At 45.3% G+C, this 60,948-nt stretch overlaps 2 protein-coding genes across 5 annotated transcripts; both read right to left on the bottom strand.

Annotated features, from left to right (window-relative positions):
* Positions 1–694: 694 nt before the first annotated feature.
* Positions 695–16,864, bottom strand: LOC106584383 (uncharacterized protein C1orf21 homolog). The gene is made up of 6 exons (XM_014169633.3): positions 16,739–16,864; positions 9,111–9,240; positions 3,291–3,376; positions 1,888–1,958; positions 1,320–1,380; positions 695–1,043 (listed from the first exon to the last, which is right to left on the bottom strand). Exons 2-6 carry the CDS (start codon positions 9,199–9,201, stop codon positions 996–998), a joined length of 357 nt encoding a protein of 118 aa, XP_014025108.1. The 5' UTR covers positions 9,202–9,240; positions 16,739–16,864; the 3' UTR covers positions 695–995.
* Positions 16,865–21,696: 4,832 nt separating this feature from the next.
* On the bottom strand, positions 21,697–46,136 carry LOC106584382 (ER degradation-enhancing alpha-mannosidase-like protein 3). Of its 4 annotated transcripts, none has more exons than XM_045705968.2 (21): positions 46,051–46,136; positions 43,160–43,205; positions 33,394–33,494; positions 33,203–33,242; positions 32,986–33,098; positions 31,277–31,430; positions 30,876–31,010; positions 30,626–30,731; positions 30,325–30,422; positions 30,056–30,181; positions 29,850–29,933; positions 29,679–29,762; positions 27,750–27,874; positions 27,327–27,549; positions 27,069–27,214; positions 24,879–25,023; positions 24,520–24,711; positions 24,199–24,364; positions 23,556–23,741; positions 23,145–23,192; positions 21,697–22,747 (listed from the first exon to the last, which is right to left on the bottom strand). In XM_045705968.2, the coding sequence occupies exons 2-21, from the start codon at positions 43,187–43,189 to the stop codon at positions 22,458–22,460; spliced, it is 2,592 nt and encodes an 863-aa protein (XP_045561924.1). In that variant the 5' UTR covers positions 43,190–43,205; positions 46,051–46,136; the 3' UTR covers positions 21,697–22,457. The 4 variants fall into 4 exon arrangements, with proteins under 4 accessions (XP_045561924.1, XP_014025102.1, XP_045561923.1 ...); XM_014169627.3 differs by lacking the exon at positions 46,051–46,136 and adding an exon at positions 43,310–45,285; XM_045705967.2 differs by lacking the exon at positions 46,051–46,136 and adding an exon at positions 43,310–45,285 and having other exon boundaries at positions 27,378–27,549.
* Positions 46,137–60,948: the final 14,812 nt, after the last annotated feature.

The raw sequence follows: 60,948 nt of genomic DNA, 5'->3' as shown, positions 1-60,948 counted from the left end.
GCATCTATGAATATGAGGTTGAGTGTGTGTGGAGATGTGTGCACAGTATGTGTTTAGTCTCACAAAGCCAGGGTCTGGTGTAGTAGTGTTGAGGATATATTTAAGAGGACAGGTTGTGTAGAGACCCAGGAGCTCTGGCCTATAGAGCTGTAGCCTGCAGGAGGTGATGCATTATGATAGAAAGCATATAAAAAAACATTAAAATTAAATTAAAAAAACTTAACCGGATGAACAGAACAAAAAAAAAAAGGTCCTTCAAAAGGGCAGAAGTTCAGAGCTCCAAAAGAACCCACTCACTCTTCTTTCTCTTATTAAAATATCAGGCTCTCTCTCTTTCCCTCCCATCCTCCCATCCTCCGTCTGGCTCACTCCAGCAGCGAGCCTCAGTTCTGTGACGAGGGCTGGTGGGGGTTATGGAAGTGTGCCCCCCCATCTCCATCCACATCTCTGCTCCTCGCAGGCGAAGCACAACAGCCAGAGCCATGGAGGGTGGAAACCAGGAGGGTGTCTCCCAGACGGATTGGACTTCACAGCCACAGCAGACACTGCGCTATGACCTAACCATCAGGCACAAGAAATCTATGGTCTCCCGAGACCGCGATGCCGACGACGAGTCATGAGGGGGTGGTATACACAGAGTTGGACCAGGGACCACAGTACAGTTCACTGGGGTGGTAGGTGGGGTAGAGGGGTGGGGTAGTATCTCCCCATAGTCCTGCAGGGGAGCAGGAACACTGGCCTGGCTGTAGTGAGTCCACATTTCGTCTCTCCCTCCAGCAATCCACTAAGGGACCCAATGTGACGAGGGCCAAGAGGGAGGCAACAGTCTTTGAGGATAGCATTCTCTCTCTCTCACACACACAAAAAACACAAGCTCACACCAACACATACAGAATCACAAGGCAGTCAAACACACACACACACGGATTCTCTCACATGCACCCATACACACTCTGGGAGGCTCTCTGTAGGGGGTTGAGTCGGGGGCCTGTGTGCTATGTCCCGTCCTCCGCCTCTTCCTCCTCCGAACAGTAGTCCTGTCCCTGTGGACACACCACAGATGAGAGATGAGACCAAGAGAAGAGAGATGATAGAGGGAGGACAGATAGCATCACCGTAGAAGAGATGGAGAGGAGAGATAAGACAGGGGTGAAGTGGATAGGAATAATGTAGTGTCTTTTAAAGGCGCAATCTGGATGTAGCTCAAGTTGAAGTATTTCCTGCTAGTCAGATCCAGCCTATAGCAGCCCCCAATCCCACAGGAGACTGTCTCTTTAAATGTTCAGGCCCTGCTGCCCAGTCCCTCCCCTTCCCCCCACCTTCTCAATCTTCTCATCCAGCATCCTGAAGAACTCCTGCTGGCTCTCTGACGTGTGGATGCTGTGAAGGAAAGGGGGAGAGTGAGAACGAGCGCGAGAGAGTGAGAATGAGAAAGAGAAAGAAAAAGGAAGTTAGAGGGGGAGGAAACAGGAGGCAACAAACACACCACTAGAATTTTCCATAACACCCCCCACACAAACACACACACAGTTCTAAACCCCTGCTTCGGCGAGAGCCTTTGTGGTTGTGGAGGAATTTGAATAATCAGTATATTGAGTGCTCACCCAGGAGTCTATAATCCAAAGACAAACTAAATACTGATACAGCACCCAATATGTCCACACACAATGTCACCAAACAGGAAATAGAGCCCCATTACACATCTGAAAACAAGAGACACTAACCACTCAGCTACCAGCGACACTACAATGATAATAAATCACACTGCCTGATAGCATTTATGAATACATGCTGTATAAAACCACTGCAGTGATTGTTAAGTAACACGATGACTATGTGATAATGTGTGCACGCGTACAGCGTTATCACACACACATTATGACTCACTTTGTCCTGTTGGCGTTGGCTCCAGAGCCTTCTTTCTGCTGTTTGCCCCTGTACTGTACAGAGCTTTTCTCCTAAGAAAAAAACACACACACATCAGCTCACAGTTCCTACCCCCCTGAGATACACAGAGAGAGCCTCGGGAGAGAATATAGCTACCTGGCCCCTGCCAGCCTGGGCCCTAAGGAAGAATAGCCTGGCCCAGCTGTGGCCCTAAGGCTGGGGATAGAGAGGCTGCCTACCCCTGCTGCTGGTGACTTGGAGCTGGGAAGATAGACGCTGCCTGTGACTGAGTCATGTAGAGTTAGGCCCTGTACATGCTGGCAGGGAAGCTAGGAGACTGGTAGGCCAGGGGGACTGACCTCACTGGGCTGGATCAGAGGTGCTGGCTGTGCTCTGGAGGAACAGGACATGCCAAGGGCTTAGAACGTTTTAAACTATGAGCTGTCCTCTCAGCCTTTAGATCTCTCTGCTACTGTGCATGCTAACTACAGGCATTTCATGGATATGCAGCATCACACGTAACTCTGTGTGTGTGTGTGTGTGTGTACTTTGACTCTGCAGGATTAAATGTGTGTCTGTGAGAAACGGTTCCCTGTGAGTACTTTTTGTTAATCTGTCAAAATGTTTTAAAGGTCACCTCTGAAAATGAGGTTATTTATTCTGCTGCATGTTTTAAGCCAACTGTGGCATATGTCGAAACTAATGCCACTATGACGACGGCAGCACAGTCACAACAATGGTGGAATAAAGAGACAATGCAATGACCATCAACAGTAGGGTAGGACTTTCATTTCTCTTTGGAGTTTTGATTCCTTTCTTTTACTTGGGCCTTCCCTGTGGCTCAGTTGGTAGAGCATGGTGTTTGCAACGCCAGCATGGTGTGTGCAACGCCAGGGTTGTGGGTTCGGTTCCCACGGGGGGCCAGTACAAAAAAATGCATGAAATGAAATGTATGCATTCACTACTGTAAGTCGCTCTGGATAAGAGCGTCTGCTAAATGACTAAAATGTAAATGTAAAATGTACTTCAATTGTTACCTCATCCAAAAGGGTGTGCACTTTTCTGGTTATTTTACAGTATTTGTAGGAAAGACTAAATCCTAGATATTGGACCATGAAGGAAGGGGTCAAAACAACCTTATGAAACTCCCACATTCCATACACGCCAACATGCTGTCTCTACCTGCTCGGGAGGCACCACGGCTGTGTGTGTGTTTGCATTTGTGTAGCGTGTGCATCTGTGTGTGTGTGTGGGGGGGGGGGGCTTATGTGGAGGTGTGCATTGAGCACAAACACTGTCTGTTTGTATGTGTTGATGGACTGTCAAAGAGAACTGTTTGTTGCATGTTGATGGACTGTCCGAGAGATGTACGTGTGTGTGTGTGTGCGTGGCTCCTCTCTCACCAGGTTCTCCTGGTTACGTGCGTTCACCCGGTCCTCCTCTCCACGCATGTACTTCACCTCCTCCACTCCCTTCATCTTGTACTCGTCTGTACGGAGAGAGAAAAACTGAGTACAGTTAGACAAATAAAGAACTACTCCTGCATATCAGTGGCACTGAAAAGACACAGAGAGAAAACCCCACCCAACAGTGGACAGAACATAACAGGTAACTTTATTTTCTGAGTAGCTGCCTAGGTTTTTCTGACAAAGCAGCACACACCCACCAACACTGACACACAGCGCTAATAAAACACACACTGTACTTATCTGCTCCATTCTGTGTATTTCACCCTTTCTCTGAAATACTCATATCAGACTGAGAGTGAAACAGTAGGAGGGAGGGAAGGCACCTGCCATGTGCAGTCAGTCTATCTGAAATGTATCATCTGCAACCAGTATACTGTTCTACTCTTCCTCTCACTGTCCCACTCACTGTCTTCCACTCACTCTCTTCCACTCACTCTCTTCCACTCACTCTCTTCCACTCACTCTCTTCCACTCACTCTCTTCCACTCACTCTCTTCCACTCACTCTCTTCCACTCACTCCTCTTCCACTCACTCCTCTTCCACTCACTCCTCTTCCTCTCACTGTCCCATTCACTCCTCTTCCTCTCACTGTCCCATTCACTCCTCTTCCTCTCACTGTCCCACTCACTCCTCTTCCTCTCACTGTCCTACTCACTCCTCTTCCTCTCACTGTCCCATTCACTCCTCTTCCTCTCACTGTCCCACTCACTCCTCTTCCTCTCACTGTCCCACTCACTCCTCTTCCACTCACTCCTCTTCTTCTCACTGTCCCACTCACTCCTCTTCCTCTCACTGTCCCACTCACTCCTCTTCCTCTCACTGTCCCACTCACTCCTCTTCCTCTCACTGTCCTACTCACTCCTCTTCCTCTCACTGTCCCACTCACTCCTCTTCCTCTCACTGTCCCATTCACTCCTCTTCCTCTCACTGTCCCACTCACTCCTCTTCCTCTCACTGTCCTACTCACTCCTCTTCCTCTCACTGTCCCACTCACTCCTCTTCCTCTCACTGTCCCACTCACTCCTCTTCCTCTCACTGTCCTACTCACTCCTCTTCCTCTCACTGTCCTACTCACTCCTCTTCCTCTCACTGTCCTACTCACTCCTCTTCCTCTCACTGTCCCACTCACTCCTCTTCCTCTCACTGTCCCACTCACTCCTCTTCCTCTCACTGTCCCACTCACTCCTCTTCCTCTCACTGTCCTACTCACTCCTCTTCCTCTCACTGTCCTACTCACTCCTCTTCCTCTCACTGTCCCACTCACTCCTCTTCCTCTCACTGTCCCATTCACTCCTCTTCCTCTCACTGTCCCATTCACTCCTCTTCCTCTCACTGTCCCATTCACTCCTCTTCCTCTCACTGTCCCATTCACTCCTCTTCCTCTCACTGTCCCACTCACTCCTCTTCCTCTCACTGTCCTACTCACTCCTCTTCCTCTCACTGTCCCATTCACTCCTCTTCCTCTCACTGTCCCATTCACTCCTCTTCCTCTCACTGTCCTACTCACTCCTCTTCCTCTCACTGTCCCATTCACTCCTCTTCCTCTCACTGTCCCACTCACTCCTCTTCCTCTCACTGTCCCACTCACTCCTCTTCCTCTCACTGTCCCACTCACTCCTCTTCCTCTCACTGTCCTACTCACTCCATTCTTCCTTTTTTGCACCCCAAAAAAGTTAGTGCAAAAAGGGTCAATGGACTAACCGGACTAACTATTTAGTAGTCTTGGGGGTAGAAGCTTATCAGGGTCCTGTTGGTTCCAGACTTGGGTGCATCGGTACCACTTGCCGTGCGGTAGCAGAGAGAACAGTCTATGACTAGGGTGGCTGGAGTCTGACAATTTTTAGGGCCTTTCTCTGACACCGCCTGGTATAGAGGTCCTGGATGGCAGAGAGCTCGGCCCCAGTGATGTACTGGGTCGTACGCCTTACCCTCTTTAGCGCCTTGCAGTCACATACCAAGCAGTTGCCATACCAAGCGGTGATGCAGCCAGTCAGGATGCTCTCAATAGAGCAGCTGTAGAAACTTTCAAGGATCTGAGATCCCATAGTGAATCATTTTAGCCTCCTGAGGGGGAAGAGTTGTTGTCGTGCCTTCTTCACGACTGTGTTCGTGTGTTTGGACCATGATAAATCCTAATTGATGTGAACACCGAGGAACTTGAAGCACTCGACCCGCTCCACTTCAGCACCGTCAATGGGGGCGTGCTCGGCCCTCCATTTCCTGTCGTCCACAATCAGCGCCTTTGTCTTGCTAACACTGAGGGAGAGGCTGTTGTCCTGGCATCACACTGCCAGGTCTCTGACCTCCTCCCAATAGGCCGTCTCATTGTTGTCGGTGATCAGGCCTACCACAATGTTAACCTGTTTAAAGGTCTTACTCACATCAGTTACGGAGAGCGTGACCACACAGTTGTCCGGAACAGCTGGTGCTCTCATGCATGGTTCAGTGTTGCTTGCCTCGAGGCGAGCATAGAAGGCATTTAGCTTGTCTGGTAGGCTCGCATCACTGGGCAGATCGCGGCTGGGTTTCCCTTTGTAATCTGTGATAGTTTGCAAGGCCTGCCACAGAGAGGGGGAGGAGAGATAGAGAGAGAGAGGGATGTTCTCTACAGATGCCTGCCTGGGGAATGCAAACATGTCAGAGCAAAGCAGCCTGTCTGCACACGCCGACACACACACACACACCTAGAGCAACACACATTGAATTAAGCAAACCATCAGTCACTGTGGCTTAGTAACAGAGACAGGTAACAGAGGAGAAAAAACGACTAACACTGAGCAGACATCAAAGGCACGTAAACACACTGAAGATGAGCCTATAAAAGGAAAAAGAAAAATGACAATATTTCATGGATACAAAAATGGATCTATCTGTGATAGCCTGGTCCCAGATCTGTACAGGTATGTGCTTGTATGGCATGACAATAATGACAGTCAGTTGGCTAAAGCACATACAGATCTGGGACCAGGATACATTTGGCCATACTGGAGAGGATGAGTGTGTCTCTCCATTGGCACTGACTGACAGATGATGGGGTGAAAAAGAGATACTCATTTCCACTGTGGCGACAGGGCTGCTTGCTTCATCATGATGATTTTGGGGCAAGGGATATTTTAGAGAGATTCTTTTGAGAAAAAAAGTCTCTCTGATGTGGACATCTTTATCATTAGGAGCCGGGACCCTGTGTCGACCTTTAGGAGATCTCTGTGAAAATCCTCGCTCTCTGTCAGTTGAAAGTAGTGTGTGTGTCCGAGTCAATTTGAGCATGAGTGTGTGTCCATTTGAGTGCACTCCATGCACAGTCAGGCTGAGTGGAGTGGCCAGGGCAGTCTGTGCCATTCTCCCCTTCCTGCAGTCTGTCAGTCAGAGCCTCCTGCCTGGCTCCCTTCCAGCCCTGACTGTCTCCAAAGGCCTCAGCAGATATGACATTTACATTGCCACTGCCCTGCCCTGCCCCTGCCCTGCCTGGGTTGGTGAAATAACATTATACTAATGTCAGACCAGAAGTCATTATCACTGCCCTGCCCTGCCTGGGTTGGTGAAATAACAATATACTAATGTCAGACCAGAAGTCATTATCACTGCCCTGCCCTGCCCTGCCTGGGTTGGTGAAATAACATTATACTAATGTCAGACCAGAAGTCATTATCTCTGCCCTGCCCTCAGCCTGCCTGGCCTGGTCCACCGACTCATTAGGACTATGCCACTACTTTCGTAGCAGTTTAGAAAGTAAAGGGGCTTCATTTAATCTCATAGCAGGAAAGATTATTAGTCTCGTATTACATTACAGCTCAAGTTTAAAGATTGTTTTTTATTCACATGTAATCTAAAATCAGTTAGATAAATTCTGAAATACATAGTGTAGTGAGGCCTCATATTTCCGTTGGAGTTCTGAATGTCGATACAACAATAGCAACATAGCAACTATATTTACACTACAATACAACCAATACACCCACTCACAACAGTCTGGCCAACTACAAATCAAATCGCAAAACTGCAACAAGACAACAACTGACGTGCTACAACAAACAAGGTAACACAATCCGCTACTACTCTGATTATAAAGCAACTTCAAACAGGCTGCAATCAGAAAGTGTTGCTATTTTCTGTCTTCTCCCCTGGTGTTTGGGTAAGGCAGCTCAGCCTTTCCTGTTATTGTGCGAGGGAGTAAAGGAGCATAAGCAGGAGACTGCCGTCACCTCAACACTCCTAACTGCGACACACACACACACACACACCAGGCGCTCAAACAATGACACATTTTGACTGGCACACAATCTGTTGGATCAGATCAGTGATTGATAGGAGTGCTGCTCATTTTACCAGACACACAAAGCCTCCTGTTCTATCAATAGGAGCCCAATGAGCTGAACTGGGAAGAAGGGATGCTGAGCAGAAGGACGTGGGAGAGAAAAAGAAAGGAGCGGCGGAGAGAATCAACGTGCTGTGGCCGGGCGGGCGGCTGTAATCCACAGACAGTATCCAGGTCAACAGATCTCTTCCTCCCTCTCTGTGACCATCAATGTCAAACAGACAGTTGATAGAATCATCAGTTCAGCACCCTCCATGCCCTGCCCACTAGTGCTGCAGAGAGAGCACAGCCACATTTAACATCTACCACCATCTTCTAGTGGGAGGCAGGCTGCAGTCTAGCAGATGATCTGTCACCAACCATTCACATAACACACTGAGGAAGAGCGATGGAGGAAGGTGGGGGGGAGGACAAGGCCGTGACCGAATGCTGTGATGAGAGGGATGGGGAAAAGGGATGGGGAGTGGAAGGGAGAGAGACGTCGAAGTGGCTGGGAAGGATGTGGAAAGGAAGGAGAGATGGTCTAATACGGAGAGAGAGAAAGGAAGGCAAGAAAGTGAGGCCTTGGAAGGGAAAGGGAGGAGGAGATGAAAAAAGGAGGGGGAAAAGCTTCACTCCTCTCTCAAGGGACATTCCCTCTCCCCGCCAGGGAGGGAGTGATAGAGGGAGGGAGGGAAGGAGTGAGAGGGAGGGAGAGTGGGAGGGTCAGAGAAGGTCAGAAGGCGAGACAGACAGAGGGACAGACAGAGGGAGGGGCCACACTCATGACGGCATGGGTCTGAAAGCCGGTGAGAGAGGGATAAAGAGAGAGAGACACGGAGGGAGGAAGAGTGAGAGGCAGCAGAGGGAGAACAGAACGAGGCCTCCTGTGGCTCGTCATCTGCCATTTCCTGTGTGGTTATTCCAGCGTGCTGCTCCTAATTCTTAAATCTGTCGCTAATCCCTCATCCTCTCTCTCTCCCAGCCTGTCCAGCAGGCTGCTATAATTGATGCTGTTAACTAGATACACTTTCTCAACCCTCTCCATGTCCAAGCTCTAAAACATGAAGTACTAAGAGGACACACAACACCAAAACCACTCTATCCTAGAGGGTACTGCACTAAGTAGTATCCACACAGGGTAGGAGGAATAGAATGGGAAACATGATACAAATATTCCCTAAAATCTCCTCAGCCCGGGTTGGCAACTTGGCATTGATTAATAAAATGTACAGCTAATTATAATGTACTTGTAGACTAGAGACTGGGTATAGAGTGAGACTAGAGGAGAGGTATAACAGGTAACATTGCCAGCGGGCCAGTGTGTGTGGAGTAGACAGGAAGGATATCCTATAGCATGTCACTATATTTCCTTCAGGTTGGGAGGATGTTTTACAGTTGAAAGCAGCCAGGGTTAGAAGAGAGCGAGAATATAGGTGTGTATATAGTGTGTACTGACCGGAGAAGAGGTCTCCGTTGCTGTAGGCCTTGCCGCGGCCTTCCTCATCGCTGGGCACGGCCGACACCTGCTTAGCCGAGGTGCAGCCCATCGCCTCACTCTCTGGCTCCTCTCCTCATGGCACTCTCACCTGGAGATAAAAAGAGAGGTAGAGAGAGGGAGGTGAGAGAGGGAGGTGAGAGAGAGAGAGATATGGTTAAAGTCCATAGCAGCTATTGAGAGATAACTACATTGGTTAACACAGGCATTGAATTTTCGTGACGACTGGGACAAAGCAACAATATCGCAGCCTCTGAGCCTGTCACTGTGGAGCAGGAGTGTCAGTCACGCACACAGTGTCACAGGCAATACACTGTCACAAGCACAGACTGTCAGTCACACACAGTATTGTTGTCACAGGCACAAAGGAAAACACTGTCACATGCAGATTGGCAGACTGTCAGCGTTACACCCGCAATAGACTATAACAGACACAGCAAGGCAGCATTAGACACCACCCACACCTCAGAACAAGGCAGCATCAGACACCACCCACACCTCAGAACAAGGCAGCATCAGACACCACCCACACCTCAGAACAAGGCAGCATCAGACACCACCCACACCTCAGAACAAGGCAGCATTAGACACCACCCACACCTCAGAACAAGGCAGCATTAGACACCACCCACACCTCAGAACAAGGCAGCGTCAGACACCACCCACACCTCAGAACAAGGCAGCATCAGACACCACCCACACCTCAGAACAAGGCAGCATTAGACACCACCCACACCTCAGAACAAGGCAGCATCAGACACCACCCACACCTCAGAACAAGGCAGCGTCAGACACCACCCACACCTCAGAACAAGGCAGCATCAGACACCACCCACACCTCAGAACAAGGCAGCATTAGACACCACCCACACCTCAGAACAAGGCAGCATCAGACACCACCCACACCTCAGAACAAGGCAGCATCAGACACCCCCCACACCTCAGAACAAGGCAGCATCAGACACCACCCACACCTCAGAACAAGGCAGCATCAGACACCACCGACACCTCAGAACAAGGCAGCATCAGACACCACCCACACCTCAGAACAAGGCAGCGTCAGACACCACCCACACCTCAGAACAAGGCAGCGTCAGACACCACCCACACCTCAGAACAAGGCAGCGTCAGACACCACCCACACCTCAGAACAAGGCAGCATTAGACACCACCCACACCTCAGAACAAGGCAGCATTAGACACCACCCACACCTCAGAACAAGGCAGCGTCAGACACCACCCACACCTCAGAACAAGGCAGCATCAGACACCACCCACACCTCAGAACAAGGCAGCGTCAGACACCACCCACACCTCAGAACAAGGCAGCATCAGACACCACCCACACCTCAGAACAAGCCACTGGCAGTCCAATAAGAGGCCCTGAGCCCTGTCGTTGAGACAGAGAGAGGAAGAAACAGAGAGAAACAGGTTGAAGGAGAGGTAGAGTAAAAGAGAGAGAGAGAGAACAATGAGAGGGCAGAGAATAGATGAGTAGAGAGAAATGTTCTAGAGCATCAACAGGCTGCCGACACTCCTCCTCCCTCCTCCTCCTCTATTTTCCTCCCCTCGTTTGAAGTTGACAGGAGGTCAGTGTCCACTTCAGACCCAGCCTCCCTATGAGCTGGCTTTCCACTGCACAAAGCAACAGGTGTGCAGAGAGGAGTGTGTGTCTGTGTGTAACCTGAATTTTGAGTGGGAGCGTGTGTGCACTGTGGTGTCTGTTCTGTTTGCGTGTGTCTAAGCGGTTTTTGAAATGTGTGTGTGTAGTTTTGATGTGTGTGTCTTTCACAGCTTTCTTGGCTAAATAACATGAATCTCCTGATGTGAGCTTACACGGGTCTTTCTTAAAGCTACAGCGAGTGTGAAGGGATTCTTCTGGGGGGGCTGGCTATGCGCGCACACATACACACGGCTATCTCATTGGCAGGAGCTCAGACAGATCAGGCCAGAACAGACCAATCCTGCCTGACTACAGAGGATGGGTTGGTGTCCGACAGAGTTATCTGTGGCCTGACGGTGAGGCCTTCCCCTGCAGCCCAGGCTGCTTAGGCACTGTGGACTGCCTGTTCGTGTCAGCGCTGGAGCAACTCACTTATGGCTCAGACCATGGAGTCTGTCTGGACACATCTCTTAGAGTGCAGACGGTGTGTGTGTGAGGGGAAAAATGCTGAAACGTGGCTTGCAGCCTTGCTGATCCTTGAGTGAGTGAGAGAACCTCTAGCTCTCCTCCTGACTGAATCATACGGGATAATTATGTGAAAATTCCAGTTGCATGAATGGATGTCGAGTTAGGAATCTCTCCGTCTTCTGTGTCGAATCCTAGCCAGGTCAGTGTTAATGGTGTTTGGGCTGTGTGTTAAAGCAGAGAGCGTTGAGTTAGCACAGATGGCATGTGTACAATGCAGGCCTGTCAGCTAGGAACAGATGTGGAAGTGTGTCAATGGGACAAGCTTACGCTACCAGTTAAGACCCTGACACCAGCCGGATCCAGCACTCACACACACTCTCATCCGATGATATCAATACACAGATACAGGTAACTGCCAAAATAAAGGAAACACTTGAGTAATTGAGGGATACTAAGTATATTGAAAGCAGGTGCTTCCACACAGGTGTGGTTCCTGAGTTAATTAAACAATGAACATCCCATCATGCTTAGGGTCATGTATAAAAAGTATTTTGGCTAGCATGGCTAGAAGAAATCTCATGGACTTTGAAAGAGGGGTCTCAAAGGAGCATAGGGGATTTAAAGGGTGTGTGTCTCAGTCACCAGATCTCAACCCAATTGAACACTTAACACTGGAGTGGTGCCTGAGACAGCGTTTTCCATCAACAATACACCAAATGATGGTATTTCTCGTGGAAGAATTGTCGCATCCCTCCAATAGAGTTCCAGACACTTGTAGAATCTATGCCAAGGTGCACGGGCAGAGATATGCCTAACTAACAAACAAACAAACAAACATGCAAGTTGCAAACCCACTCTAAATATTCTGCCGTTAGCACAAAAGTCTACAGCTACTGTACAGTAAGAAAAGACTATTAGATTGCTTACATCATAGATACTTATTTACTCAAGGATCAGCAAAAGGCTGCAAGCCACGTTTCAACAGTTTACCACACACACACACACACACACACACACACACACACACACACACACACACACACACACACACACACACACACCTACCTGCAGGTCTGAGTAGTTGAACTCAGATAACACTGAGGGGATATGTGTACATGCACAAGTGTGCTTGCGTAAACACATGCGTAAACAAGCTCCGTAGTGTGTCCACTACGTTCTAAGACACACACAGGCTCAGTAGTGTGAACCTTCTCAAACACACTGCTGTGCCAGAAGCTATCTGAGCCACCGCAGAGCCTGAAAAACTGGCTGTGGGCCCGCCTATCCTGGAAAGGGAAGGAGAGAAGGAGGGAGCGAAGGAGGGAGCGAAGGAGAAAGAAGAAAAGAGGAAGGGCTAGCCGAGCCTTCCAGGGACTCAGAGTCGGGTTCAAAGGCCAGGTCTCTGAGACCCATCGTCAGCCATGACAGTGACAGAGCCAGGAATTGGACAAGGGCTGAGACTGATAGACCCTGCATTGTGTCTCTCTCTGACATAACAGGACACTCAGCCAAAGCACCATAATATTTACACTAGCCAGCAGCAACCCCTGTACCTCTTCGCTCTTCCTTGTCCCAGTTTAAACACTACATCAGCCTGACAAGCCGGCAAGCCGTGCCAACACACACACACACACGCGTGCGCTTGTAGCCTTGTACACTCCGACAAGGAAGACCTGTTCTGAGTGTGGTGTTACTGTTCCTTGTGCATGTCTCCACTCTCTTGTGTTCTGCTGTGAGTACCTCTTTCTACTCTGCCTCCGTTGTAGTGGGCACGAGTGGCTGGGGGGGAAGGAGGAGGATGTACAAATAACAGCTCCTCTGTTTGGGAGAACTCTGTCATGTGACAATGAGATGGGCAGATAGAGAGAGACACTGAGGCATAGAGATAGTCAGAGTGAGTCAGAGTGAGGCAGATACAGACAGGCAGGGAGGGAGTGAGACGAGAGAGAAGATTCAAGACATGTTGTTACATTGGCACCAAGACAGGACTATGTTTTTTGTCAGGCCAATTAAGCCAACTGAGTTGGAAATTAGATGTCTGCATGGCTCACTAGATTTCCTGTTCTGTCTCTCCTCTGTGGCTTAGGGCAAGACAGAGAGGGAGAGAGAAGGAATGAGAGAAAGAAGGAAAGAAAGAGCCAGAGAGGGAAGTGTGAATGGGTAGAGAGGGCCACTGTTACTTTAATTAATCAGAAGAGTAATTGAACCCGAATGTTGAGTTAAATGGATACTTCGGGAATTTTGGCAATGATGCCCTTTATCTGCCCAGAGTCAGATGAACTCGTGGATAACATGGTTAGCAGATACCAATAGACTTCCAGTCATTGCGCTAACTCTAGTTAGCATTGGCTCGCAAAACTACCTCTGACTTCCTTCATACTGGACTCAAGAGACATAAAAATGGTATCCATGATTTCAACAGACTCTGGGGAAGTAGATAAAGGGCCTCATTGCCAAAATCCCCAAGTATCCCTTTAAAGTTTAGATTAATTTAACCTATTGTTCAGCCACAGCCCCAGGGAGCCATACGAAATAGGACTTTGGACATTTTCCTAAGACAGAGGTTCATAAAAGGGAAAACTAGGAGAACCACAATGACAGAGAAAACCATAGAGCATTGGTAGTTGCTTCAGCCTCAACTATTCTACAGATGTTCACACAGGGCAGTGTTTAGGATTATGGCCAGGAGTTTTATAGTAGGGACCCAGGGTTTTCCCCCTCATGTCACATGGTCAGGGTAACACTCCTGACCCTATTCATTGCCATATCACAGTGGCCTGGCCTGTGTGTCAGACTGTATCAGTGTCCTGGTACAGTAGTATCTCTGTGTGTCTTTACTCATTCACCATGTTATCACCTTCTCTAGACCTACTCCCTCTCAGACATGCCCTCCCAGCTCAACAAACAGCAGAGCTCAGGTCAACCACGCCTGTTGTTCCCCCTTCTCTCTCTCTGCTTAGCGGACAAATATAGTATTACCATGAATATTCATTAGCAATCATTACCACTGCACCAGATATATTTAAAATCAGGATCTAATTGCGTCTCTGCAGTAGGATAATTGGTGAAGCACTTTCCTGTGTGTGACTGACCAGGGTTGGTTTGTATTGTATTGGACCTAATTTGCAGAGTAAAAACCCTAAATAATGGAACAGAGTTGGAACATGAGTGCAAACAAGCAAATTCCAGGTCATAATTCATTCGGCAAGAAGATCTTTTCACTGCCTTGCACTGCAAACGAGTACAGACTTTTTCCACCTCTCACTGTACAGTGCTGTGTTCTCTTATCTGGTTGTACTCTGAGATCCATATCTTTGAGTGTGGTCCAGGTTATCTGGCCTTCAACAGAGCAACACCCATCTGCTGTTCTGGGAACCCAATGCATCGCCTCTCTAGCACCACTCTCTGCACTGCTAGTCTCCTGCTTCAGCAACATGTGCCAAGTCCCTCTGTCCAAAACAAAGTAACATACCCTGGTCTGTCCATATGTACCACTGGACTCCGTATACAGTACACACTATGTACACACTGACTCAGAGTTGGGGAGAGAAACACACACACAGCAATGTGAATCACACAGCCTGCAATGTGTGAGCTTTGTGAGTCAGTACCTAGAGGGATCAGGTTGTGCTGGCCTTGTGCTTTATACACTGCACCTGACACCTAATGCCACTCAGCAATGCCAATGTGCAGGGACCGACCACCACACTCAGCATGTGCAAAGGTACTAACACACACCCAGTCAGGACACACACACACACACACACACAACTTCAATAATAACACAGTCCCCCCACCATCACACACACACACACACACACACACACACACACACACACACAGGCCTCGCAGTAACTATGGAAACCCAGCCTCCTCCTCAGAGTGATGTCACGTTGACATTGCATCATATCAATCTTAATTAGGGTTGCACTCCCCCTCTGCCAAATACAGGCCAAAATCACAACCTGAGAGCCAGAGACAGTGAGAACATGGAGTGAGAGAGCACAAATGGAGAGATTGAGAGGCAGAGAGATGGGCAGATGAGCAAGGACTGGACGGCTAATAATAGAATGATCCCTCTTTCACATGCTGCCTGGGAGATGCTAACTTCAGAGCAAGCTGTGCTCTGTCTTAATTCACCGCCGGATCTAAAGCCATAAGCGAGCTGCAAATAATACACATCGCATTTATGGACGATAGAGGGAGATGGGGTGAGAGGCAGGCAGATAAAGCCAGACAGAAATGTAGAATAGAGGAGGAGGAGAGAAAGCCAGACAGAAAGATAAAGCCAGACAGAAATGTAGAATAGAGGAGGAGGGAAGAGGGCAGGCTGATCATCCAACCACAACAGAGTTCAAGGAGTATATTACCCAATGTATAAGAGTTCTACTAGCCAGATATAGTGGCTAAGCAATCACTCAAATACACCCATATTTATGCATGTCATTGATCCAGCTATTGCAGTGGACAAGCAGCAGGAGATTGAATCTGGCGATTGACCAGCAAATCAGTATAACAGGTGCACAGACTACTGTTATGTTATTGTTAAACAGAAGACTATATTCTTATGGAGATGTTGATGTAACGATGTAACGTAAACACTGAAAGGTATCCTACGTTGCCCAATACAAGCAAATCAGTGGCCAGATAATATTGAGCTGTAGCTGTCTCGAGGACGAGATATGATAGCCACTGTCATGTAGCCACAGACAGAAGTGGACATGAACAATAACCCCCAATTCACCTTATTTAGTCAACTTTCAGTCTCTCAGAAGAACCGTAAGATCTCGATACAAGTCTTGTGTGTTAATGTGTGTGAATTAAGAACCAACCAAGTGACAGCAGAGCGGGCGACCGAGGTCTAGCCTGTCGGAGCATAGTTGCTGCTATTCTGAACACAGCTGTGTCCAGCTGCGCTGCAGAGAGACACTGGGCGCATTGTTTCCCGCAGGGAAAGGGAGAGTAGCGGCTTTACGTGTGTACACACAGATACACATACTAGAATAGTTTTTACACAAACGTGTCGGTCTTTATGCCAGCCCAGGTGTTCTGTTTTTGTTGCTTTTAGTCCAGAAACAGACGGCCTAACAAACGAGAGGGAGGAGAGAAAGAGAAAGCGACAGGGCAAGAGGGGCAGCGCCTCGAGGATTAAAAACATGACATTTTGGTAGAAGCATTGAGATCGAACGGTATGCTTAACCGTAACCAAAACACGGCTACTACTCCATGTTCACTCTTTTCTCCTTGAGTCCACTCCTGACGCATGTAGTAAACACAGACATGTCCGAGAGCCGAGCCCAAGACACAGGAAGGAAAGCGCCGGGCAATCACAGCCCGACTCAGGAAACAACAACAAAAGAGAAGACTACGACAGAAATACATCATATGTAAATTATACGCAGCTAATAACGTGTTAAAACTAATAGCGAGTATTTTTTTAATGTAGCTAGATACTTACTTTACTGAACCGGTTCCGCTCGGTCCACTTTAGATTCGCCGAGCTTCACGCGGACAGTCTGGCGGGAGCTGACGCTGTGGAGTGTGGCTGGGAACTGTATGACCACCACACTGAACGTAAACTCTGGCTTGCGTCATTTTACCAGGATGCCACTATTTCGCGCAGTAATGCAGCCATCTTGCTGAGGACTTTACTGTAATGTAAATATCCGGGTTACTTGTTGGCAATAAAAATACAGCAGATATTTTTTGGAACTCAAAATAATATTTATTCGTGGCAACAACAAAAAAACATTACTTTTACAACAGAAGCAATCAGTGGCATGTGAGAGGGGCTACTTTTCTAGGAAATGACAGATTGACATGTAAATGTTTTTATGTAGTACTGTGTCCAAATTAAAAGTGCTTAAAAAAATGCATGACATTTGTTTCTCAAAATTGACCAAGATCATGGATGGAGAGTTATAGCTCAACCATACAAGCTCAGTAGTTGTTCTCTGGAGAGAAAAGTGGAAGCTCTGAGAAAATGTAAGCCATTGATTCTAGCACAGTATAAAATCAATAGACCCATAGGGGCCCCATTTCAATACAGTGGCAGCCCTAAGAAATGTTATCCCCCCTCACTGGCAGAAAGACAGAGACATTCTATTAAATGTGATAATAGGGTTACACAGCATGATCCATGCAGATTGAGCCTCAGAAATGATTCATAAATATTGTATATTAAAAACATAACATACAATTGAAGTCAGAAGTTTACATACACTTAGGTTGGAGTGTTTAAAACTAGTTTTTCAACCACTCCACAAATTTATTGTTAACAAACTATAGTTTTGGCAAGTCGGTTAGGACATCTACTTTCTGCATGACAAGTAATTTTTCCAACAATTGTTTACAGATTATTTAACTTTTAATTCACTGTATCACAATTCCAGTGTGTCAGAAGTTTACATACTCTAAGTTGACTGTGCCTTTAAACAGCTTGGAAAATACCAGAAAATTATGTAATGGCTTTAGAAGCTTCTGATAAATGATGTCAATTAGCCTGAGTCAATTAGAGGTGTACCTGTGGATGTATTCCAAGGCCTACCTTCAAACTCAGTGCCTCTTTGCTTGACATCATGGGAAAATCAAAAGAAAGACCTCAGAAATAAAATTGGAGACCTCGACAAGTCTGATTCATCCTTGGGAGCAATTCCCAAACGCCTGAAGGTACCACGTTCATCTGTACAAACAATAGTACGCAAGTATAAACACCATGGGACCACGCAGCCGTCATACCGCTCAGGAAGGAGACGCATTCTGTCTTTTAGAGATGAACGTACATTGGTGCGAAAAGTGCAAATCAATCCCAGAACAACAGCAAAGGCCCTTGTGAAGATGCTGGAGGAAACAGGTACAAAAGTATCTATAGCCACAGTAAAACAAGTCCTATATCGACATAACTTGAAAGGCCGCTCAGCAAGGAAGAAGCCACTGCTCCAAACCCGCCATAAAAAAGCCAGACTACGGTTTGCAACTACACATGGGGACAAACATCGTACTTTTTGGAGAAATGTCCTCTGGTCTGATGAAACAAAAATAGAACTGTTTGGCCATAATGACCATTGTTATGTTTGGAGGAAAAAGGGGGCGGCTTGCAAGCCAAAGAACACCATCCCAACCGTGAAGCACATGGGTGGCAGCATCATGTTGTGGTGCTGCTTTGGTGCAGGAAGGACTGGTGCACTTCACAAAATAGATGGCATCATGAGGCTGGATAATTATGTGGATATATTGAAGCAACATCTCAAGACATCAGTCAGGAAGTTAAAGCTTGGTCGCAAATGGGTCTTCCAAATGGACAATGACCCCAAGCATCCTTTCAAAGTTGTGGCTAAATGGCTTTAAGACAACAAAATCAAGTTATTGGAGTGGTAATCACAAAGCTCTGACCTCAATCCCATAGAAAATGTGTGTGCAGAACTGAAAATGCATGTGCGAACAAGGAGGCCTACAAACCTGACTCAGTTACACCAGCTCTGTCAGGAGGAATGGGACAAAATTCACCAAACTTATTGTGGGAAGCTTGTGGAAGGCTACCCGAAACGTTTAACCCAAGTTAAACAATTTAAAGGCAATGCTACCAAATACGAATTGAGTGTATGTAAACCTCCGACTTCAACTGTAGATATTGAAACCACTGATGTAGGTCTCCCTAAGCATGTGCAGACCAGCTGGCAGGTGTCTTCACGGACATTTTCAATCTCTCCTTGTCCCAGTCTGTAATTCCAACATGTTTCAAGCTGACCACCATTGTCCCTGTTCCAAAGATCTCCAAGGTAATCTGCATAAATGATTATCGCCCTGTAGCACTCACATCTGTAATTATGAAGTGCATTGAAAGGCTGGTCATGACACACATCAACACCATAATCCCAGACACCCTACCCTAGACCCACTGCAATTTGCAACCTCCCCTACAGATCCACAGATGACACAATCTCAATTGCACTTCACACTGCCCTATCCCACCTGGACAAGAGGAAAAATAACTGACAACATCACAGTTGTCCAAGCTAGGGACCCTGGGACTGAACCCCTCCCTCTGCAACTGGATCCTGGACTTGCTGACGGGTCGGCCCCAGGTGTTGAGGCTAGGCAACAACACCTCAGCCACGTCGACCCTCAACACAGGGGCCCCTCAGGTGTGTGTGCTTTAGTCCACTACTGTACTCCCTGTTCACCCACGACTGCATGGCCGCGCATGACTCCAACACCATCATTAAGTTTGCTGACAATGCGACGGTCAGACTTAGCAGTGTGGTACCAGGACAACAACCTCTCCCTCAATGTCAGTAAGACCAAGGAGCTGATAGTGGACTACAGGAGAAAGAGGGGGAAGCACACCCCCATCTACAATCGATAGGGCTGTTGTGGATTGGGTTGAGAGCTAAGTTCCTTGGCGTCCACATCACCAAGGACTTAACATGGTCCACACACACCTGCACAGTTGAAGAGGGCACGGCAGCGCCCTTTCCCTTCAGGATGCTGAAAAGATTTGGCATGAGCCCGCAGATCCTCAAAAAGTTATACAGCTGCATCATCAAGGGCATCTTGACCGCCAAGAGCTACAAAGGTGGGAGAGCTACAAAGGGTGGTGCGGACAGCCCAATACATCACTGGGGCCGAGCTCCCTGCCATCCATGACCTCTATATCAGGTGGTGTCAGAGGAAGGCCTGAAAAATTGCCAGATTCCAGCCACAGACTGTTCACTCTGCTACCGTCCGGAAAACGGTACCGGAGCATTGACTCTTGGACCAACAGGCTCCGAGACAGCTTCTACCCTCAAGCCATAAGACTCTGAAATAGCCAGCCTGCTAAATAGTCAATCAATGGTACTCAAACTACCTGCACTGACCCTACACACACACACTCAGTAGACTTTATATACACACACACACAATGTACATGCTCACTCACACACACTACATTGACACTCCCACACAAATTCAAACAATACATATGCACACACACAAACATGCATACCGACACGACACACACTTTTACACTCATTTGCTACCGCTACTCTGTTCTTTATTTTACTCCTATTATTATCATCATCATCATCTATCTGGATGCCTAGTCACTTTACCCTGCCTTCATGAACATACAGTACCTACCTCAAGTACCTCTCCGCACATTGATCTGGTACTGGTACTCCCAATATATAGCTCCACATTGATCTGGTACTGGTGCTCCCTATATATAGCTCCACATTGATCTGGTACTGGTACTCCCTGTATATAGCTCCACATTGATCTGGTACTGGTACTCCCTGTATATAGCTCCACATTGATCTGGTACAGGTACTCCCTGTATATAGCTCCACATTGATCTGGTACTGGTACTCCCTGTATATAGCTCCACATTGATCTGGTACTGGTACTCCCTGTATATAGCTCCACATTGATCTGGTACTGGTACTCCCTGTATATAGCTCCACATTGATCTGGTACAGCTACTCCCTGTATATAGCTCCACATTGATCTGGTACTGGTACTCCCTGTATATAGCTCCACATTGATCTGGTACTGGTACTCCCTGTATATAGCTCCACATTGATCTGGTACTGGTACTCCCTGTATATAGCTCCACATTGATCTGGTACTGGTACTCCCTGTATATAGCTCCACATTGATCTGGTACTGGTACTCCCTGTATATATCTCCACATTGATCTGGTACTGGTACTCCCTGTATATAGCTCCACATTGATCTGGTACTGGTACTCCCTGTACATATCTCCACATTGATCTGGTACTGGTACTCCCTGTATATAACTCCACATTGATCTGGTACTGGTACTCCCTGTATATAGCTCCACATTGATCTGGTACAGGTACTCCCTGTATATAGCTCCACATTGATCTGGTACTGGTACTCCCTGTATATATCTCCACATTGATCTGGTACTGGTACTCCCTGTACATATCTCCACATTGATCTGGTACTGGTACTCCCTGTACATATCTCCAATCTTGTGTATTTTATTCCTCGTGTTAGTTACCATTACATTTTTTTAAACACTGCATCGTTGGGAAAGGTATGTAAGCAAGCATTTCACTGTAAAGTCTACACCAGTTGTATTCGGCGCATGTGAAATAAAATTTGATTTAATGTCTCTATTCCCTTTTAAATCTCAACCTGAAGGAGAGGTTATTTAAGGTTATTACCAGACAACTGAAGGAGAGGTTATTTAAGGTTATTACCAGACAACTGAAAGAGAGGTTATTTAAGGTTATTACCAGACTATGGTAATACTGCTCTGAATATCAACAAAAAGAGAGTGGACTGTATGGTTCCACTAATGTCCAGCCATGTAGCCTAATAGTCTAAAACCAAGAGAAACCTCTAGTCTAATAATCCTACCGCCTATAAAACAAACACATTATGTTTTTGAGACAGATGACAACACACTTTTCAATTTCCTTATCAATTTAATTAAAGTTCATTATGTTGTTGGCTTTTTTGTTTCCTTGGTCCTCCAGTATGTCATCAAGTTCCAGTCAGACGTCTCAAACAAGGATCCCCTCTGCTGGCCAGCTGGTGGTACTGTCTGCCCTCTTGGGTAGCCAGTACCCAAGTACCCAGTATCCCTCATACCGACCAGAACCTGAGCAAAGCAGCACTATTTCAAACCATCATGGAAATAACTGACAAATACATATTTACAGTAACATATAACATTGTCTCTTCCTGGAGAGTGCCAGTGCTAAGTGATTCTCAGCACCAGCCTTTTATAGACTGCTTGCCACTGCAGTCCCTCACAGTCAGGTAGCTTAATATTGACCCCACAAATTAGGCCCACAAAATAAAATAGTAAATGTTCCAAAAACCTATCAGTTAATCATTACAGTTAAATAAACCAATCAACCAGTGGATTATAATTCAACCAGCATTTGGAAACTGCTCCCACATGTCAGTGACCTAGAAATGCATTTGGAGGAAGACAATATATGAAAATAAGACAAGACCAGAAAATAGTGAGGTTAATCAGAGGCCCATACTGCCAGACAGTAGATATCTGGGCTGTAGAAGTCACTGTATTCCACCCTGGTAACCGTTCCTTATCAAAACATCTCCCCACTAAAACCGTATCCTTTATGAGGCACAGTCCACTGACCCCAGCCCTGTACAGTGGCTGGGACAGACCGAAGGAGGGGGAACTGTTGAAGTTGTCAAAGCTCATCCTCCATCTGCTGAAACGCTTCTAAGTCCTCTCGCCAATCAGCCATCATGGCTTCCACTGATTTTCTGCTAGAGTCCATGTCAACCTCAGGCTCCTCCTCTGGCTCAGGGTTCCTCTTAATGGCAGGTCCCACATCATCCTCAGGAGTCACTTCCTCATTGTGGGGAGCTGATTCGTCCTGCTTCACAGTCCTCACGTGTGACTGGTCGAGAGTTGCGGCAGGGACAGGTGAAGTTTGGTCTGTTGAACAGTCTTCCTCCTCCTCCTGAACATCCCTCCCTGAGGAAGGACAGAGAGGTGAGCTCAGTCCATTTTCAGACCACTTTCCACCACAATATATGAGCTGTGTCCTGCACAGTCATCCATATAGTTTCCTAGTATCCTACAATACATACACAGCCATACACCGTTTCCTACTCACCATGTATGTACATCTAACACAAGCACCTATCAGTCATTCCCAGACAGAAACAAGGTAGTGTTGCGGTTTACAAGAGGCAGCGAACAACAAATAGAATGGTACTGACGAGTCATGTGCAGAACAGACCAACAGTAATATTCTCCTGAGGGGTTCTGACATGGCCAGCTATATACACAAGACTAACCTGCACTGAGCTGCTCTACCACACACAGAATAATGGACGAGAGGTGAAAGAGAGATGAGGGCGATACTTACTGCTTTCCAGCAGGATGCCAGGGAGAGGTTTACCTTTGAATATAGAGGCTGCTAAACCAAAGGGTGAAGGGAAAAGAAAGAGAGAAGAGGAAAGTTACACTGTTACAGTCCACCACAGGGAAGGAGAGGAGGAAGGAAAATGGAAAGAAGGGAGCTGTTTCCTGTATCACACATCAAACTGGGTGCTTACCATCCCCTACCTCCACTAAGGCTAGTACTGTAGTGGCCACAGGCCCACTATTTTGGTTCACCACTGAACCCTGAAATACTGGCCATTTTGATATCTTTACAGAATCAAGTATAGTCCCTAAAATCGGCTGAAATCCCACAAAACTACCCATATGCTGGAAAGATACTGTCCTGTCTTTGTCTAGTCACTAATGTCCAACTGCCCTCTCCAGTGGATCTAACCTCGGTCTCTGGCCTTGTCGCTCAGCAGCACCTCCACCTCTCTGTACTCCTTGAGAGCCTCCAACAGGATGTTGCCTTCCTTGTAGAAGAGGAAGAGGAGGGGCAAAGTGACGTCATCTGTGTTGCGGCCGTCGCCGGCCATCTGGAAGAGGGGAGCAGTGTCACTGCTGCTACCCTCGTTGTCATCTGTGGAGGAGGGGGGTAATTAGCAAGGTTAAAAAGGATACTATAATTAAGCAATGAGGCAACTTGGAGGTTTGTGGTATATGGCCAATATACCACGGCTAAGGGCTGTTCTTAGGCACGCTCTTAGCCATGGTATATTGGCCATATACCACAAACCTCCCATGGTGCCTTATTGCTATTATAAACTGGTTACCAGTGTAATTAGAGCTGTAAAAATAAATGTTTTGTCATTCCCGTGGTATAAGGTCTGATATACCACGGCTGCCAGTCAATCAGCATTCAGGGCTCGAACCACCCAGTTTATAAATAGTAATGCATCAGTTTATTAAAGGTTATATAAAACATTATGAAAGTGTTATGAACATTTATAAAGGTTAGAAGTATGATTATAGTTAGTGCAGGCTTCTTGAAGTAGATTCATTCAAATTGAGATCTTGTGTCAGTTAGTCCTCCTCACCGATGACGATGCCTCCGATGGCCCCAGCCTTCATGATGTGTCTGGCCTTCTCAGCGAACATACACTGGCCCCGCTGCAGCAGAGCAATGCGGCCCTGTACAAAGGCAGCGTTGCTCAGTTCCGCACAGCCACTGTAGGGTTCAGCCACTGTCACAAACCCACGAACCTACAGACAGACGGAGAGAAGGGGGGGGGGGCATGTTCAAACATCACTCAGAACGCCGAAAATAGAGAACGTCTGGCACCTAGGGACAAGACAGGAAAAACCAACAAGCAAAGGTGTCCATGCATTGGAAATTGGCACACTGAAGAAACACTCACCCCCGTGATGCTCTTGGAAAGGTCCGTGCCAAACTGAGCTGGGCCAGAGGTCAGCACCACTCTACCGAAGAAGGGGTGGGAGACGATCTGCACAGCGCGCGGAGGGAGCTGCTCCTTCTGCTGCTGGCTTGACAGCTCCATCATCTCCTGCATGAAGCGCATGCCGTCCTCTGCTGCCACAGCACTGACCGCCTAGAGAGAGATCGAGGGAAGGGGAGAGAGAGGAAAGGAGATGGAGAAAGAGAAGAGAGGGCAGTAGATAGAGTAGGGGAAGAGACAGTAACTCATATGGAGGGTTGGCAGTGGTCTTATGATATCATTCAAACTCTCCCGGCTTGTACTGTGAATTAATCATTTACCTGTGTAGCGTGTTGGACCAGCTGCACTCTGCCGTCTTTAAGGTGTATAAGGCTGACTCCCATCCTCCTCAGCAGCTCCAGGTGATCGGGGTTGTTGGCCATGAAGTCCTGAGCCCTCAGAGGGGGACGACCCATCCCCGGCTCACTGGATGAGAGGGTGGAGGGCATCAAAGTTCACATTCAGTATGTTTGTGACAGGAACAATATTCTGTTTAACATGATTCCTCACATTAGACACATACTCCCCTATGTATATATTTGGACAGTGAAGCTAAAACGTAATTTGGCTCTATACTCCAGCATTTATTCTAAGAATAGAATATGTTTCTGAACACTTCTACATTCATGTGGGTAGTACCATGATTACGGATAATCATGAATGAATCGTGAATAATGATAAGTGAGAAAGTTAGAGGCATAAATATCAAATCCCCCAAAAATGCTAGTGACTCCAAAATGAAAACACAGCAAATGCATCCAACAAGTTTGTAGAGTCACACGCTTGATATAGTCACTGCATGCTAAGAATATGGGACCAAATACTACACTTTTGACTAAATGTAATACACTATAAGTGAATTTGTCCAAATTCTTATGACACCTTCAAAATGGGGAGACTAGATTCACTACATGACCAAAGGTATTTGGACACCTGCTCGTCAAACATCTCATTCCAAAATCATGTGCATTAATATGGAGTTGGTCCCCCATTTGCTGCTATAACAGCCTCCACTCTTCTGGGAAGGCTTTCCACTAGATGTTGGAACATTGCTGCAAGGACTTGCTTTCATTCAGCCACAAGAGCAATAGTGAGGTTGGGCACTGATGTTGGGCGATTAGGCCTGGCTCGCAGTCGGTGTTCCAATTCAGCCCAAAGGTGTTCGATGGGGTTGAGGTCAGGGCTCTGTGCAGCCAGTTCTTCCACACCGATTTCTGTATGGACCTTGCTTTGTGCACAAGGGCATTGTCATGCTGAAACAGCAAAGGGCCTTCCCCAAACTGTTGCCACAAAGTTGGAAGCACAGAATCGTCTAGAATGTCATTGTATGCTATAGCGTAGGGCTGGGCGATATATCGATATAAAAAATATATCAATATATTTTAAATGTGATATGAAATTAGACCATTTCGCATATATCGATATAGTTCAATTTTGCGCTTTGATCCTTGTTTATGTTTAGATGTTATTGTTATTTGAACAGCTGAGCATTTAATCTGAACCAGGTGAAGAGCCCTGTTTATTATTTATTCATTTGATTTTTCAACTGTTCACTGAAATAGCCGGTTTCAATAAAACTACTTGAGACATGTCATATCTGGCTTTGACTTTGAACATTTGCTCTCACTTTGCGGAAAAAATATCGGGATATATATCTTATATCGATATTCAGCCTAAATATATCGGGATATGACTTTTGGTCCATATCGCCCAGCCCTACTATAGCGTTAAGATTTCCCTTCACTGGAACTAAGGGGCCAAGCCCAAAGAGAACATGTTTCCACTGCTCCAGAGTCCAATGACGGCAAGATTCACACCACTCCAGCTTGGCATTGTGCATGGTGATTTTAGGCTTGTGTGCGGCTGCTCGGCCATGGAATCCCATTTCATGAAGCTCCCGATGAACCGTTCTTGTGCTGACGTTGCTTCCAGAGGCTACGCGCTTCAGCACTCGGCGCTCCCCGTTCTGTGAGCTTGTGCGGCCGAGCCGTTGTTGCTCCTAGACCTTTCCACTTCATAATAACAGCACTTACAGTTGACCGGGGCAGCTCTAGCAGAGCAGACATTTGACAAACTGACTTGTTGGAAAGGTGGCATCCTATGACAGTTGAAAGTCACTGAGCTCTTCAGTAAGGTCATTCTACTGCCAATGTTTGTCTATGGAAATTGCATGGCTATGTGATCAATTTTATACACGTCAACAACGGGTGTAGTTGAAATAGCCGAATCCACTAAGTTGAAAGGGGTTTCTACATACTTTTGTATATATAGTGTACATAATGTGCATTAATTTCTAAACGGTAAAACATATGTAAGAAGAAAAAAATGGAATAAAACATTACATTCAGTACTGCCGCCTCATAAAACATTTGATCTCAAATCCAAAATGCTGAAGTATAGAGCTTAATTGTAGTTTTAGCTTCACTGTCCAAATAAATACATAGGGGGGTGTATGTGTAAATGTCCCTTACCGGTGAATGGCAGGACGGGGACAACTCTTGTCCACAGCACTCCTGATTGGATCTCGGAGGTTCCGTGGGAAGGCGGGGTCGGGGAAAAGGAGGCGTGTGTTGGGGCAGGTCCAATCAAAGTTAGAGTCATCCAACTCCTCCTCTGACTAAGACAGAGGGGGAGAGAACAAACATGACTAACTATATCATCTGAATATTATTAGACGTACTATCATTAGAATTCTAGCTGATCACAGCAGGTGATCTTACTACACCCACCCAAAGAGATTTGACATAGGCGGAGAGATGAGGCAGAGATGGAGCCTGTACCGTGGTGTTGGCGGGAGGAGAGGGGGCGTGAGGGGCAGTGGACAAGGACAGGGGCAGAAGGTGTGCCTCGGTGGTGAAGATATAGTCCTCAACATTGAACGTCAGATCTTCCTCTTCTGCAAACAGCAGGAACAGGTACTTGAACATCTCTGCCAAGAAGAAGGAGTCCATTCTGAGAGGGGAGGAGAGAGGATGAGAGGATGAGTGATATTTGGGGCAGCAGGCCAACAGAGCAGACACCACATAAACTATTTTGATTGAACTACATGGCTGGCACACTGTTCCTCAGCCACTAAAACCATCCACCTCTTAACCGCCCATCATTAAATCCCTCCCCGTCCCCGGTGTATTCCCCTGGGTCTGGGCTCTCACCGGTCCTCGTGGCTCCCGGTGCGAACGTCCTTCATGGCAGCAAACCCACAGGGGACCCGGGCAAATCGGTTCAGGTTGTCCAGCACCGTGCGGCCTACCTCCAAGTAGTAGGGGTCTTTGGTAGCCTAGAGGGGGACCAGGGTTAGACACTACTAATGAATTAGGCAATAAGGAAGCCCACTAAGATCAAATGTACAGTGCATTCGGAAAGTATTCAGACCCCTCAACTTTTTCCACATTTTGTTAGGTTACAGCCTTATTCTAAAATGGATTAAATTGTTTCTCCCCCCTCAGTCTACACACAATACCCTATGTTGACAAAGTAAAAAAACAGTTTTCTAAAAACTGGAAATACCACATTTACATAAGTATTCAGACCCTTTACTCAGTAGTTTGTTGAAGCACCTTTGGCAGCGAATATAGCCTCGAGTCTTGGGTATTTAAAAAAAAAAGTTGTATTTATTTAACTAGGCAAGTCAGTAAAGAACAAATTCTTATTTACAATGACGGCCTACGGCTGGGCCAATTGTGCACCTCCCTATGGGACTCCCAATCACGGCTGGTTGTGATACAGCCTGGATTTGAACCAGGGTGTCTGTAGTGACGCCTCAAGCACTGAGATGCAGTGCCTTTGACCACTGCGCCACTCGGGAGCCCCGGGTATGACACTACAAGCTTGGCACAACTGTATTTGGGGAGTTTCTCCCATTCTTCTCTGCAGATTCTCTCAAGCTCTGTTAGATCGGATGGGGAGCGTCACTACACAGCCATTTTCAGGTCTCTCCAGAGATGCTCGATCGGGTTCAAGGCCACTCAAGGACATTCAGAGACTTGTCCCGAAGCCACTCCTGTGTTGTCTTGGCTGTGTGCTTAGGGTCGTTGTCCTGTTGGAAGGTATACCTTCACCCCAGTCTGATGTTCTGAGTGCTCTGGAACAGGTATCCAACATGGTCCTCTCTGTACTTTGATCCGTTCATCTTTCCCTCGATCCTGACTAGTCTCCAGGTCCCTGAAAAACATCCCCACAGCATGATACAGCTACCATGCTTCACCGTAGGGATGGTGCCAGGTTTCCTCCAGACGTGACGCTTGGCATTCAGGCCAATGATTTCAAGTTTGGTTTCATCAGACCAGAAAATCTTCTTTCTCATTGTCTGAGAGTCTTTATGTGCCTTTTACTGAGGAGTGGTTTCCATCTGGCCACGCTACCATAAAGGCCTGATTGGTGGAGTGATGCAGAGTTGGTTGTCCTTCTGGAAGGTTCCATCTCCACAGAGTAACTCTGGAGCTCTTTCAGAGTGACCATCGGGTTCTTGGGCACCTCCTTGACCAAGACCTTTCTCCCCCGATTGCTCAGTTTGGGCGGGCAGCCAGCTCTAGGAAGAGTCTTGGTGGTTCCAAAACTTCTTCCATTTAAGAATGGTGGAGGCCACTGTGTTGTTGGGAACCTTCAATGCTGCAGACATTTTTGGTACCCTTCCCCAGATCTGCCTCGACACATTCCTGTCTCAGAGCTCTACGGCCAATTCCATCGACCTCATGGCTTGGTTTTTGATCTGAAATGTACTGCCAACTGTGGGACCTTATATAGACATGCGTGTGCCTTTCCAAATCACATCCAATCAATTGAATTTACCACAGGTGGACTCCAATCAAGTTGTAGAAACATCTCAAGGATGATCAATGGAAACAGGATAATTTCCAGTCTCATAGCAAATAGTAAATAAGGTATCTGTTTTTTTATAAATTATCAACAATTTCAAACAACCTGTTTTCGCATTGTCATTATGGGGTATTGTGTGTAAATTGATGAAGAAAACATTTAATTTAATCATTTTTAGAATAAGGTTGTAACGTACCAAAATGTGGAAAAAGTGAAGTATGTATCGTTAAGTCAACTTCTAGACTGCATGTCTCCACAGTCCTTACCTTGTACAGGAAATAGGTGCTCTCTGCAAACTCAGGTCTTAGTGGATGCTGAGCCCAATGTACCCTGAAATCAGTGGTGAATGCCTGAGGAAAACAGAGGGGTGTTAAAGGTTACAGCCTGAGTGAGAACACAGAAAGAGGTGGAGAGGGAGCATAAAAAAGAGAGCTTACCTCTGGGAGGAAGTTGTGTTTCTTGGTGACTTGATACAGCATCTCATGGGTCTCAATGGCCGGCCGGATATCTCCCTTCAACACCTGGGGGATTCATTAACAATGTTAGGAGAGTAAAAGTCTTCATTTGTCTCCCTAATCTCAGCACCAGGTCTATGTACTAAAACCCCTGATTAGGCAGCTGGTCTGTTAGTGACGCCAGTCACCTGCAGCCCAGGGAAGAAGGCCAGGAGGGAGTCCATCCAGGTGCGAGCAGGCAGCAGAGGCTTGTGGATGTGAACGTCCAGCAGGAGAGGAGGCTGGCTGATGTACTTCATTATAGACGCATAGTGCTGGAAACACAAATAATGAGAACATTTGACAAGTTAAGGATGAGAATCTTTAACAGCACACTTTGTGTGGATTGAACAATAAGGGCATAAAAGCATTCCATTATCCAAGCCAGAGTAAGGTTACAGTGTTTGAGGTCACTCACAATGTTGAAGCGCTGCAGAAACAGGTCATCTCCCAGCAGAATATAGGCCTTCAGCAGGTACTCATAATACGAGTCAATCCCTGCTCCCACTCCGCTGTCTGGAACAATACAACAGTGTACCGTTTCATACCGCAGAAACACACTCATGTCTTATTTCTACAAGTACAGAACATCAGTGCCGCCTTGCCCGTTAACTTCTACCACACCCAATACATTGTCCGTCTCTGGATAAATCGAAGGAAATCCTCCTTTATAATACAGTAGATACCAGTTATGGCCTGGGACTGGTTCCCTCTCTCACCCCTGCGGACCCACTCTCCTGAGTGGATGTTGATGGTTGTTCCCACCAGGTTGCTATTCCTCTGCCTCTTCTCCCACAGGAAGTCGAGGGCTCTCCGCGCATGGACCTGTGTAGAATACAATGAATCAATATTATTCAGACACACTGCCATCTATGATAATCAACAATGAAGGTCTAGTAGTGCCATCTACTAGTATTAGTCCTGATCTGAACAAGGTTTAAAGAAAGAGAGATGATTGTCTATTTTTACCTCAAACACAGGGTCCCCAGTGAAGCGACTCAAGGCAGCGAACTCCAGGATAATTGTACCAGCACAAGCTGTGCAGGTGTCCGTCTCTGTGCCCGTCCGACTCTCAGGACCCCTGATGCCATGCTTCAAGTTTACCTGTTGAGTGGAATAAAAAGGCTCAATATATTGGTCATAGACTCAACTCCACGGGCTGTGTCCGAAGACATTGTTCAGGTGAACTATACAGCCATAGAAAACCAGGCTGTGGAAAACTGTAGCAGCTGTATGCAGAGCACTGAAGCAGATAATACAATTATACAGTCATAAATCGGATAGGGGTGTGTGTGTGTGTGTACACATACGTGTGTATGGTTAGGACATATCCCAACAGCCGTGGCCTTATGTATAGTTTGATGGCTCACCCTGGGGTAAGGCAGGCCACTGCTGGTGTTGAAGGCAGGCAGGAGTCTGAGACCCACGTCTTTGGCCATGTGGAGCAGCTCATCCTGGTACCACTGCATGTGATGCCCTGCATCCTTCAGCATCACCGCCATGGAGTGGCCCCCTAGCAGCCCTCTGGAAACATGAGGAAAGTCACAACGGTCACACAATAGTATGTGGACAACCCTTCAAATTAGTGGATTCGGCTATTTCAACCACACCCGTTGCTGACAAGTGTATAAAAGAGCACACAGCCATGCAATTTCCAGTGACAAACATTGGCAGTAGAATGTCCTTACTGAAGAGCTCACTGACTTTCAATGTGGCACTGTCATAGGATGTCACCTTTCCAACAAATTTCTGCCCTGCTAGAGCTGCCCTAGTCAACTGTAAGTGCTGCTATTCTGAAGTGGAAATGTCTAGGAGCAACAACGGCCCAGCTGCGAAATCGCCTGTCCTCGGTTGCAACACTCATTACCGAGTTCCAAACTGCCTCTGGAAGCAACTTCAGCACAAGAACTGTTCATCAGGAGCTTCATGAAATGGGCTTCCATGGCCGAGCAGCCACACACAGGGCTAAGATCACCATGTGCAATGCCAAGAGTCGGCTGGAGTAGTGTAAAGCTTGCAGTCATTGGACTCTGGAGCAGTGGAAACGCGTTCTCTGGAGTGATGAATCAACCTTTATCATCTGACAGTCTGACGGACGAATCTGGTTTTGGCGGATGCCAGGAGCACGCTACCTGCCCGATTGCATAGTGCCAACTGTAAAGTTTGGTGGAGGAGGAATAATGGTCTGGGGCTGTTTTTCATGGTTCGGTCTAGGCCCCTTAGTTCAAGTGAAGTTAAGATTTAACGCTACAGCATACAATTACATTGTAGATAATTCTGTGCTTCCAACTTTAGTGGCAACAGTTTGGGGAAGGCCCCTTCCTGTTTCAGCATGACATTACCCCTGTGCACAAAGCGAGGTCCATACAGAAATGGTTTGACGAGATCGGTGTGGAAGAACTTGACTGGCCTGCACAGAGCCCTGACCGCAACCCCATTGAACACCTTTGGGGTGAATTGGAACGCCGACTGCGAGCCAGGCCTAATCGCCCAACATCAGTGCCCGTTCTCACGAATGCTCGTGGCTGAATGAAAGCAAGTACCTGCAACAATGTTCCATCACACATACAGTTTGTTTGCTGTTATATTTGTGCTGTAGCCAGTGTCTTCTGTCTGTGAGATCTGTTTTGTCTTATATCGTTTAATTTTTTTATCCCAGTCCCCATCCCCACAGGGATGGGGTGATGTGTTGGTGATGTGGACACCAAGGATCTTGAACCTCTCAACCTGCTCCACTACAGCCGTTGATGAGAATGGGGGCGTGCTCGGTCCCCTTTTTCCTGTCGTCCACAATCTCCTTTGTCTTGATCACGTTGAGGGAGAGGTTGCTGTCCTGGCACCACACGGCCAGGTGTCTGACCTCCTCCCTATAGGCTGTCTCGTCGGTGATCAGCCCTACCACTGTTGTGTCATGAAAACATTCTTGGCAAATGCTTTCGCTTTCGTCCGTCTTGCGCCGGTCCAAGAATTTCACCTCTAGCGGCACAATACGAATGTTCTTCTCCATTGACTTACCTGGTTAAATAAAAAATGTAAACATTACCATCCCCTCAATAACTGGCTTTATGGTTTTTCTTACCCCAGCACACGGATGTTGGTCTCAAAGACAGACACCACAATGTCATTGTCCAGTCGCACATCTGTCAACACTCTCCTCACTGCTTCTTCAAACTCTGTCGTCTTGTTTAAGAGCTGTACGTAAATACAGAATTATAGATATGAAAATCATTGTCTACCCAGAGGTTCAACAAATCCAACTAAGGAGGTTGGTAAAACAAACTAAAGATGAAACCTACCACTAGAGTGTCCAAGGTGTCGATGAGGGTGAGAGAGAACCTTAAAACACACAAAGACAACTCAATCAGTATCAGTTATAGTCCCTTATGGCTAGAAGATATCAACAGAGAGTTAGAGTATTCAAATGACAGCAGGACTGTGTCTCCTGTTCCCACATGCGACTCAGGCCTGCAGGCAGACAAGCACTCACTTCCCCAGTGCGTCGTCCACGTCTCCCCGACTGGGCTCCAGCCCACGCACCCTCCCCCGACACGTCAGAGGCATCAGCTCATCTGCTGGGTACGCATGGTCCTGGAGAACACAACCAATAATATATACATTTTTAAATATTTAACTAGGCAAGTCAGTTAAGAACAATTTCTTATTTTACTGCCTACTTTTTACTGCCTGTGTTTTTTTGTTGTTGATAGTTGAACCTTATTTAGACCTACTGTAAGTCAATAAGATGTGAAATTCTATATGACATGTTTACACACTACTAGAGGTCGACCGATTAATCGGCATGGCCGATTTAATTAGGGTAGATTTCAAGTTTTCATAACAACCGGTAATCTGCATTTTTGGACGCTGATTACATTGCACTCCACGAGGAGAATGCGTGGCAGGCTGACCACATGTTACGCGAGTATAGCAAGGAACCAAGTTAAGTTGCTAGCTAGCATTAAACTTATAAAAAAACAATCAATCTTAACATAAATCACTAGTTAACTACACATGGTTGATGATATTACTAGTTTAACAACTTGTCCTGCATTGCAAATAATCAATGCGGTGCCTGTTAATTTATCATCGAATCACAGCCTACTTCGCCAAAACAGGTGATTTAACAAGCGCATTAGCAAAAAAAAGCACTGTCGTTGCACCAATGTACCTAACCATAAACATCAATGCCTTTAAAATCAATACACAAGTATATCTTTTTTTAAACCTGCATATTTAGTTAAAATAAATTTATGTTAGCGGGCAATATTAACTAGGGAAATTGTGTCACTTCTCATGCTTTCTATGCAAGCAGAGTTGCGAACTGTGTGAAGACCCTTTCTTCCTAATAAAGACCGTAATTAATTGGCCTGAATTTTACATAATTATGACATAACATTGAAGGTTGTGCAATGTAACAGCAATATTTAGACTTAGGGATGCTACCCGTTAGATAAAACACATAACGGTTCCGTATTTCACTGAAAGAATAAACGTTTTGTTTTCGAAATGATAGTTTCTGGATTTGACCATATTAATGATCTAAGGCTCGTATTTCTGTGTGTTTATTATATTATAATTAAGTCTATGATTTGATAGAGCAGTCTGAGCAGTGGTAGGCAGCAGCACGCTCGTAAGCATTCATTCAAACCACACTTTCCTCCGTTTGCCAACAGCTTTTCGCAATGCTTGATGCACAGCGCTGTTTATGACTTCAAGTCTATCAACTCCCGAGATTAGGCTGGCAATACTATAGTGCCTATAAGAACATCCATAGTCAAAGGTATATGAAATACAAATGGTATAAAGAGAAATAGTCCTATAATAACTACAACCTAAAACTTCTTAACTGGGAATATTGAAGAGTAATGTTTAAAGGAACCACCAGCTTTCATATGTTCTCAAGTTCTGAGCAAGGAATTTAAACTTTAGCTTTTTTACATGGCACATATTGGACTTTTACTTTATTCTCCAACACTGTGTTTTTGCATTATTTAAACCAAATTGAACATGTTTCATTATTTATTTGAGACTACATTGATTTTATTTATGTATAATATTAAGTTAAAATAAGTGTTCATTGTTCATTCAGTATCGTTGTAATTGTCCTTTAATATAAATAAATAAATGTAAAATAAATAAAATAAAAATATTTAAAAAAAAAATCGGTATTGGCTTTTTTTGGTCCTCCAATAAATCGGTATCGGCGTTGAAAAATCACAATCGGTCGACCTCTAGTCAGGATGCTCTTGATGGTGCAGCTGTAGAACCTTTTGAGGATCTGAGGACCTATGACACATTTTTTCAGTCTCCTGAGGGGGAATAGGCGTTGTCGTGCCCTCTTCACGACTGTCTTGGTGTGCTTGGACCATGTTAGTTTGTTGGTGATGTGGACGCCAAGGATCTTGAACCTCTCAACCTGCTCCACTACAGCCCCGTCGATGAGAATGTGGGCGTGCTCGGTCCTCTTTTTCCTGTCGTCCACAATCTCCTTTGTCTTGATCACGTTGAGGGAGAAGTTGCTGTCCTGGCACCACACGGCCAGGTGTCTGACCTCCTCCCTATAGGCTGTCTCGTCGGTGATCAGCCCTACCACGGTTGTGTCATCTGCAAACTTAATGATGGTGTTGGAGTCTCGCCTGGCCGTGCAGTCCCGAGTGAGCAGGGAGTACAGGAGGGGGCTGAGCACGCACCCCTGAGGGGCCCCCGTGTTGAGGATCAGCGTGGCGAATGTGTTGTTACCTACCCTTACCACCTGGGGGCAGCCCGTCAGGAAGTCCAGGATCCAGTTGCAGAGGGAGGTGTTAGCTCAGTGATGAGCTTTGAGGGCACTATGGTGTTGAACACTGAGCTGTAGTCAATGAACAGCATTCTCACATAGGTGTTCCTTTTGTCCAGGTGGGAAAGGACAGTGTGGAGTGCAATAGAGACTGCATCATATGTGGATCTGTTGGGGCAGTATGCAAACGGAGTGAGTCTAGGGTTTCTGGGATAATAGTGTTGATGTGAGCCATGACCAGCCTTTCAAAGCACTTCATGGCTACAGACGTGAGTGCTACGGGTCAGTATTCATTGAGGCAGGTTACCTTAGTGGTCTTGGGCACAGGCACTATGGTGGTCTGCTTAAAACATGTTGGTATTACAGACTCGGACAGGGAGAAGTTGAAAACGTCAGTGAAGACACTTGCCAGTTGGTCAGCACATGCTCGGAGTACAAGTCTTGGTCATCTGTCTGGCCCTGCGCCCTTGTGAATGTTGACCTGTTTAAAGGTCTTACTCACATCGGCTGCGGAGACCGTGATCACACAGTCTTCCGGAACAGTTGGTGCTCTCATGATAGTTCTGTGTTATTTGCCTCGAAGCGAGCATAGAAGATGTTTAGCTTGTCTGGTAGGCTCGTGTCACTGGACAGCTCTCGGCTGTGCTTCCCTTTGTAATCTGTAATGGTTTGAAAGCCCTGCCACATCCGACGAGCTTCAAAGCCGGTGTAGTATGATTCGATCTTAGTCCTGTATTGATGCTTTGCCTGTTTGATGGTTCGTCAGAGGGCATAGCGGGATTTCTTATAAGCTTCCGGGTTTGAGTCCCGCTCCTTGAAAGTGGCAGCTCTAGACTTTAGCTCAGAGCGGATGTTGCCTGTAATCCATTGCTTCTAGTTGGGGTATGTACTTACAGTCACTGTGGGGAGGACGTCATCAATGCAGTTATAGATGAAGCCAATGACTGATCTGGTGTACTCCTCAATGCCATCGGAGGAATCCCGGAACATATTCCAGTCTGTGCTAGCAAAACAGTCCTGTAGCTTAGCATTGGCTTCATCTGACCACTTCTTTATTGACAGAGTCACTGGTGCTTCCTGCTTTTTGTTGCTTGTAAGCAGGAATCAGGATAGAATTATGGTCAGATTTGCCAAATGGTGGGCGAGGGAGAGCTTTGTATGCGTCTCTGTGTGTGGAGTAAAGGTGCTCCATAGGTTTTTTCCCCCTCTGGTTTCACATTTAACATGCTGATAGAAATTTGGTAAAACGGATTTAAGTTTCCCTGCATTAAATTCCCCGGCTACTAGGAGCGCTGCCTCTGGGTGAGCGTTTTCTTGTTTGCTTATGGCGGAATACAGCTCATTCAATGTTGTCTTAGTGCCAGCCTCTGACTGTGGTGGTATGTAAACAGCCACGAAAAAACAGAAACTCTCTAGGTAGATAAAGTATCTTATGATAAGCTGTAGACCACACTACCTCAGGCGAGCAATAGCTCAAGACTTCCTTAGATATCGTGCACCAGCTGTTATTTACAAAAATACATTGTCCGCCGCCCCCATTATGGATTGATTGTTTTGATTGCTGTTGTAAACTAAAGATGTTGACACTATTCTCAGCATGCCCTGGTGAATGGAGAGGGTGAACTCTGCTCCTAATCCTTTTGATCTATAGGCATTGCCTTATAAATAGTGGAAACATGATGCTTGTCTTGGGTCATGTTCATTATCCCCAGATTTTAAGGTGGTAGTAGGTGACAGTAGTTGCAACAAAAGACTCTGTTAAGTATCATGGATGTGTGCTAGATAACCATCTGACAGGGGCATGGCATGGCACAAAATGTTATCGCCAAAGTGAACCATAAAATTAGGTTCCTGGCTAGAACCTCCAAATATCTGGATAAGAATGCAATGGGGACATTGGCAGGGGCTCTGGTTCAGTGCCAATTTGACTGTGCATGCTCTTCCTGGTACAATAGTGTCCCCAAGATATAAAAAAATAATAATAATGTAGACATCTCAGAACAAATTAGTCAGGATTATTCTTAAACTTCCAGCACTTAGGCATGGTGCTTTGCTGCAGGAAGGACTGGTGCACTTCACAAAATAGATGGCATCATGAGGCAGGAAAATTATGTGGATATATTGAAGCAACATCTCAAGACATCAGTCAGGAAGTTAATGCTTCGTCGCAAATGGGTCTTCAAATGGACAATGACCCCCAAGCATACTTCCAAGGTTGTGGCAAAATGGCTTAAGGACAGCAAAGTCAAGGTTGCTCTGTTACAGTCAACTATGATATAGGCCCTCATGTGAACCATTTTAACTTTGAGCCTGTTTCTTATACTGAGGTTTATAAAGCACTAAAGGCAACAGACAAAAAGTCTGTAGGTCCAGACAACCTGGACCCCTACCTCTTAAAGATAGCAGCTGGTATTATTACTGAACCTGTGGCTCACATGTTTTACTTGAGTCTCTTGACCAATTCCATACCCAACATTTGGAAATCAGCTTATGTCCTCTCACTGCTAAATGGCGGAGATCCCTCAGATGCTAATAACTATCGTCCTCTCTCTAAACTCCCTATCCTGACCAAAGTCTATGAATCCCTAGTGAACTCTTAAAAAAAACTTAATTGAACAGAACATACTGAGTGGGGTTCAGTCTGGCTTTAGATCGAGGCACAGCACCACAACTGCAGCTATGGCAGTGGCAAATGACATCAATAATGCACTTGACAAAAAGCAACATTTGTTGTGGATTTATCAAAGGCCTTTGATTCAGTTGACCATGAATAGTTGATGGCTAGACTCAGAAACATTGGTCTCAGTGAAGGGGCAGTAAATTGGTTTAGGAACCATCTTTGACAGAACACAATGTGTATATACACTGACAATCACAAGTCTAGCTTTCCTGAGATTAATAGAGGTGTGCCCCACGGTTCCATTTTAGCTCCTGTGTTGTTCTCAATTTTTATTAATGATTTGGGAAATGGGATGCAACCAGCAAAGTTACATCTATATGCAGATGATACAGTCATATATTCATGTGCTCCTTCTCTGGTACAGGCTGTTGAAGAGCTCCAGACTGCTTTTCAGTCTCTGCAGGCCTCCCTTTATGGTCTCAAACTGGTCTTGAATGTACAAAAAACTAAATTCATGACCTTTACCAGAGCTAGAACTCTGCCAGAGAAGGTTAGCATTGTCACATCTGGTGGCTTATCCATTGAAAAAAGTACCTAGGTATTTGATTGGATGACAAGTTGTCCTTTAAAGTTCATGTGGATAATCTTGTGACAAAGCTTCAATTGAAATTGGGTTTTAATTTTCGTAGTAAGGCTTGCTTCCTGCTTATGGCTAGAAAGAAGCTTTTCTCTCAGTAATTGATTATGGTGACTTGTTGTTTATGCATGCAACCTTCATGTTACAGAGACTGGATTCTGTTAATAATGCGCTTTATTACAAATGCCAAGTCACTCACCCACCATTGCACCTTGTACCAAATGGTGGGTTGGACCTCACAAATGCATCTTTCTGTGCATTTAAAGTATGTGTTCATGTACAAAACCCTTTTGGGTAAACTCCCTCTTTATCTCTGTAGTCTTGTCTCCTTCACCACCAGCAGTTACTATACTCAGTCTGCTAGGTGGTTGCTACTTAAAGTCCCCAGGACATTCACAGTATTAGGCAAGACTGCCTTTTCTTGTGCACCAGAGGCATGGAATAGTCTATAATCCATGCTTCATCTAAATATGTTAGTGCCACTGAAGGAATTTAAAATATTGATGGGAGACTCTGTTACGGAGGAGTGTAAATGTTCTTTTTTTAGGCTGGATCCTGTTGTATTGTTGTATGTTTTAATACTGTAATATATTGATTGTTGCTGCCTTCTTGGTCATGTCTCCCTTGAAAAAGACACTGGGTCTCAATGGGTTTTTCCTGGTTAAATGAAACACATTTTTGACTATCTTTGCTATAAAAAGGCCATGGTATCTGTTGTCGTTGGGCTCTCAACAAATCACCGGAGGGGGGGGTTCGTTGACAAGCTCCATTACTGCATTAATTAATAATGTGCAATTGTTTTTGAATAAATCTAAAAGTCTCTCTCCTTTTGATTACAATAATCCCACAACAGCAACCTGAACAGAAGCTACAGCGTTAGTCATCCTGGGGCCTGTGACAGCACTTGACCCTGTACAAAACAGTCCAACCAGAAGGCAAATGAGGACATTTATGATATGAGGACATGAACCTTGGGTCTGTGTGCTTGTTTGACTAATGGCTGAGGTAAAAAAATACTTCTAGGCCAGGCCTAATCATTTGATTTAGGAACAAAAAAGCACTAGGCCAAGTGTCAGTGTTTTGATGAACAGCTAGTGTCAATATATCAGTAACCCAGCTCAAAGCCACATAAGTCCACGGTAACAGGAAAACAGAGAGGGGAAAGAAGCAAACAGGCAATAGTCTAGCTACCAAACTAGACCCACTGTCCTCAAATTAGGCCTAAAGAGACCTAGATGTTTATTGTATCTGAAGCGAATAAAAATAGTGGGAGCAGAGCAGTGCATTTAGCCTATTACAACAAACCCAGCTGTGCCCTGGAGACCATATGAAAACCGATTGCCCCCCATCTATCTTCAGAGCTCGTGCTGCTAGGTGACCTAAACTGGGACATGCTTAACACCCCGGCCATCCTACAATCTAAGTTTAATGCCCTCAATCTCAGAAATTATCAATGAACCTACCAGGTACAACCCCAAATCTATAAACACGGGCACCCTCATAGAAATCATCCTAACCAACTTGCCCTCCAAATACACCTCTGCTGTTTTCAACTAAGATCTCAGCGTTCACTGCCTCATTGCCTGCATCCGTAATGGTTCCGCGGTCAAACGACCACCCCTCATCACTGTGAAACGCTCCCTAAAACATCAGCGAGCAGGCCTTTCTAATCGACCTGGCATCCTGGAAGGATATTGACCTCATCCCGTCAGTAGAGGATGCCTGGTCATTCTTTAAAAGTGCCTTCCTCACCATCTTAAATAAGTATGCCCCTTTCAAAAACTGTAGAACCAGGAACAGATATAGCCCTTGGTTCTCTCCAGACCTGACTGCCCTTGACAAGCACAAAAACATCCTGTGGCGTTCTGCATTAGCATCGAATAGCCCCCGTGATATGCAACTTTTCAGGGAAGTTAGGAACCAATATACACAGGCAGTTAGGAAAGCTAATGCTAGCTTTTTCAAGCAGAAATTTGCATCCTGTAGCACAAACTCAAAAAAGTTCTGGGTCACTGTAAAGTCCATGGAGAATAAGAGCACCTCCTCCCAGCTGCCCACTGCACTGAGGCTAGGAAACACTCACCACCGATAAAGCCACTATAATTGACAATTTCAATAAGCATTTTTCTACGGCTGGCCATGCTTTCCACCTGGCTACCCCTACCACGATCAACAGCCCTGCACTCCCCACAGCAACTCGCCCAAGCCTCCCCGATTTCTCCTTCACCCAAATCCAGATAGCTGATGTTCTGAAAGAGCTGCAAAATCTGGACCCCTACAAATAAGCCGGGCTAGACAATACCCTCTCTTTCTAAAATGATCTGCCGAAATTGTTGCAACCCCTATTACAGCCTGTTCAACCTCTCTTTCTTATCGTCTGTGATTCCCAAAGATTGGAAAGCTGCCGCGATCGTCCCCCTCTTCAAAGGGGAGACACTCTAGACCCAAACTGCTACAGACCTATATCTATCCTACCCTGCCTTTCTAAGGTCTTCGAAAGCCAAGTTAACAAACAGATTACCGACCATTTCGAATCCCACCGTACCTTCTCCGCTACGCAATCTGGTTTCAAAGCTGGTCATGGGTGCACCACAGCCACGCTCAAGGTCCTAAATGATATCATAACCACCATCGATAAGAGACATTACTGTGCAGCCGTATTCATAGACCTGGCCAAAGCTTTCGACTCTGTCAATCACCACATTCTTATTGGCAGACTCAACAGCCTTGGTTTCTCAAATGATTGCCTCACCTGGTTTACCAACTACTTCTCTGATAGATTTCAGTGTGTCCGGACCTCTGGCAGTCTCTATGGGGGTGCCACAGGGTTCAATTCTCGGGCCGACTCTCTTCTCTGTACACATCAATGATGTCGCTCTTGCTGCTGGTGATTCTCTTGATCCACCTCTACGCAGACGACACCATTCTGTATACTTCTGGCCCTTCGTTGGACACTTAACTAAACTCCAGACGAGCTTCAATGCCATACAACTCTCCTTCGTGGCCTCCAACTGCTCTTAAATGCAAGCAAAACTAAATGCATGCTCTTCAACCGATCACTGCCCGCACCTGTCCGCCCATCCGGCATCACGCCTCTGGACAGCTCTGACTTAGAATATGTGGACAACTACAAATGCCTAGGTGTCTGGTTAGACTAAACTCTCCTTCCAGAGTCACATTAAGCATCTCCAATCCAAAATTAAATCTAGAATCGGCTTCCTATTTCGCAACAAAGCATCCTTCACTCATGCTGCCAAACATACCCTCGTAAAACTGACCATCCTACCGATCCTCGACGTAATTTACAAAATAACCTCCAACACTCTACTCAACAAATTGGATGCAGTCTATCACAGTGCCATCCGTTTTGTCACCAAAGCCCCATATACTACCCACCACTGCGACCTGTACGCTCTCGTTGGCTGGCCCTCGCTTCACTCTCGTCGCCAAACCCACTGGCTCCAGCTCATCTACAAGTCTCTGCTAGGTAAAGCCCCGCCTTACCTCAGCTCACTGGTCACCATACACCCACTCGTAGCACGTGCTCCAGCAGGTATATCTCACTGGTCACCCCCAAAGCCAATTCATCCTTTGTCTGACTTTCCTGCCAGTTCTCTGCTGCTAATGACTGGAACGAACTGCAAAAATCTCTGAAGCTGGAGACTCATATCTCCCTCACTAGCTTTAAGCACCAGCTGTCAGAGCAGCTCACAGATCACTGCACCTGTACATAGTCAATCTGTAAATAGCCCATCCAATCTACCTCATCCCCATACTGGATTTATTTATTTATTTATCTTGCTCCTTTGCACCCCAGTATCTCTACTTGCACATTCATCTTCTGCACATCTACCATTCCAGTGTTTAATTGCTATATTGTAATTACTTCGCCACCATGGCCTATTTATTGCCTTAACTCCCTTATCTTACCTCATTTACACTCACTGTATATAGACTTTTTTTCCTGTATGTTTGTTTATTCCATGTGTAACTCTGTGTTGTTCTATATGTCGAACTGCTATGCTTTATCTTGGCCAGATCGCAGTTGCAAATGAGAACTTGTTCTCAACTAGCCTACCTGGTTAAATAAAGGTGAAATAAAATTTAAAAAATTAGTACCAGTACATCTCAACAGAACATCTAAAATGTTTTGCATTATTAGATTGCTGCTAAACCACTCTCTCAGTTATGTGAAGGGGGCAGGTGGTGACGAGACTTACCATATAATTGGAATAAGCATGGTCAAACATCTCGACCACTTGGTTCCTTGAGGGGAAACAAAGAAAGAACAAGTCAGTTTAGCTCAATCTATTTTATCAGCCTGAACTTGCCACACATCTAGCCCAGGACCAGACATCTTTCTCACTCACCTCAGCTTGAGCTTCTCCTCTCGTGACATAGACTGTCCCAGCCTGCATAAATTGCTCAGCAATAGCAGCAACAATAGGGTTGACATTGTTGCAGGGCGAAACCACAGCACCGTCCACATTGCTACAATCTAGCTCTCTCAGTCAAGTACAACTGTAACCTATCATCACACGAATATAGGCCTAGACACCAACAGTCTCTGATAAACACAAACACACTCAGATCTCATGTGCACATATTCAGAACCAGGGGACACTTGAGGCCCAGTTACTGTCTGGTCCAATGGTTAATGAATGCATCCCAATACCACATTGAGGCAGTGCTGTTTATAAGGCCTACAATACTGTTACTAATCAGCTTGTTGATGCCAATTTAGACACCATCTATGACTCACTCGTCCTCTCCAAAGTCATACAGTACAAATCCAGGTTATGGTAGATGTCTGACAAGGGGTTGGACAAACAACTGTATCTAAAATCCAAAGTCAGGCTAACATATCAAGCAATCTATATATTTGACCGTTTGCAGGAATGCTGTAGCTATTATGTAAACTGATAGTGATCTGTCATAGGATACGTCTCATAATCGAAGACAATGTTCCAGTGGTGTAAAGTACTTAAGTCTTTTTTGGGGGTATCTGTACTTTACTATTAATACTTTTTACAAATTTTACTTCACTACATTCCTAAAGACAATAATGTACCTTTTACTCCATAGATTTTCACTGACACACAAAAGGACAGGAAAATTGTCCAATTCACACACTTATCAAGAGAACATCCCTGGCCATCCCTACTGCCTCTGATCTGGCAGACTCACTAAACACAAATTCTGTTTGTAAATTATGTCGTAGTGTTTTAGTGTGCCCCTGGCTATCCGTAAATTAAAACTATAAAATCGTGCTGTCTGGTTTGTTTATTATAAGGAATGTGAAATGATTTATATTTTAACTTTTGACTCTTAAGTATATTTAAAACCAAAGAGAGACTTTTACTCAAGTAGTATTTTGCTGGGTGACTAACTTTTACTGTGTCATTTTCTATGAAGGTATCCTTACTTTACTCAAGTATGACAATTGGGTACTTTTTCCACGACAGCAAAGTTCTGCCAAGCCGTTAACACATGTGCCTTCCTTGACTGAGTGTCCAGTTCCTTAGAACCATGTTCACCTGCTGGTCACACCCTCTGACACACACGGCACCGGGACCTACAGCAGCGTGTAACACGTTGGCAAAGCTTCAGTCAACACAAAACATCATTCACATACTGCTAATCCCCGCTGTCTAACGTTTCCTAACTAACGGGCAATCACATTACTCAATACTGACAGAATAACGTTATTCCTCAAGCCAATCAAAACAAACGATCCTTCCTTATTAACGTTTGACACCCGTGACTTTTTGAGTAAGCAGACACCATAAAAGCCTACTGCCAGGAAAGGTGAAATAGGTAAATTATCTCGCTTTCTGATTAGACTAACAAATACTTAGCTAAATCATTATATATATTTAGTTAATTGCTATATATTATCACAACAGTAACGTTAACTGGCTATAACCTTTAACGTTACCGTTGCTATCGACAAACAATAGCCCCGCAGAGAAGAGCTAGCTAGCTAATGGCGCTAGCTATCGGTCTTTTCCTGGAACAATTAGGATTATATCCATGAAGCAATATAGACTGTTGTTAAATCCCCCTCCCTTGACAGCTCTCTTCGTTCGTTAGCCAGTTGTTGGGGCGCATAGCCAGCTACAGTAGCTAGCTAGCCAGCTTGGTCGGTAAACGACAGTCCAAAAACAAGCGAAGTAGGAAAGGCGCCGGGTCGCTTTCGGACGTTGAGTTAGTGTATTTTGTTCTTCTTGTTATGCAGGAAAATATTTTGAGTTTTATGTTGCTTTAATGATGGACCTTTAGCCGCCAGCTGGCCGTCAAAGAAAAGCGAGTAGTGCTGTTTAGAAGATAAATGTCAACATCCGCATCCGGTTAGGTTTTGGTATCCACCCCTCTGCCCCGCCCAACACCTAAATGTAGTTTTGTTATGCAGTATTATTGTATCTACACTACTTCAGTCGTTATACATTTGGGGAGAATATGATTTATAAAATTAGATGGCAATATACATAACGGTTGACATTTGTTAGTTCCTTGAATATTTGGCAGACATCCGAGTGAATCTTCCACCATTTTTGATATTCACTAAATATCCCATCTAGCCTAGCGAACCAGACTGGTCTCATAGACTAGACGTAACATAGTAAACGTGAGTCCGAGAAATACAATTCGTATAATATGTTACGTTTGGTAGAGAAGAAAAAATTACACCAGCCAAACCCAGACGATGCTGCCGCCCTACCAGACTCCCAATCACGGCCAGTTGTGATACAGGCTGGATTCGAACCAGGGTGTCTGTAGTGACGCCACAAGCACTGAGATGCAGTGCCTTAGACCGCTGCGCCACTTGGGAACTGTCAAAGCTGTACAAAAAAGTATCCATACAAGCACACACTGGACCACGAACGATGTGTTTATAATAGCGCGTTGGTGAAAATATACCAAATTATTAGGGTGAGGCACATGGGCTACTAACAGCTTACTACACAACATACACTAAGTATTATTTTATTGGCTACAGTATACATTTCTCCCTTGCATATTAACGTAAACTCACTCAGTTTTGTACGGAATGGGGTGAGTTTACGTTACATCATTTATGCAGCAGCATACAATACATTTTTGGACCCACCTTGTGAAGGTGGCGCAGTGGTCCTTTGCTAGCAAATTGTGTCATCAAAGTCTTGCATTCTCTGTATTTATGGTGGGAACTCTGAAAAAAAAAAAAAAAACACAGCCACTCCATTGAACAGCAGGCCAACGTTAGTGGTTTCTTTGCAACGCTTGCAGTTAGCCACTGATCCTTCCAAACGACTCATTGTCGAATTTGCGATTTCCAACTTGTTGTGTAATCTTTAAGTACAATGGCCGATGAGCACCGATATGTTTTATCTATAATTTCTCTTAATTATTTATCTTCATTGACAAGGATTAAAAAGGATTTGCCAGTAGATTGTCGATTTGATGAGACTGCTAGCTAAGACTTTGAAAGTAAGATATTGACATGATCAGTCCAATCAAAGCTATTGTAGATATAACGTGATTTGATGTCATTCTATCTGTGGCCAATGACCTTGAGCCTTCTTGGATGGGCACTTCTAATATAACTCTATGGCAGAACCCAAGGGGCTAACATTGTCGAGCTCTAACCTTAGAATTGGGGTTAATGAGAGACAGAAAACTGAGCCAATCATGACAGAAAACTGAGCCAATCAGGCACAACACTCTGTATTTCTGCTGGCTAGCCCCACCACCACATAAAGCACTGAGCTAGGCTGAAACACCTGCATTTTGGAGCTGCCTTACTCAAAAAAGCAAAAAAGATATCAGGTTTGTATGCGGCTTCATTAAATCAATGAATTTTTTTTTTTTTTTACATTGTTTGCAAACTGATATGTGACACGTATTAATGCCAAAATAAGAAGCAAAACTTCCAAGCCCCCCCCAAAAAAATGTTTTACCTAAAAGTGTGGTGCTCAAAACAGCCCCAGCTGCCCTGAATGACGGGTCGCCACTGCTTCTGGGGTACCAAAATGCAATGGCACTATTGATGTGATCGAGGCGTAAGGCAAAAAACAAAAGGAGGCTGGTTGGTCTAGCAACCCAAAGGCTGCATGTTCTAATCTCATCAAGGAAAACTTTAGCACTTTAGCTAATTAGGAACTACATGTTAGCTACTTTGCAACTACTTAGCGTGTTAGCTTCCCCTAACCCTTTTAACTAACCCTAACCTGACCCCTATAGCTAGCTAATGTTAGCCACCTAGCCACTTAGCTAACATTAGAATACAAATTAGAATTTTTAACAAATCAAGTTGTATTTGTCACATGCGCCGAATACAACAATTACAGTGAAATGCTTGCTTACAAGCCCTTAACCAACAATGCAGTTAAGAAAAAATAAGTGTTAAGAAAGTATTTACTAAATAAACTGAAGTAAAAAAAATAAAAAAAATAAGAAAACAGAAGAAAAACAAATAATTAAAGAGCAACAATAAAATAACAGTAACGAGGCTGTACCGGTACAGAGTCAATGTGTGGGGGCACAGGTTAGTCGAGGTAATTGAGGTAATATGTACATGTAGGTAGAGGTAAAGTGACTATAAAAAGATAATAAACAGAGAGTAGTACCAGTGTAAAAATGGGGGGGGCGGGGGGGGGGGGGGGTCAATGCAAATAGTCTGGGTAACCATTTGGTTAGCTGTTCAGGAGTCTTATGGCTTGGGGGTAGAAGCTGATAAGAAGCCTAGACTTAGACTTGGCGCTCTGGTACTGCTTGACGTTCGGTAGCAGAGAGAACAGTCTATGATTAGAGTGGCTGCAGTCTTTAGCAATTTTTAGGGTCTTCCTCTGACACCGCCTGATAGAGAGTTCCTGGATGGCAGGAAGCTTGGCCCCAGTGATGTACTGGGCCGTACGCACTACCCTCTGTAGTGCCTTCTGGTCGGAGGCCGAGCAGTTGCCATACCAGGAGGTGATGCAACCAGTCAGGATGCTCTCGATGGTGCAGCTGTAGAATTCTGAGGATCTGGGGGCCTATGACAAATCTTTTCAGTCTCCTAAGGGGGAATAGGCGTTGTCATGCCCTCTTCACGACTGTCTTGGTGTGTTTGGACCATGACAGTTTGTTGGTGATGTGGACACCAAGGAACTTGAAGCTCTCAACCTGTTCCACTACAGCCCTGTCGATGAAAATGGGGGCATGCTCGGCCCTCCTTTTCCTGTAGTCCACAATAATCTCCTTAGTCTTGGTTACGTTGAGGGATGGGTTGTTGTTCTGGCACCACCCGGCCAGGTCTCTGACTTCCTCCCTATAGGCTGTCTCGTTGTTGTCGGTGATCTACCACTGATGTGTTGTCTGCAAACTTAATGATGGTGTTGGAGTCGTGCCTGGCCATCCAGTTGTGGATGAACAGGGAGTACAGGAGGGGACTGAGCATGCACCCCTGGGGAGCTCCAGTGTTGAGGATCAGCGTGGCAGATGTGTTGCTACCTACCCTCACCACCTTGGGGCGGCCCGTCAGGAAGTCCAGGATCCAGTTGCAGAGGGAGGTGTTTAGTCCCAGGATCCTTAGCTTAATGATGAGCTTTGAGGCTACTATGGTGTTGAACGCTGAGCTGTAGTCAATGAATAGCATTCTCACGTAAGTGTTCCTTTTGTCCAGGTGGGAAAGGGCAGTGTGGAGTGCAATAGAGAATGCATCATATGTGGATCTGTTTGGGCGGTATGCAAATTGGAGTGGGTCTATGGTTTCTGGGATAATGGTGTTGATGTGAGCCATTACCAACCTTTCAAAGCACTTCATGCAAGAGACGTGAGCGCTACGGGTCTGTAGTCATTTAGGCAGGTTGCCTTTGTGTTCTTGGGCACAGGGACTATGGTGGTCTGCTTGAAACATGTTGGTATTACAGACTTAATCAGGAACATGTTGAAAATGTCAGTGAAGACACCTGCCAGTTGGTCAGCTCATGCCCAGAGCACACGTCCTGGTAATCCGTCTGGCCCCGCAGCCTTGTGTATGTTGACCTGTTTAAAGGTCTTACTCACGTCGACTACGGAGAGCGTGATCACACAGTCGCCTGGAACAGCTGATGCTCTCATACATGCCTCAGTGTTGCTTGGCTCGAAGCGAGCATAGAAGTGATTTAGCTCGTCTGGTAGGCTCGTGTCACTGGGCAGCTCGCGGCTGTGCTTCCCTTTGTAGTCTGTAATAGTTTGCAAGCCCTGCCACATAAGACGAGCGTCTTAGCCCTGTATTGACGCTTTGCCTGTTTGATAGTTCATCGCAGGGCATAGCAGGATTTCTTGTAAGCTTACGGGTTAGAGTCCCGCACCTTGAAAGCGGCAGCTGTACGTTTTAGCTCAGTGCGAATGTTGCCTGTAATCCATGGCTTCTGGTATGTACGTACAGTCACTGTGGGGACGACGTCCTCAATGCACTTATTGATAAAGCCAGTGACTGATGTGGTGTACTCCTCAATGCCAACTCTTACAGGAAAAACCACATGATTTCATATGTGGAAAAAGTGTTTTTGGAACACTTCATATGTGATCATATGTTGCTTTACATGTTGTCACATTAACTTCACGATCATGTGATCACATGAAAACATGTGTTTTGGGAACATTTCATGTAGTTTTTCCATAAGGGTAACGTTTAATTTAACTGACTATCGCCTGCACACGTATTCAAATGAAAATAAACATTCTATTGCCAGCAGCCCAAAAGACCCCATTACTCATGCCAGAGGTGCATCACGTAAGCCATTAATGAGCAGAGACTTGGTTATACAGATTGGCTAGACGAGTTACAAAGGGACTTTTAGCACATTATATCTTAAAAATGGGTTCTGATATATATATATATATGTTTATTTTTACTTTATTTGTTGTTCACCAGAAAACATATGAATTTTGTGTGACTGATACTTCCTATAAGTACTGTATTAAACCTAACCCTGAGTAAATCAGTATAACTGTCCCTTTCGTTGGAATAATGATGGTCGGACCTTAGCAAAATACAAAACAAAATACAAAACAATAAATGAATAAACAAACCGTGACTACAGAGATGCTACGTGCACTAACTCAAAACAAACAATATCCCATAACCCACAGGTAGAAAAAATTCTACTTAAGTATGATCCCCAATTAGAGACAACGATAACCAGCTGCCTCTAATTGGGAATCATACAAATCACCAACATAGAAACTAAACCTAGAACCCCACATAGAAAATATAAACTAGAACAACCCCCCAGTCACGCCCTGACCTACTCTACCATAGAAAATAAAAGCTTTCTATGGTCAGGATGTGACAGTACCTCCCCCAAAGGTGCGGACTCCGACCGCAAAACCTGAAACAAAAAGGGAGGGTTAGGGGGGGGTGTCCAGTGTTGGTGGTGGCTCTGGTGCAGGACGAAGAACCCTCTCATCCCGCGGATCCGCCAGCATCGGTGGCGGCTCTGGTGAGGGATGAAAAACCCGCTCATCCCACGGATCCGCCAGCTTTGGTGGCGGCTCTGGTGCGGGCCGAAAAACCTGCTCATCCTGCGGGTCCAGCCATGGACCCAGGCTGAACACTGTGCCTGGACTGGGCACCAACGCAGAAGAAGACTCTGGCTTTGGAGCTGGACTGGATGCCATGCTTAGACTGGGCATTGGTGCAGGGGAAGGCTCCAGCCATGGAGCGGGACTGGATGCTGTGACTGTGCACCAACACAGAAGAAGACTCTGGACTTGAAGCTGGAGGTTCCAGACCGTGGGCCGTCTCCGGAGGTTCCGGACTGGGAACCGTCGCCGGAAGCTCCGGACCGGGAACCGTCGCCGGAAGCTCTGGACTGTAAAGGCGCACTGGAGGCCTGGTGCGTGGAGCTGGAACAGGATGCACTGGGCTGTGAAGGCGCACTGGAGACCTGGTGCGTAGAGCTGGTACAACGTGTCCTGGACAGATGACCACCTTTGCACGGCAAGTGCGGGGAGCTAGCACAGGACGTACTGGGCTGTGAAGGCTCACTGGAGACCTGGTTCGTATAGCCGGCACAGGTGGCGCCAGACTGGTGACACGCACTTCAGGGCGAGTGCGGGGAGCAGGCACAGGACGTACCTGACTGGGAACACGCACTTCAGGGAGAGTGCGAGGAGCAGGCACAGGACGTACCTGACTGGGAAGGCGCACATGAGGGAGAGTGAGAGGAGCAGACACAGGACGTACTGGGCTGTGGAGGCGCACTTGAGGGAAAGTGCGAGGAACAGGCACAGGACACACCAGACTGGGAAGGCGCACTTGAGGGAGAGTGCGAGGAGCAGGCACAGGACGCACCGGACTGGGAAGGCGCACTTGAGGGAGAGTGCGAGGACCAGGCACATGACGTACCGGACTGGAGAGGCGCCCTTGAGGCCAGAAACGTGGAACCGGCACAGGTTGCACCAGACTGCTAACCGGATCCTCTGGTCGGATGTTGAGCAGAACACACTTGCACAACATCTCTCTCATCTCACTCTCTCCCAACTTCGCCATTGCCTCCCTGACAGTCTCTGGCTCCTTCCTCTGCTCAGTCACCAGCTCCATTGTGCTTGGGCTTTCTGTAGCCGCGAACCCTGTCGTCGTCGCTGTCCTCCATTATCTCCTTCCCATGTCCATAAATCCTTCATCTGGTGAACCCGCTGCTTGGTCCTGGTTTGATGGGATATTCTGTCACGTTCGTTGGAATAATGATGGTCGAACCAATGTGCAGCGTGAGTAGCGTTCCACATCTTTTATTAGAAAGTGAAACTTAGCAAAATACAAAACAAACAATAAATGAATAAACGAACCGTGACTACAGAGATGCTACGTGCACTAACTCAAAACAAACAATATCCCATAACCCACAGGTGGAAAAAATTCTACTTAAGTATGATCCCCAATTAGAGACAACGATAACAAGCTGCCTCTAATTGGGAATCACACAAATCACCAACATAGAAAATAAACCTAGAACCCCACATAGAAAATATAAACTAGAACAACCCCCCAGTCACGCCCTGACCTACTCTACCATAGAAAATAAAAGCTTTCTATGGTCAGCACGTGACAATAACTGTAAATTGAATTGCCTGTAATCTCAAGTGTGAACTGCACTCTTTCCAGCATTGTGGCCTTGATATTATTTTTAAACTAGCCATTGATTTAAAATGTTTTACTGAACTTGAATGGGAGTGAAAGGGAAATAAATATATGCAACTTGAATAATTTTCGTAAACACTCTAAAAGACATTGCAAATGTTTATGAATAAAAATATAAATTACTTGTTATATAATTTTATCCAATAAAGATGTTCTCCAGTTATTCTCCCAAGTTTAATATATCTTTCTCTTTTATGAGAAAGAGGCTCCCCAGGGTGTGACTTCTGTTTCAGATGGCAGAATGATCTCATCAGAGGTTTGGTCCTTTTGACTGTGTGTGTATGTGCACACGCACTTCTCAGTTAGACGGAGAAGTGCTTTGTCCCTGTCAGTTCCTCTTGGCTGTGGTGTCTGTGACCTCTGTGTTGTTATCTGCTCCATCCCTCACTACTCGCCTGCCCCCACCCATATCCTCTATTGACTATACTACACATTCCACTGGGAGAAAGGTTATTGTGACAGAGACCTCCCTGTTTACCGGACACAGCCATTGTGCCCCTGGTTGTGGGGTTGCAACTTCAGGGCTGGGGCCTGTGACTGCTACTCCCTAAGACTTGCCACACTGCCTTCTCTTACCACAGTCTGGACCAATGTCTCAAAACAATGAGAGGTGAGTTGTATAGACTTAGGCACACATGTATATGGGGCACCCACATACACACACGCATGATGCATGCACACACAGAGACACACTTATATGGTTGGGAAGTACTGTAGCTTTTCAATGCTTTGTAGAATAAGCATCAGCTAGCTGTATGTGCCTTTGGGGTTTTAGGCATGTGATTGAAACTTGGCTGTCTTTTTTTTCCAGGGATGAGCTCTGGAGTGAGATGAAGGGGAACATACGTGTGGAATGGGGCTGTGAGCTGCAGGGAGCCAGTGTGTGTGTATGGAGAGGAGCTACTACTCACCCATACTATTACTCTCTGAAGACACCTGTGAAAATCTTTTATGTGAGTTTCACCACAAAAGATCATAACCAACGGTTGAAACACAGTAGAGTAGAACTACATTTTACAAAGGTATTCAAAAACTAAACATGAATGTCTGTACATTAATCTCTTTTCTCTCCACGTGTCTCTCTGAGAGAGCATGCTGCAGCAATGTGAACTGTTCTGAGGTCCCAGTTCCTTCATGTCCTGCTTATTTCTTCCCGACTGAGCCCTACATTCCTCCTGGCCAATGCTGCCCTCTGGTGCCAGCTATCTGCACATGCAACTTTGAGAAATGCCCCCTTGGCACCCAGACGTGTCCTCCTGGCCAGCAAGTCCACGATGTGGACAGCAGGGATGGTAGTCCAGGGACTTGTTGCCACCGGTACCAGTGTGTGCAGGGTTAGGCACTGCTTAGGCAGCAAAGGGAGAGAAAGAAAAGAGAAGGGGTGGACAGAGAAAAGGGAAGTGCCAGGACCTGACACAAAGCTGGACTACACTGGTTAATAGCGGATGGACTCCATGGGCAATTGTAAATGCATTTTAACTCACACACTAAGACTAGTTTTTATTTCTGGAACCATGTCAGCAATTGCTTTTTTTGAGCAACGTAGCCTAAATGTATCTAAAACCATTGAACCAAATTCCAATACATAGTTGATAATGGTTTGGGAGGACTACTGTGCCAGCCAGTAGTAGATAACTCGATATCCTGTATTTCAGTGCATATTTTCACAATAAAGGAAACAACTGATCCCAGTTCATCGTTTCTGTTTAATTTCTTAGACACAATTCGTGACTTATATTTTACTAGAAGCTCTTATCTAGAGTGTCTTACAGTGGTGAGATAATAAATGTTCATGTTTTTTTTGTACTCCCCGTGGGAATGAAACCCACAACCCTGGCATTGCAAATGCCATGCAGTACCAACTGAGCTACACAGGACTATTGTGTATTGGTACACTTATGTCATTCCAGTTACGTTATTCGATTATAACAGAGATTTGGATATAACAGAGATATGGAGAAATCTATGTCTAGTTACAATACCTGATTAGTTACAATACAATTGGAAATTAATGTGGAAAGTTACATTTATATTCCTAAAACTGATGCTGTTGCTGCTTCCTGTTGACAAGACATTTTGATAAATAACCCAATGTCTCAAAACAGTTTTAAAGTGTCCAAATCAATAACCAATATGCAGAAACTGGTCATGATATATTGAAAACAACATAAAATGTACTATACACATAAATGTGCAATACTAATTATATTACTTGTATTTTTTTAAACAAGCACTTTATAAACTGCACACCCACCAAAGAAACGTTTTGTATGAATTAGGGGGGTTATGCACTGTTGAACCTACCACAACTAAAAAACTGGAGATATTTTAAATCACTGGTTAGAACAGGGTTTCCCAAACTCGGTCCTGCACGGTTAGGTTTTTGCCCTAGCACTACAGAGCTGATTCAGATAATCCAAGCTTGATGATGAGTTCGTTATTTGAATCAGCTGTGTAGTTCTAGGGCAAAAACCAAAACGTGCATCCATGGGGGGGGGGCCCAGGACCGAGTTTGGGAAATCCTGGGTTAGAGGAAAACCTGCAGAACACATACACATTTTGTAATGTTGCATTTTGATATGGGGGTCACCAAAACAGAAAGAGGAATGCAACACTGTTTTGATAATCACTCATTTCAATTATCACATTGAAATCAATTGTGTGAGGGGGGATACAGAAGTCCAGAGAGAACATATTAATAACAACATTTCCTCTGTTATCTCATGATTAGGACATGACAAAAGTAGTTCTGTCGAAATCACAATATAAACTCTATAAATACAGTGAGGGAAAAAAGTATTTAATCCCCTGCTGATTTTGTACGTTTGCCCACTGACAAAGAAATGATCAGTCTATAATTTTAATGGTAGGTTTATTTGAACAGTGAGAGACAGAATAACAACAAAAAAATCCAGAAAAACGCATGTCAAAAATGTTATACATTGATTTGCATTTTAATGAGGGAAATAAGTATTTGACCCCCTCTCAATCAGAAAGACTTCTGGCTCCCAGGTGTCTTTAATACAGGTAACGAGCTGAGATTAGGAGCACACTCTTAAAGGGAGTGCTCCTAATCTCAGTTTGTTACCTATATAAAAGACACCTGTCCACAAAAGCAATCAATCAATCAGATTCCAAACTCTCCACCATGGCCAAGACCAAAGAGCTCTCCAAGGATGTCAGGGACAAGATTGTAGACCTACACAAGGCTGGAATGGGCTACAAGACTATCGCCAAGCAGCTTGGTGAGAAGGTGACAACAGTTGGTGCGATTATTCACAAATGGAAGAAACACAAAGAACTGTCAATCTCCCTCGGCCTGGAGCTCCATGCAAGATCTCACCTCGTGGAGTTGCAATGATCATGAGAACGGTGAGGAATCAGCCCAGAACTACACGGCAGGATCTTGTCAATGATCTGAAGGCAGCTGGGACCATAGTCACCAAGAAAACAATTGGTAACACACTACGCCGTGAAGGACTGAAATCCTGCAGCGCCCGCAAGGTCCCCCTGCTCAAGAAAGCACATATACATGCCTGTTTGAAGTTTGCCAATGAACATCTGAATGATTCAGAGGGCAACTGGGTGAAAGTGTTGTGGTCAGATGAGACCAAAATGGAGCTCTTTGGCATCAACTCAATTCGCCATGTTTGGAGGAGGAGGAATGCTGCCTATGACCCCAAGAACACCATCCCCACCGTCAAACATGGAGGTGGAAACATTATGCTTTGGGGGTGTTTTTCTGCTAAGGGGACAGGACAACTTCACCGCATCAAAGGAACGATGGACGGGGCCATGTACCGTCAAATCTTGGGTGAGAACCTCCTTCCCTCAGCCAGGGCATTGAAAATGGGTCGTGGATGGGTATTCCAGCATGACAATGACCCAAAACACACGGCCATGGCAACAAAGGAGTGGCTCAAGAAGAAACACATTAAGGTCCTGGAGTGGCCTAGCCAGTCTCCAGACCTTAATCCCATAGAAAATCTGTGGAGGGAGCTGAAGGTTCGAGTTGCCAAACGTCAGCCTCGAAACCTTAATGACTTGGAGAAGATCTGCAAAGAGGAGTGGGACAAAATCCCTCCTGAGATGTGTGCAAACCTGGTGGCCAACTACAAGAAACGTCTGATACCTTCAGGCTCTGATCAGGCCCTACACCCAAACAAGGGCACTGCGTTCATCCACCACTGGCCTGCTGGCCCCCCTACCTCTGAGGAAGCACAGTTCCCGCTCAGCCCAGTCAAAACTGTTCGCTGCTCTGGCACCCCAATGGTGGAACAAGCTCCCTCACGACGCCAGGACAGCGGAGTCAATCACCACCTTCCGGAGACACCTGAAACCCCACCTCTTTAAGGAATACCTAGGATAGGATAAAGTAATCCTTCTAACCCCCCCCCATAAGGTGAATGCACCATTTTGTAAGTCGCTCTGGATAAGAGCGTCTGCTAAATGACTTAAATGTAATGTAATGTAATGTCTGACCTCTGTGATTGCCAACAAGGGTTTTGCCACCAAGTACTAAGTCATGTTTTGCAGAGGGGTCAAATACTTATTTCCCTCATTAAAATGCAAATCATTTAATAACATTTTTGACATGCGTTTTTCTGGAGTTTTTTGTTGTTATTCTGTCTCTCACTGTTCAAATAAACCTACCATTAAAATTATAGACTGATCATTTCTTTGTCAGTGGGCAAACGTACAAAATCAGCAGGGGATCAAATACTTTTTTCCCTCACTGTATGAGTGGACGTTTTGATGATAAATTGACAGTAGGCGAATGGCAGAGACAGCAGAGCCCATGGTTGATCAGCGCATATGTTTTTATTGTTGCTACACTAAGGGATGGTACATTTCATGCTAACATCATGCTTTCATTTGTGTTTGGAGCTCATTATCAGTTTATAAGTTAGAATGTTAGCAAGCTGAATATCCCTTACCTTAAGCTCAGAACTCGTGGGGAATTTAGGCCATGAACTATGCCTGACAGGCAACACTGTCTCCCAGGCTGTGTGCTACCCCAAAGACCACAGCCAATCGCATGCAAGCGACAACGCAGCTAATTTGGCTAGTCTTGTGAGTGAGTGAGCAAGCTAGCTAGCTAGTTAGCTCAGTATTCTTGTTGATAGATAGCTAGCTAACTTGTTACCTATGCTGGTTGTTAGCGTGCATAACTGATGTGCATAATTGTACGGGACACTTCATGTTTTATGGATAATATTTGCATTTACAGAGTTGGTGAGCTCCATTCCTGACAGGCTGATCAGATTCAATTTCAGCCTCAGAGCTTGATCAGATTCAATAGTAGCCTCAGAGGCTGATAAGTCAGGATGCTGCCTTGTATGCTGTCTGTAAGGAGCCTTACATATGAAATAGAATACAAGGCAGCATCCTGATTTATGTTTTTGTGCGATATTCCAAATGCCTGTATCACAAGAATCTAGGTTTTGAATTATGTCCGCTTGTTCTCATGTTGTATTTTTGGTCTCATCTCTTTTGCTCCTTCTGTGCTGTGTGCACCTCCCCATTTACACCAAAGATCTGTATATAATGATGAGATGCACGTCTCCGCCCTAACAATCGTTGTTCCAAAGGCGGGAAGGCAGGCGAGAAGCTTAAATCCAAAATAAGCCCATGAAACTCATTGGGCTTATTTTGAACAGATTTTAGCAAGAGTGAAACTTCTCACTTCGCCTCTTCCTCTTGTAAGGACCGATGCTGGAGCTGAGAAGCAGGTACGGGGAGTTGAACATTTATTATAGCACGGACATTAAATAGGACAGAAACAGCGTCAGCACCGGGTAACATAACGACATACAAACATTAATGCAGCAGCGGGGAACAGAGCTGGAGAACTGACAAATATACGGGAGGTAAGAAAACAGGTTATTGAGTCCAGGTGAGTCCAATAATTCGCTGAAGCGCGTAATGATGGTGGCAGGAGTGCGCAATGCTGGGGAGCCTGGTGCCTTTGAGTGCCCGGGAGAGGGAGAGGGAGCGGGAGCAGGCGTGACATCTCTATGGTTTACACGCACACCAAGCCCCTTCCACTGCCTGTCACGCCAACATCTTCCTCTGACAAGCAGTTTCAACTCGCTATTTGAGGTTTGGTCCAACAGAATCAGTCATTTGAACACCAAAACACATTGAGACATTATTTTACTGTAATAGAGGAGAAGTTAACTTTTCTACCGATACCCTGTTTATGTCTCAACTACTCAAATTGCATGCAGAGCAGACACTACTAAAACGAGAGTATCAATGAACATTGATTCTACAAAATGTATGCTCAGATTTTCGCACACGGCATTGGGGTGTCACATACCGCTAGCAGGATTTTAGCCAAAGACTGTTATACTAGCTGTCTAGTCTGTGTTTTATAAATGTGCAATAAGCATAAAATACAATTGTAAAGGAATTGGCAACTCGTTCTCATTTTGAGAAATAAGGTAGGCCACTTGATTTCAACATCTGAACAAAGAGAACAGATTAATGAGTGTGCATTACGCATGGATCTAGCTACATTTGTAACAAAAAAGGGCATTTTCATAGACAGACTTGAAAGCCAGATCAGTGATTATTGCAAAAAATATGATAGATCTTTAGGCCATATCGCCACGCCCTACATCAGACTATAAAGCGCTGATTGCTAATCTGCCTGCAAGGAGCTTTACCTATGAAACAGCCTACGAGGTAACATCCTGATATCAGCGTCTGAGACTGAAATTGAATCTGATCCGTCTGCTAGTAATAGAGCTCACCCCCTGGATCAGATATGCATCTGCCTATAAAGAATTTTTATAGCTAATATGCTTGCAAGGAGCCTTACCTATAAAACATCCTACAAGGCAGCATCCTGATATATGAGCCTCTGAGGCTGCTATTGAATCTGATCAGTCTGTCAGGAATGGAGCTCAGCCCCTATAAATGTAAATGTTATCCATAAAACATGAAGTGTCCCTTGTAATTATACACATATCAGTTATGCAAGCTGACAACCAGCATTGATAACAAGCTAAGTTGCCAGCTCACAAGTCTAACCAAGTTAGCTGTGTTGTTCCTTGCATGCAATTGGCTGTGGTCTTGGGGGCTGCAGACAGCCTGGGAGACAGGCATCGTTCCCCACGAGTGCGCAGACACAGGGCTCCTTGATGAGGTGGTTATCTTGCACCTAAACAAACAAATTAATGGATGATGAGCAGGGGTGGAGCCAAAGGGGTGTCCGGGGTGACACTGGACACCCCTGATATCTGATTGGCCACCCCGGGTGCCACCCCAAAATTTAATTTGCTACTGGCAGTTTGATGCTGACTCATGTCACCTTTTATTTTTTTTATTTTTTTTTATTAACAACAAATCAATACGGGAAGTACATGTGGGAACACAAGTATATATAAATAATATACAAAGGACAATTGGGCTAGGGTCGTGGCTGGGGGCAGGGCTAGGGTGTACAATATCACATTACACAAGGACCTTATGGGACATACATACACTTATTATTGTAACAGATTTTTTGTTAGTAGACTATTTAATTATCTTAAAATACAGTTAAAATACAGTTTATTTTTGTAAGGTAAGAAAATGTGGTGTTTTGTTTGTAAATTTACATTTGTGAATATGAAATTTGGCCAAAAGAATAATGAAATGAATTACATAAAAATGTTTCAGCTTATTTCTATATTAGGTAAAGAATCCAAGCAGTACATCTCTCCAAAATAGTGTAAGATCTTCATAAATGTGTTCAATTATAAATCTACTGATGTCTTGCCACAGTTTTCTTACATGAATACAATGCCAAAAAAGATGCAACACTTTCTGGGTGGTCATTACAAAAGGAGCAATTTGAGTTGATGTTTTCCTTAAACTTCTTCATATAGTGGTTGGCAGGATAATATTTATGAATAATTTTAAACTTCCTTAATTTTGTTAACAAGTAGGCATGTGTGTGGCAACATCCAAACTTTTTTCCAACAGATATTATCAATATATCCATTCCAATAAGGCATGACATAAGGTATAGATACAACATCCTGCTGAAACAAGGTTCATATCGCTCTGTTGTTGCATGGACCAAAAGAGAAACAAATCTTTCCTACTGATGTGTCAACAGGGTCAACGGAAGGTAGGCTCTGAGGGTCACGTTCGTCGTTGGAAGGAGACCAAAGCGCAGCGTGGGTATCGTTCCACATCATTTATTTTAATGTGAAACTTTGCAAAACAAACAATAAACTACAAACAAAACACAAACCGTGACGAAAGAGGTGCAACATGCGCTAACTCAAAATAATCTCACACAAAACCAAGTGGGAAAAACAACTACTTAAATATGATCCCCAATTAGAGACAAAGATGACCAGCTGCCTCTAATTGGGAATCATACAAAAACCCCGACATAGAAAAGAGAAACTAGAACACAACATAGAAAAAATAAACTAGATTAAAAAAAACACTCACGCCCTGAGCTACTCTATCATAGAAAATAAGAGTACTCTATGGTCAGGACGTGACACTGACGGTCAGGTCTTGACACATTCCTGAATAATAAAGCAACACCTGAGGGAATGGCATCTAAGACAATTGCAAAATCTTTAGGTGTTAAAGGAACCTTATAACTGAGTAAAAGACCCTTACCAGTTGGCTCACCAATAGGATATTATTTTGGAACCAATATTCTAAAAACCAAGAAGTATTTTTATACAATATATCCCGATTATTCCATATATAATATCTGTGTGGAGAAAAATTATGCTTATAAATTAAGAACCATGACAAGAAAACCTGCCGATGAAAAGCAGAAAGTTACACTGGAACTTTGTCAATATTATAATTGCAAACCAACATGAAGGCCACCAAAAGTAGAGA

The sequence above is a fragment of the Salmo salar genome, chromosome 23, assembly GCF_965601325.2.
Source record: "Salmo salar chromosome 23, fSalSal1, whole genome shotgun sequence".
Classification (NCBI taxonomy): Eukaryota; Metazoa; Chordata; class Actinopteri; order Salmoniformes; family Salmonidae; genus Salmo; species Salmo salar.
The sequence above is the reverse complement of the archived record's forward strand: the minus strand, read 5'-3'. Positions and strand labels throughout refer to the sequence as shown.

Excerpts from the sequence above, each read along its gene's own strand:
- LOC106584383 (XM_014169633.3), bottom strand. The coding sequence starts at position 9,201 with ATGGGCTGCACCTCGGCTAAGCAGGTGTCGGCCGTGCCCAGCGATGAG. Across the intron at positions 1,959-3,290 it reads CACGTAACCAGGAGAACCTG|GAGAAAAGCTCTGTACAGTA; the intron begins GTGAGAGAGGAG and ends TTTTTTTCTTAG. Across the intron at positions 1,044-1,319 it reads TGGATGAGAAGATTGAGAAG|GGACAGGACTACTGTTCGGA; the intron begins GTGGGGGGAAGG and ends GTGTGTCCACAG.
- LOC106584382 (XM_014169627.3), bottom strand. The coding sequence starts at position 43,428 with ATGTGGACGGTGCTGTGGTTTCGCCCTGCAACAATGTCAACCCTATTG. Across the intron at positions 43,206-43,309 it reads GAGGAGAAGCTCAAGCTGAG|GAACCAAGTGGTCGAGATGT; the intron begins GTGAGTGAGAAA and ends TTTCCCCTCAAG. Across the intron at positions 33,495-43,159 it reads ATGCTTATTCCAATTATATG|GACCATGCGTACCCAGCAGA; the intron begins GTAAGTCTCGTC and ends TGTGTTCTCCAG.